This window comes from Vulpes vulpes, chromosome X (genome assembly GCF_048418805.1).
Source record: "Vulpes vulpes isolate BD-2025 chromosome X, VulVul3, whole genome shotgun sequence".
NCBI classification, from domain to species: Eukaryota; Metazoa; Chordata; class Mammalia; order Carnivora; family Canidae; genus Vulpes; species Vulpes vulpes.
The window spans coordinates 73497316-73569404 of record NC_132796.1 but is presented as its reverse complement, the minus strand read 5'-3'; the positions used below and the strand labels follow the sequence as shown (position 1 = coordinate 73569404).

The 72089-nt window shown below is 39.1% G+C and overlaps 3 protein-coding genes and 1 pseudogene across 3 annotated transcripts; all 4 read right to left on the bottom strand.

Moving 5' to 3' along the window:
• Positions 1 to 13604: 13604 nt before the first annotated feature.
• Positions 13605 to 14488, bottom strand: LOC112911528 (BCL2/adenovirus E1B 19 kDa protein-interacting protein 3-like pseudogene; annotated as a pseudogene).
• Positions 14489 to 23421: 8933 nt separating this feature from the next.
• Positions 23422 to 24451, bottom strand: BEX3 (brain expressed X-linked 3). Its single transcript, XM_025988127.2, has 2 exons — positions 24367 to 24451; positions 23422 to 24112 (listed from the first exon to the last, which is right to left on the bottom strand). Exon 2 carries the CDS (start codon positions 24001 to 24003, stop codon positions 23665 to 23667), a length of 339 nt encoding a protein of 112 aa, XP_025843912.1. The 5' UTR covers positions 24004 to 24112; positions 24367 to 24451; the 3' UTR covers positions 23422 to 23664.
• A 24584-nt stretch (positions 24452 to 49035) lies between these two features.
• On the bottom strand, positions 49036 to 49679 carry LOC112911545 (DNA replication factor Cdt1-like). The gene has a single exon (XM_072743512.1). It carries the CDS (start codon positions 49677 to 49679, stop codon positions 49140 to 49142), a length of 540 nt encoding a protein of 179 aa, XP_072599613.1. The 3' UTR covers positions 49036 to 49139.
• A 3233-nt stretch (positions 49680 to 52912) lies between these two features.
• TCEAL9 (transcription elongation factor A like 9) lies at positions 52913 to 53236 on the bottom strand. Its single transcript, XM_025988120.2, has one exon. The coding sequence runs from the start codon at positions 53234 to 53236 to the stop codon at positions 52913 to 52915; it is 324 nt and encodes a 107-aa protein (XP_025843905.2).
• Positions 53237 to 72089: the final 18853 nt, after the last annotated feature.

Below are 72089 nucleotides of genomic sequence, written 5' to 3'. Positions count from 1 at the left end.
AATTTAAGGTCTCCTCATAAAGTGAGAGGAGCTGTCTTTATTGAGGGCTGGGCAAAGGGCTTCTGAGAAATTATTCCTGCTCCCTGTGAACAGTTGAGGAAGTGGATTGGAAAGAGGGCCCTTGAATGAAATCTCTTCTCAAGGGTTCTGAGGCAAGAGGAACCTTCAGCACAATCTGCCCAAAGCAAGAGTAAGGATCTGTGCTAAATCCCAGAAGGAGATCACAACATGTGGTAAAGCAGAGGCTGGACACTTTTGATGAAAGCTACAGCACTTCTCTTGCCTCCTGATGTGCTGGCGGAAAAGAACCACAACTATTTTTTCAGTACAAAATGAAGAACACTAAATAAATCAGCCAGCAAACAAAGTTCTTAGGAAAATTAGCAGTAGCTCCTCCACCCAAGGCTGAACTGAAAGCCCAGAGTCTGAGGAGTAGGTCTGAATGCTAGGGTAATAATGGAGGTTTCAGAGTAAACACCATAGGCAGGTAATAATGAAGCCACCCTGTTGCCAGGCCAACAGACATTGAACTCTGGTCAGACTCCCTTTAAACCTCTGGCCGAAATCACCTGTCACTGTGAATTTACACTGAGTGAAGGAGGAGACAACAACCTTAAGGTCTTATGGCCGTGGGAAGGTTCCTCTTCCAATACAAAATGAATTCCTTAATGTTGGCAAAGTGAAGATAGGGCCCTCAATGAGTGAAAAATCCATCCATCACAATGGGTGGCTGGTCAGATATGATTCCCTATCACTGCTTCATGTTGCAGCTAATTCTCTCCCTTCTGCTCCTCATCACATTAGTGTCACGCATGGCCTTTCACGTTTGGAAACAACTTCGGACAACTTAACTCCAGGAGACACAGCCTCTTTAAGATGAAAGATTCTCAAACTTAGTTGTCATCTGCAGCTCTCAGAAGAAAAGAACAAAGAACACGCTAAAAGGGAGCAGAATATGTAGTTCATCAACATCGCCTTTTGGTATTAAATAGCTGGCTCTGGCTTTGCTCACGAAACCATGGGTCTCCACGCCATTTGACATAAGAGCAGAGAACATAAAGAAAGAGCAAATTTGTCTCTGTCTCTGCATATTTTTGTCGTTATATACCTAAGAGTTTCTCATTCTGTACTGCTGTTGTAAGTAACTTTTACTGTGTAAACACTCTACGGTGTGACAGGAATTGTGTTATCTGCTTTTCTGGCATCATCTAATCCTCACCACAAGCCTATGAGGTAGGTTCCACTTTTATGCCTGCTTTACCCAAGAGGAAATAGAGGCTGGAGGGGTTTGTCCACAGCACAGCTGGCAAGGATGGGACGCATACCCAGATCATATGACCCCCAGACACACACTACCAATCCATAGGGTATTTCCTGGCAGGTAGAGAGTGTGACAGTTTTCTGTAATGCCTGGGTGTACATCTTGGGGACATGGGATGATTTCTCTGGCTGCCTCAATTTTCCCTTAGCTTAACGTGAACTCCTTTGGGGCTGTAGCCTGGTACAGAGTCAACACAACCAAGCCTCTTAGCATTTCATTATTAACCTCGTGACACATACAGAACAAATGAATCCTTTACATGTCAGTAAATAATGTTTTATTTTATTTGTTTTATTTTATTTTTTAAGATCTTCTCTGGAACACATTCTTTTGCAAGTTCTTGTAGGAGTTATTTAAATGATAACACAATGTAAATTCATTCATATTTTCTTCATAGGCAATCATGTCACCTACAAATAGGGACAATTTTCTTTCTTCCTCTATTTCTTCTTTTCCAATTGCATGCCTTTCATTTCATTTTCTTGCCTTCCTGAAATGGCTAGAACTTCCAGCACTAAGTTGAATAAGAGTGAAGAGAGCAGACATTCTTGTCTTTCTGCCTATTTTAGGAAAATGACATTAGATATTTCACCATTAAGTACAGTCTTATCCATAAGAATTTGTCAGTATTCTGTATAAAGTGGAGGAAGTTTTCCTCTATTCCTGAGAATTTTTATCATGAACTGGTTTGAATTTTGTCACAAAATGCTTTTTTGTGTCAACTGAAAGAATAGTTTTTTTTTTACTTTGTGGATTACATTGGTTGATTTTTTAATGTTGAATCAGCTTTGCATCTAGGAATAAACCCCACCTGGTCCTAGTGTGTACACCTCTAGACACCACACATTTTTATATACTATATTCTCATGTTTACTACTCAGTTCAAAATATTTTATAATTTCTTTTGTGAGGTCTTCATTAACCTATGAATTATTTATAATTATGTTGTTTAAATTTCAAATATTAGAGGATTTCCGGATATTTTTCTGTTATTTATTAAATTAATTCAGTGGCCAACAGTGACTGCACTCTATGATTTTAATCCTCTTATATTTTTTGAAACTTGTTTACTTTAAAAATGGTTGAATGTTATTTAATGTTCCATGTTCAATTATAAATAATATTTTTTCTGCTGTTAGCTGAATGGTTCTACAAATTTCAATTAGTCAAGTTGATAGTGTTATCCAGGGTTTTTTTTAATTGATAGGGTTTTTTATTATTATTCATGAGAGACACAGAGAGAGAGGCAGAGACATAGGCAGAGGGAGAAGCAGGCTCCATGCAGGGAGCCCAGTGTGGGACTTGATCCCGGGACCCCAGGATCATGACCTGAGCCAAAGGCAGGTGCTCAACCACTGAGCCACCCAGGTACCCCTAACTGATAGGTTTTTTTGAGAGCAGTTTTAGATTTACAGAAACAGTAAATTGAAAGTATAGAGAGTACCCATATACACCCTACCCACCCCCAAGATTCCCCTATTATTAACATCTTGCATTAGCATGGTACATTTGTTATAATTGATGATCCGATACTAATACATTATTATTAACTAAAGTCCATAGTTTATATTAGGTTTCACTCTTTGTATTGTACATTCTATGAGTTTTGGCAAATGTATAATGTCATGGGTCCACCATTATGGATACAGAATAGTTTCACTGTCCTAAAAATCCCATGCTCTACCTTTCCAACCTTGTTTTCTTTCCCCTGAATCCCTAGCAACCACTGATGTCTTTACTGTCACCATAATTTTGCCTTTTCCAAAATGTCGTATCTTTGGAATCTTATACTATGGACCCTTTCCAAATTGGCTTCTATCACTTAACAATATGCTTTAAAGTATCTTCCATGTCTTTTGTGTCTTGATAGCTCATGTGTTTTTATTACTGAATAATATTCCATTTATGGATTAACCACATTTTGTTTATTCATTCACCTATTGAAGGATATCTTGGTTGTTTCCATGTTTTGGCAATTATAAGCTACTATAAACATTTGTGTACAAATTTTTGTGTGCTAATGTTCAGGTTTTTATATCCTTATCTTTTTTTTAATTTACTTGCTCTAGCAATTATTGAGAGAGGAGCATTGAAAGCCACAACCATAATAGCAGATTTGTCCATTCTATTTTCTGTATTACCAGGATTTGCTTTAAGCATTTTGAAACAATTTATTGAGTGCAACATATTTAGGATATCTATGAACTTTTGATAAATTAATTTTTCTGTCATAAAAATGACAGAATGATTGTTTTTCCGTAGTAATATTGCTTGTTCTGAAGTATACTTAGTCTAAATGAGTATAACCACTCTGCCTTTCTTATGATTATGGTTTTCTTTGGAATATACTTTTCTACCCTTTGAGTCTCTTCACATTTTTCCTCTTTTCCTGCCTTCATTTGAATTACTTAAACATTTTTTAAAAGATTTTATTTATTTATTCATGAGAGACACAAAGAGAAAGAGAGGCAGAGACACAGGCAGAGGGAGAAGCAGGCCCCGGGCAGGGAGCCTGATGTGGGACTCGATCCCTGGACTCCAGGACCATGCCCTGGGCCGAAGGCAGGCACTGAACTGCTGAGCCACCCAGGGATCCCCAACTTAAATATTTTTTAAACAATATCTTATCTCCTCTATTGGCTTGTTACTACAGTTTTATTTTTACTAGTTTTTCTGTTGTCTAAATACTGTATTTCTAACATATTACTATCTACTTCCAAATAATAATTTAGCATTTCATTTATAAATGTAAGAATCTTATAATAAACATATTGTTTTCTTCCCCTTTATTGTGTTATTTTTGTCATTTATTTTACTGTTAAATATATATATATATCAATTCCATACTCTATTTATACTATTTTAGTTTTTTAAATGATCTTTTAAAATATTGCAAATACAGAAAAAATATATTAACGTCCATATATATGCATTTGGTGTTATTTAGTCCTTTGCACATATTCAAGGTTCTATCTGGCATTATTTTCCTTCAGGCTTAAGTATATTAAAATATATATATTTCTTGGGGCACCTGGGTGGCTCAGTGTCTGCCTTTGGTTCAGGTCATGATCCCAGGGTCCTGGGATCAAGTCCCACATCAGGTTCCCTGTGGGGTTGAGGATTTCCTGTGGGGAGCCTGATTCTCCCTCTGCCTATCTCTCTGTGTCTCTCATGAATAAATAAATAAATTTTTTAAAATTTCTTGTATTGCTGGTTTATAGGCAACAAAGTGTTTTAAGGTTTTGTTGAATACTGAAGCATTTGATCATTATTTTGAAGGATGTTTACACAGAATATCTAATTCTAGTTTGACAGTGTGTATTTTTAGTACTTAATTATCTTTCCATTGTATACTCTGGCTGGCACTGTTTCTGATAAGTAATCTACACGTGGTGATTTTTATCTTTGTTTTCCTTTACATTTTGTGTCATATTTCTCCAGCTTCTTTCAAGATTTTCTCTTTATTACTACTTTTCATATATTTTGTCATTACATGCTTTGGTGTGGTCTTTTTTAAAGATTTTATTTATTTATTCATGAGGGACACACAGAGAGGCAGAGACATAGGCAGAGGGAGAAGCAGGCTCCAATGCAGGGAGCCTGATGTGGGATTCCATACCAGGACTCTGGGATCATGACCTGAGCCAAAGGCAGACTCTCAACTGCTGAGCCACCCAGGCGTCTCAGGTGTGGTCTTATTTTTATTTGTGTTTTCCTATGTAGTTTCAGAGGACTTCTTGAATCTTTGAATTCTTCATTTTCCTCAAATTTGGAAAAGTTTCCACCATTAGTCTTTTCAAATATATTTTCTGTTCCCTAATTACAGATATATTAGAAATCTTGATATTGTTCCATTGAAGCTCTTGATTTTTTTCTATTGTTATGCTGCTGACACAATGATTTTTTCTTCTGTGGTGTGTAATATGCTGTTAATCTGAATGAACAAAAATTTTATTCAGAAACTATATTTTTTAACCTCTAAAAGTTTCACTTGATATCTTTTATATCTGCCATTTCACTCCTCATTATACTAATATTTCCTTTAAATCCTTGGACATATTTATAATAGCTGTTTCTATTGACTATTTTTTCTCAATTATTGGTCATATTTTCCTACCACTTGTGTATTGCTACTAATTTTTTATTAGATACTGGACATTGTACATTTTATGTGGTTGACTAACAGAATTGTTTTGTTCATTTAAAAGGTGCTAAAAAATAAAATAAAATAAAATAAAATAAAGGGTGCTGGATTTCACTCTGGTAGGCAGATCATCTTAACTGTAGGTTTTACTCTATTATATTACTACTAATATAGATACAATTTGTATAATATACTTTCAACATTCCTTAAATTTACCTTTTCTCTGTTCTTACATTCAATATGAATCTTACATAACCATCTTATAGGTTTGCTTTTACTTAGAATAGCGAGGGACAGAGTGGAGATTTATGTACCAGTACCGACAAGTTCCAACACCTGGACTCTTGGAACCTGAGCTAAATTGTTTCCCTAATATTGCAAATCCTCTCTCATCTCAGTCTCTGTGTTCTTCTTGGGTGATCCCATGCACTTCCACAGTTGTCGCTGCAATCTTAGCGGTGAGGACAACCAATTCTACATCTTTAGCCCAGTATGCTCTTTGGACCTGTGGATGTTTACCTAGTTCCCTTGAATGTCCCAAGGTTACCTCAATGTAAACATGTCCAAACTGTTCCACCGTTAATCAAAATTAACACTGCTTCTCTGCCCCAGGCTTCCTGCTCAATGATGTTCAAACCCCAGTGCTGGCTCAGTCACAGGTGACCCATTACTCTCTACTTTTTACATTTCTTCAATAGATATTCAAGTTTGACTTAAGAGAAAAATCCAGTTATTGTTTTAAAAACAAGTTAGGAGATATTCTTTCCACATAATACCTATTCATTTTGAAATTGTGTATGGATCGAAAACATTGAAGGGATGTACCTGCCTTTTTTCTCTCTCATAAAATACACATCCATACAACAAATATCTTTCTTCTATCTTTTAGCTTTTCTCTGTATTTTTACTTCTTCATAGTTTCTGTTCCCTCCTAATTTCTTCTTTCTCATAAAAGATGGATTTACTAAGCTGATCTCTCAAGTCCTTAATATTGGAGACTACATTTTTTTCCTTTGCACCTTTCCTTGTTGGTTTCCAACATCAATTGCCTGAATATCTCCATTATGCCCAGTTTTATTCAATGTAAGAGAAAATAGTTACTTTTAGAGAAAACAATAGGATTAGGATTTGCCACCAAAATAGTTAGAAAATAACATAGTTTTTAAATTATATTTCAGAAGATAGGTTGACTGCCTCCAGTTGTTCCAATCATCATTTTAATGGATTTATTATTTGTTTTATTAAGAGGTTGAGAGCACTGATTCTGGAGCCAAACCATTTTGGCTATCTCCAGGTTTTACAAATAACTAGCTATAAAATCTCAGGTAATTTGCTTCACCTCCATGTGCCTTCATTCCCTCCTATATAAAGTGGGGACATTGATGGTATAGCCTTCACAGGTTTCTTTTGGGGAATAAACTTATTAGCACCAATAGCTTAGAACACTGTCTGGAATATGGTGCACACTAAAAGTATGAGTACTGTTATTATTATCATTATTTTCTGCATACTCCAAAATAACATGAGGACATATATATTCAAAATTCTCTTAAGGCAGTAAGATGGAAGTGTATAAAATATTAAAATAACAAACCTGACATCGAAGTAACATAAATATCATTTTATTTTTTGTTGTTGTTTAAAAATTTTCTTATTGCCCAAGATATTTTTTTCTTCTGTCTTATTTTGTTTGTTTTCTTTTCTTTTTTTAAAAAATTCTTTTTATTGGAGTTCAATTCGCCAACATATACCATAACACCCAGTGCTCATCCCATCAAGTGCCCACCTCAGTGCCCATCACCCAGTCACCCCAACCATCTGCCCACCTCCCTTAACACCACCCCTTGTTCCTATACCAGAGTTAGGAGTCTCTCATGTTCTGTCACCCTTTCTGATATTTCCCACTCAATTTCTCTCCATTTCCCTTTCCCCCCTTTCACTATTTTTTATATTCCCCAAATGAATGAGACCATATAATGTTTCTCCTTCTCCGATTGACTTATTTCACTCAGCATAATACCCTCCAGGTCAATTCCACGTCGAAGCAAATGGTGGGCATTTGTCGTTTCTAATGGCTGAGTAATATTCCATTGTATACATAGACCACATCTTCTTCACCCATTCATCTTTTGATGGACACCGAGGCTTCTTCCACAGGTTGGCTACTGTGGACGTTGCTGCTATAAACATTGGGGTGCATGTGGCTTGGGTTTTCACTGCATCTGTATCCTTGGGGTAAATCCCCAGCAGTGCAATTGCTGGGTCGAAGGGTAGCTCTATTTATAACTCTTTGAGGAACTTCCACACAGTTTTCCAGAGTGGCTATACCAGTTCACATTCTCACCAACAGTGCAAGAGGGTTCCCCTTGCTCCAGATCCTCCCCAACATTTATTGTTTCCTGCCTTGTTCATTTACACCATTCTCACTGGTGTGAGGGGGTATCTCATTGCGGTTTTGATTTGTATTCCCCTGATGGCCAGTAATGCGGAGCATTTTCTCATGTGCTTGTAGGCCATGTCTATGTCTTCCTCTGGAATTTCTGTTCATGTTTTTGCCCATTTCATGATTGGATTGTTTGTTTCTTTGCTGTTGAGTTTAATAAGTTCTTTATAGATCTTGGATACTAGCCCTTTATCTGATATGTCATTTGCAAATATCTTCTCCCATCCTGTGGGTTGTCTTTTAGTTTTGTGAATTGTTTATTTTGCTGTGAAGAAGCTTCTTATCTTAATGAAGTCTCAATAGTTTATTTTTGCTTTTGTTTCTCTTGCCTTCATGGATGAATCTTACAAGAAGTTACTGTGGCCAAGTTCAAAAAGGGTGTTGCCTGTGTTTTCCTCTAGGATTTTGATGGAATCTTGTCTCACATTTAGATCTTTCATCCATTTTGAGTTTATCTTTGTGTATGCTGTAAGAGAATGGTCTACTTTCATTCTTCTGCATGTGGCTATCCAATTTTCCCAGCACCATTTACTGAAGAGACTGTCTTTTTTTTCCAGGGGATAGTCTTTCCTCCTTTGTCGAATATTAGTTGACCATAAAGTTGAGGGTCCACTTCTGCATTCTCTATTCTGTTCCATTGATCTATGTGTCTGTTTTTGTGCCAGTACCACACTGTCTTGATGACCACAGCTTAGTAGTACAACCTGAAATCTGGCATTGTGATGCCCCCAGCTATGGTTTTCTTTTTTAATATTTCCCTGGCTATTCTGGGTCTTTGCTGATTCCACACGAATCTTAAGGTGATTTGTTCCAACTCTCTGAAGAAACTCCATGGTATTTTGATAGGGATTGCATTGAATGTGTAAATTGCCCTGGGTAGCTTTGACATTTTCACAATATTAATTCTTCCAATCCATGAGCATGGAATATTTTTCCATCTCTTTGAGTCTTCCTCAATTTCTTTCAGAAGCGTTCTGTAGTTTTTAGGGTATAGATTCTTTACCTCTTTGGTTAGGTTTATTCCTAGGTATCTTATGCTTTTGGGTTCAATTGTAAATGGGATTGGCTCCTTAATTTCTCTTTCTTCAGTCCCATTGTTAGTGTATAAACATGCCACTGAGTTCTGGGCATTGATTTTGTATCCTGCCACACTGCCAAATTGCTGTATGAGTTCTAGCAATCTTGGGGTGGAATCTTTTGGGTTGTCTATGTACAGTATCATGTCATCTGTGAAGGGGGAGAGTTTGACTTCTTCTTTGCCAATTTGAATGCCTTTTGTTTCTTTTTCTTGCCTGATTGCTGAGACTAGGCCTTCTAGTACCATGTTGAATAGCAGTGGTGAGAGTGGACATCCCTGTCTTGTTCCTGATCTTCGGGAAAAGGCTCCCAGTGTTTCCTCATTGAGAATGATATTTGCTGTGGGCTTCTCGTAGATGGCTTTTAAGATGTTGAGGAATGTTCCCTCTATCCCTACACTCTGAACAGTTTTTGTCAGGAATGGATGCTGTATTTTGTCTAATGCTTTCTCTGGATCTATTGACAGTATTCTATGGTTCTTGTTTTTTCCCCTGCTGAAATGATGAATCACATTGATTTCTTTACGAGTGTTGATCGAGCCTTGCATCCAGAGGATAAATCCCACTTGGTCATGATGAATAAACTTCTTAATGTATTGTTGGATCCTATTAGCTAGTATCTTGTTGAGAATTTTTGCATCCATGTTCATCAGGGATATTGGTCTATAATTCTCCTTTTTGGTGGGCTCTTTATCTGGTTTTGGAATTAAGGTGATACTGGCCTCATAGAATGAGTTTGGAAGTATTCCATCTCTTTCTATCTTTCTGAACAGCTTTAGTAGAATAGGTATGGTTTCTTCTTTAAACGTTTGATAGAATTCCCCTGGGAAGCCATCTATCCCTGGCGTTTTGTGTCTTGGGAGGTTTTTGATGACCACTTCAATTCCTCCCTGGTTATCGTCCTGTTCAGGTTTTCTCTTTCTTCCTGTTCCAGTTTTGGTAGTTTGTGATTTTCCAGAAATGTGTCCATTTCATCTAGATTGCCTAATTTATTGGCGTAATCTACTCATAGTAAGTATATAAGATCGTTTGTATTTCCTTGGTATTGGTGTTGATCTCTCCTTACTCATTCATGATTTTTATTGATTTGAGTCTTTTCTCTCTTCTTTTTGATAAGGCTGGCTACTGGTTTTTCTATCTTATTAATTCTTTCAAAGAACCAACTCCTGGTTTTGTTGATCTGTTCCACAGTTCTTCTGGTCTCGATTTCATTGAGCTCTGCTAGAATCTTTTTTAACTCTCTTCTTCTGCTGGGTGGAGGATCTATTTGATGTTTTTTCTCCAGCTTCTTTAGGTGCAAGGTTAGCTTTTGTATTTGAGTTCTTTCCAGTTTTTGGATGGATGTTTGCATTGCGATGTATTTCCCCCTCAGGACTGCTTTTGCTGCATCCCAAAAATTTTGAACGGTGTATCTTCATTCTCATTAGTTTCCATGAATCTTTTTACTTCTTCCCTAATTTCCTGATTGACCCTTTCATCTTTTAGCAGGATGGTCCTTAACCTCCACGTGTTTGAAATCCTTCCAAACTCCTTCTTGTGATTTAGTTCTAATTTCAAAGCATTATGGTCTGAAAATATGCAGGGGACGATACCAATCTTTTGGTATCATTTCAGACCTGATTTGTGACCCAGTATGTGGTCTATTCTGGAGAAAGTTCCATGTGCACTTGAGAAGAATGTGTATTCAGTTGCATTTGGGTGTAAAGTTCTGTAAATATCTGTGAAATCCATCTGGTCCAGTGTATCATTTAAAGCTCTTGTTTCATTGGAGATGTTGTGCTTAGAAGACCTGTGGATTGTATCAAGCAGTACATTCAAGTCACCAAGTATAAATGTATTATTATCTAAGTATGTCTTAACTTTGGTTATTAATTGATTGATATACTTGGCAGCTCCCACATTTGGGTCATAAATATTGATGATTGTTAAGTCCTCTTGTTAGATAGATCCTTTAAGTATGATACAGTGTCCCTCTTCATCTCTTACTACAGTCTTTGGGATAGACTTTAATTTATCTGATGAGGATTGCTACCCCTGCTTTCTTTTGAGGACCATTTGAATGTCAAATGGTTCTCTACCTTTTCATTTTCAGGTTGGAGGTGTCCTGAGATCTAAAATGAGTCTTTTAGACAGTAAATCGATGGGTCCTGCTTTTTTAATCCAGTCTGAAACCCTGCATCTTTTGATGGGATCATGAAGTCCATTCGTGTTCAGAGTTACTATTGAAATATATGAATTTAGTGTCATCATGATACCTATTCAGTCCCTGTTTTTGTGGATTATTTCTTTGGGCTTCCTCTTTCTTTTACAGAACCCCCCTTATTATTTCTTGCTGAGCTGGTTTGGTGGTCACATATTCTTTCACTTCCTGCCTATCTTGGAAACTCTTTATCTCTCCTTCTATTCTGAATGAGAGCCCCTAGCTGGATAAAGTATTCTTGGCTGCATGTTCTTCTCATTGAAGCCCCTGAATATATCCTGCCAGTCCTTTCTGGCCTCCCAGGTCTCTGTGGAGAGTTCTGGTGTTATCCTAATGCTTCTCCCTATAAAAGAGATTTCTTGTCTCTTGCTGCTTTAAGGATCTTCTCTTTAATTTTGGAATTTGCAAGTTTCACTATTAAATGTCGAGGTGTGGAGCGGTTTTCATTGATTTTAGGGGGGGATCTCTTTATCTCCTGGATCTGAATGCCTGTTTCCCTTCCCACGTTAGGGAAGTTCTCAGCTATGATTTGTTCAAATACATATTCTGGACCCCTGTCCCTTTCTGCACCCTTGGGAACCCCAATTAAACGTAGATTTTTCCTTCTGAGGCTATCATTTATTTCCCTTAATTTATCCTCATGATCTTTTAATTGTTTTTCTCTTTTTTTTCAGTTTCCCTCTTTGTCATCAACTTGTCTCCTATGTCATTCACTTGTTCTTTTACTTCATTAACCCTCATTGTTAGGACCTCCAGTTTGGATTGCATCTCATTTAATTGATTTTTAATTTGGCCTGATGAGATCTAAATTCTGCAGTCATGAAGTCTCTTGAATCCTTTATGTTTTTTCCAGAGCCACCAGTAGCTTTACAATTGTGCTTCTGAATTGACTTTCTGACATTGAATTGTAATCCAAATTTTCTAACTCTGTGGGAGAGAGGACTGTTTCTGATTCTTTCTTTTGAGGTGATTTTTTCCTTCTAGTCTTTTTACTCATTGCAGAGTGGCCAAAAACAAGTTGCACTGGAAAAAAGGAGAAAAAGAGAGAAAAAATGAAGAAGAAAAAGAAAAAAAGTGGGGGGAAACAGAAAACAAAAAACAAGGGCGAGTATCCTCTCATTTTATATACTGTATATCCCTCGACTTCCCCTGGAACTTTTTCAGTGTTGCTTGGTCAATAACTTGCTTTTCCCCTGTCCTTCTGGCTGGTCTTCTGGGGGAGGGGCCTACTGTGCTGATTCTCAGGTGTGTGCACCTGGGGGAGCTGCCCAGCCCCCTGCCAGCTCCACAGTTCAGTGGGAGTTGTTTATCCTGTGAGGCCCCTGCTCAGTCCCAGGTACAATGTGACACCAGGAGGAACAACAACAGTGTTGGTGGCCAGCTCTCCAGCTCTGGAGTCAGCTCCCACAGTAACTACCGCAGTTCTCGGTCCGCAGGGGCCTAGATGCACCAGAGGGCAGGGGGCGCCTATCTGCACAGCTTGGAGCCGCCTGGCAGCAGGAGTGTCCTCACTGTCCTGGGCTCTCCCAGCCTCCGCCTGTCCTGGGTGGAGCGCTGGATCTCAGGTTGCATCACCCAGCGCCCTGGGCTCCCGGGCCTGTGCCACTGGAATTGCGCTCCTGGGGCTGCGCAGCCCCCTCCGTGCGGAGCCCCGAGCTGCTCCTGGGGCCCCGAGGGGCGCACACGCTGCAGCCCTTTAGGGAGCTCAGCCGAGGTGTTTGGTGCGCTCTCCCCTGGGGTGCAGGTCCTCTGTTAATGCCCCTGGGAACCTGAGGGCATCCCTGCCCCTCCTGGGATCCTGCTCCAACTCCCTGTGAGCGCCTTTCCATCTGGGAAGCCTGGTAAAGCTCCTGCTTCTCCAGGACTGGGCATTCTTGTCCTGGGGGCACTTGCAGCGGGACCTTAGCCCGGGTCCTCGTGGGGGCCCCTCCCACTTGGATGCTTTTTTATTTATTTTTTTTCCCATCTTCCTACCTTGATAGAAGCGCAAACTCTTCTCACTGTAGCATTCCAGCTGTTCTCTCTTTAAATCTCAGACCGAATTCGTAGGTTTTCAGGATGACTTGAAAGTTATCTAGGTAAGTTGGTGGGGACAGGTGACTTGGGGACCCTACTCTTCTGCCATCTTGCCCCGCCCCTCTGTTTTCTTTTTAAACAACTATAAATTCAAGCTTAGGGAAGCTTGCTTTGTCTTGGAAAAAAAACAGTAACAAGAAAGCTGTTCTATCATTTGTTAACCTGATCTCATTTTAAGAGAGAAATGGTAGTCATCTTGCAAGAGTAAAATTTATACCATGAATGATGCATGTCTAAGTCTGGTGGCAATAAAAGGAGACAATAGCATTGTTGACAAAATTATAATCTGCTGGTGGCATTTGAGGAAAAGAAGCCCTTGCAAATTTCTAAGTAACAGTAAACTCTGTTAGGAAATTCTAACGTGTCTTGCAGGCCAAAAAGGGAATGAGGTTAGTAAAATGCCTCAACAGAGTTTGAATAAAATACTGGATTGGAGAGTTACTGGAACTTGGATATGTAAAAATAGGGTGGTAGGTTGGGTCATGCTTACAATGTTCTTAAGTTCAAATAAACTACTGTGACAATACCCCACTTCACAGGTCACATGCTTTTCCAGGGCTGTTCTTTCCTTTCCTTCAGTAGGTGCTGGCAGAAGGTGTGCTCAGTCGCTTTCCAATATAGATGCCTAGTCCCAAAGCCAAAACATGAGAGAGGAAGAGAGACGGAATGAACACCTTAAGGAATTCTGTGGAAAAAATACCCCCTTTCTTCATGGCCCCACTTTTCCTCATGCTTAAAGAGACGGAGCGTTTGGGGTGTCTGAAGTGGAACTCCTTAGGTGGAATGTTTTCATGTCTACTGGACCAGTCGGACACCCAGTCTACACTTTTCTTCAAAGCATCAACTTCTTTCTCTCCTTCTGCAGCTTCTTCTTCTGAGAGCTATGGTCCCTGCTGGTGTGCATCTCCACATCAAACATAATCTGCCCATCTTCTTGTGGGGAAGGGCTGTCACAGTGAGAACTGGCTCTTGAACTACTCTGTCCTGATTCATACTGTGCATCCAAAAGAATCTTCTCCATGTCTCCATTGTGGATAGAGGATGAGGAAGGTACATGTTCTAGCCCCCCATTTTTCCCATTGCCATTATCATTGCCATTGCTGCTTTTCATGGGTAGCTCCACCCAGGAACTGTTGAGCCCGGCTGGCGGGGGCAAAGGCTGTTCACCTTCCTCGCAGTTATTGTTGTTGTGCGGGGGCGGCGGCTGCTCTACTAAATGAGACAACATTGTCGGGCTACTGAAGGAGCTACAGCCGCAGCAGGACCGTCTCTGGTTCTCGGGCAGCAACACCTAAAAATCATTTTCAATCACACAACCATTCCCAAATGCCATCAGTGATAAATTCCTTTGTATTTTCTATTTGTATATGCACATTCCCATATATATTTATACACTTTACTTTCTTGATTATTATTGCTTGATCAACATTTAACATACCCTATTGATTCAAATGCTTTTTTGAGATAAGAATAAAATCCATTACATAAAATCTACACATCTATTTCATGATGTATCCCACTGTGAGTAATGTTGAAAGGTTTTTAAAAATAGAGCCTAATATAGAATAAGACAATTTAGGTCACATTACATACACACTGCTAGGATCTCTGACGTTTTGGTGTATTCCTTTGTAGTCTTTTCCTAGCCATGTTTGTATCAATATAATTTTATTTCTATTCTACTACTGGTGGTTCTTCAGTATTATTGTGCTTTAGAATCCATCAGCGGAGCACGATAATAAGGTATGTTTGGGGGCCCAGTTGAAAGTGTGTTTGACTGTGGAAGGAGGCTTGGTGTCCATGAAAAGATGAATGGATAAAGAAGATGTGGTCTATATATACAATGGAATATTACTCAGCCATTAGAAACGACAAATACCCACCATTTGCTTCAACATGGATGGAACTAGATGGTATTATGCTGAGTTAAATAAGTCAATCGGAGAAGGACAAACATTATATGGTATCATTCATTTGGGGAATATAAAAAATAGTGAAAGGGAATAAAGGAGAAAGGAGAAAAAATGAGTGGGAAATATCAGAAAGGGAGACAGAACATGAAAGACTCCTAACTCTGGGAAACGAACAAGGGATGTTGGAAAGGGAGGTGGGTGGGGGTTGGGGTGACTGGGTGATGGTCACTGAGGGGGGACTTGAAAGGATGAGCACTGGGTGTTATGCTATATATTGGAAAATTGAACTCCAATAAAAAAATTTTTAAGAAAAAGAGTGTTTGATTTATGGAATCTGGGGAAGGGGTGCCTATGTCTGTCTGCATTGTTAGCAAAAGAGACAGGAGATCCTGAAACAATATGTCTGTGTGGCATGCTTCAGAAATCACGAGTACATTCTGACAAGGAATCCCCCTAGACCAAAACTTCAGTCAGACTCCTCTGAACCTTCTTTCTACTAGGCCTTCTCCTTGGTCCTGGTCTTAGCCTGCAAAGCTGTTTTAACAAGGAATTCTGGTTAGCCAAGTGATCTAGAATCCCCTCAACATTAATATCAAATTAAGCTTGATATCTAATCAAGTTCCTCTTTCCCCCCGATACCTAATCAAACTCTTCTTCATAATTTTCCATTCTCTTTCTCATCCTTCCCATTGGCCATAAATTCCCAGCTGTCCTTGTATTTGGTACTGAGTTGAATCTCTCCTCTCTATGCAATAGTCTTGATCCCTATTGCAATAATCTTAAGTCCTCCTTGCTGTTTTTTAACAATTGTCTGATGCAAATTTTCTTTTACAATATGATGCAAAATTTTTGTTCATGTTTTAAATTGCTGTGTCATCCTGCCCTTACTACGCTCCTTGAGAAATGCAAGTCTTTGCCTCTAGAGAAATGAAGTGAATGAAGAGAATGAAGTTCTTTAGTCAAGGGTAGAACTGAGTTAGGGGGATGAGGATCTCCAGAGTCATAATGGCCACATTAAACATCTATTCAAGACATACCAGGATTTCTACTCCTGACTAGGATAGAGTAACAGAGACTAGAACTACCTTCCAATCTGAAACAAGTAAAAAACTGGATAAAATCTATGAAACAACTATTCTCAAAACAGTGGACATTGGGCAACAAGATCTGTGATCCCTGAGATACTGAGAACAAATGAGGTTATTCTTATGATTGCCCAAGCCTACTTTCTGAAGAAAGTTTTCAGGCCACAGTGCAAGGAGTGAAAGTCCAGGGAGACCCCAGTGGTATTCCATAGATTAAGATATGAAGTTAGGAACTAGGGAGGCCAAGGCTATTAGAATTTGCAGGGCAGAGCTATCAACAACAAAAGATCTCACAAAGAAAGAATTTTCATGATCTCCTTAGTGTCCTCTTTGAACAATTATCTAAGTAGTCTATGGCCATACAACCCTATACACATCCAATTTCGTCTGAATAATTATCTGAGTACTAGTCATTAAATGCCTGTAAGAAAACTATCACACACCAAGAAGAGAACCACTCTAAAAGGATTAAAAGGAACAATTTAAGTACACATATGTTTAGTAATAATGTATGTTCCTAATAGCCAGACTTGAAGACCTCGTAATTCATGGGACATCAGAGTACTCAGAAGGATTTTTTCTCATTAGTGGAGTACAATTAACCCTAAACTACACACTATTCTGATCCAGCCTTATAAAGATTAAAATCAGGAACCTAAAATATCAAACTGTTTACATGTAATTTAACTGTGTCTCAGAATAAAAACCAATATATTTACAGGGACCCAAAAATATCTAGCACTCAAAAGTTAAAATTAACAATGTCTGGCATCCAAAAAATTCCCAGGCCTGCAAAGAAGCAGGAAAATCTAAACCGCCATGAGAAGAAAAACCAATCAAAACTGACCAAGAACATCCATATGCAGAAGAATGAAACTAGACCATTCTCTTACACCATACACAAAGATAAACTCAAAATGGATGAAAGATCTAAATGTGAGACAAGAGTCCATCAAAATCCTAGAGGAGAACACAGGCAATACCCTTTTTTAACTTGGCCACAGCAACTTCTTGCAAGATACATCCATGAAGGCAAGAGAAACAAAAGCAAAAATAAAGTATTGGGACTTCATCAAGATAAAAAGTTTCTGCACAGCAGAAGAAACAGTCAACAAAACTAAAAGACAACCTACAGAATGGGAGAAGATGTTTGCAAAAGACGTATCAGATAAAGGGCTAGTATCCAAGATCTATAAAGAACTTATTCAACTCAACAGCAAAGAAACAAACAATCCATTCATGAAATGGGCAAAAGACATGAACAGAAATGCCACAGAGGAAGACATAGACATGGCCAACAAGCACATGAGAAAATGCTCTGCATCACTGGCCATCAGGGAAATACAAATCAAAACCACAATGAGATACCACCTCACTCCAGTGAGAATGGGGAAAAGTAACAAGACAGGAATCAACAAATGTTGGAGAGGATGTGGAGAAAGGGGCACCTTCTTGCACTGTTGGTGGGAATGTGAACTGGTGCAGCCCCTCTGGAAAACTGTGTGGAGGTTCCTCAAAGAGTTCAAAATAGAACTGCCCTATGATCAAGCAATTGCACTGCTGGGATTTACCCCAAAGATACAGATGTAGTGAAACGCCAGGACACCTGCAGCCTGACGTTTCTAGCAGCAATGTCCACAATAGCCAACCTGTGGAAGGAGCCTCGGTGTCCATCAAAAGATGAGTGGATAAAGAGGATGTGGTCTATATATACAATGGGATTATTCAGCCATTAGAAACGACAAATACCCACCATTTGCTTCAATGTGGATGGACCTGGAAGGTATTATGCTGAGTGAAATAAGTCAATCGGAAAAGGACAAACATTACATGGTCTCATTCATTTGGAGAATATAAAAACTGGTGAAAGGTAATAAAGGGGAAAGGAGAAAAAATGAGTGAAAATATCAGTGAGGGTGACAAAACATGAGAGACACCTAACTGGGAAATGAACATGGGGTAGTGAAAGGGGAGGTGGGCAGGGGGTTGGGGTGACTGAGTGATGGGCACTGAGGGGGGCACATGGTGGGATGAGCACTGGGTGTTATGCTATATGTTGGCAAATTGAGCTCCAATAAAAAAAAATTAAAAAACAAAAACAAAAAAAAACTGGCCAAGATATGAAAAATATGGTAAAATTAGACAAGGATATTTAAAAAGATATTATAACTGAACTGTATATGTTCAAGAAGCTGCAGGGTGCCTAGGTGGCTCAGCTGATTAAGTGTCTTTTGCTCAGGTCATGATCTCAAGGTCCTGGGATCAAGCCCCAACTCAGGTTCCCTGCTCAGTGGGTAATCTGCTTTTCCCTCTCCCTCTGCCTCTCCACTCATGCTCTCTCTCTCTCTCAAATAAAAAAATAAATAAAATATTTTTTAAAAGCTTGAGGAAAGACTGAACATGTTTAGTAGACATATGGAATATAAAAATATATGAGAGACCCACAATGAACAGAGATTAAAAACTATAATGTCCGAAATGAAAAACATATTAGACAGTGTTAATGGCATATGAGACATTGCAGAAGAAAAGATTAGTGAACATCAAGTCATGGCAAGAGAAGTAATTCAAAATGAAATATTGAAAGAATAAAAGACTGAAAAAATGAACAGAGCATTACCAGGTTATTGGAGAGCAACATTAATGATTACTTAAATGGAAATGGTCTAACCCCTCTAATCACATGCAAGAGATCACAACGGATAAAAAGCAAGATTCAGGCCCTAATATCTGAATATTATGGATAAGAGAGGGCTGCTTACACACACACAAAACCACAAACACACACTGGAATAAAAAAGGCCTTTTTGTTAAAAATATAGAACATACCGGGGATCCCTGGGTGGCTCAGCGGTTTAGCGCCTGCCTTTGGCCCAGGGCGCGATCCTGGAGTCCCGGGATTGAATCCCGCGTCGGGCCCCCGGCATGGAGCCTGCTTCTCCCTCCTCCTGTGTCTCTGCCTCTCTCTCTCTCCCTCTCTCTCATAAATAAATTAATAAATAAATAAATAAATAAATAAATAAATAAATAAATCTTTAAAAAATATATGTATAGAACATACCATGGTCTAAGCATCACTAAGATAGTACTCACGTAAACTAGTACTCTAAATCAAGAAGAAAGTCTTCATGGACACCTCTGTAGGAGACAAGCTGGGATACTGGCACACTGAGGTGTCCAGAAAAATCTGCAGTGATATGGCAGGGTGAGGGGGCATTGAGGGGATGTGGTGAGCCCCAGCAGAGGAATGGAGTTGGTTTCTAGCATACAGTTTGGATGCTACTTCCAGCAACCAATAGGATTCTGAAAGACTTGTATCCTACATACGCTGGTAAATATAAACAGCAGTTAAACACAGCTCACATGCTCTTTACCTCTCCCGGTTCTCACAGCAGCCCTGGAAATTATTATCTCCATTTTACCAATGAACAAAATAAAATGAGCTGAGGCACTGTCATGGTAATAACTACTAAGTTTGTATTACTAGCTAAATAATTGAGAATTTGAAATTTATTATTGTTTGTTGCTTTTTCAATAAATTTTCATTAAGTGCTTTACTGTCTTTGACACAGTTTTAAAAATCAAATCTTAATATAATTAGAAATTAAATAATACTTATTAAATTAGAAGAAATAGCTAAAAACTTAAAATTATAAAAATAAGTTTATAATTTATACCCATGTGATCTCATTAAAGGAAACAGGGTATTGAAAATAAGATTTAAATTTTTCCTTAATACATTTTCTCTTCTGTTCCAAAGCAACAACAACAAAATCCACTTTAGAATGTATATTTTACAATCCAAAACACAATAAAGCTCTTTTCATTTTGTGGGAATATGATTATTTTTTAATTGGCATACATCTGAGGATTTTTCTTCATGTGAAATTCACTAAACCGAAAATATTTTCTGCAAGCTTTGCAAGGGAAAGAATAAATCACTGAACAGGCAAATTGTAACTTTTCAAACAATGTTTGGGAGAAAATTTAAAATACAAATAAATATTAAGATTTTTTTAATTGATAGGGATGTCATACTTATTTGGTTATGTATATCACTTAGAATGCATCACAACTTGTTACACATGACATAGTAACTATGTTACATGCAATCTGCTTGGAAATTTTTAAATAGAGTCTTTCTAATCAAAATCAGCACGTTTATTATAAGATATATGTCAAGAAAGGAGACAAAATAGACATGAGATTTAGTCCATTTCATTCATGTATGCTAGTCCTTTTACTACTTATGGGACTTTTGAGTTTCATAGATAAATAGTTCTGTTTTATTAAACGTTTTCACTTAATGATCCCAGATTTGCCAACTGAGAGTGGACTGTTAAACTGTGATGACTTATTTTCAGTTTGGAAAGCGGGATCTAATTTAAAGTTGGTCAAATGTGATCCAATCAGTTTTGATGAGTGAAGAACGATAAAAAAAAAAAAAAGAAACATAAAAAGCTAAATGTGTCTCATTGGAGGGCTTTGAAAGAGGAAGTATTCCTCCTAGGAGGCTTTATCATGACTAAATATAATAGTAAAAAAAATTTACAACTATTTTCTTTGGATAATTGACTTATGGTTTTGCTTATATTCTTCCTTATATTTTCTGTATAATATAATGTATGTATAATGTGTATCATGACCTTGTATTACCTAAATTATAGTAGTACATTTTTAAATGTTCCTCATAGAAACCTTTAAAATGTGAGAGTTCAAGAAATAAACCACCCACAAAGATCCAGTAATTGTTCTTACATTATTTTAGATAAATTACCATTAAGAAATTTAATGTTAATAATTAAATTAACAAAATAATAATTAAATGATTGTTATTAAATATTTGCTCTAATATGCACCACACTAGACATTGAGCTCCGGGGTAATTAAGACAAAATCATTAGTGTAAAAGGGCATAGCCTTGCATAGAACTAATAATGACCTAACTTGACCTAACTCATTTAATAACTCATAATTATTATAAATTTATTAATAATAGATTCATGGTAATGCATTAATTTAATAAGATATTTGGAAAGGTAAAAAGCAGTACTAGTTTATAGATATTGATTGTTTAATGCAATTTGATCTTGGCAAGGTGTATTAATTGTATTATCAAATAAGCAAGGTAATTTAGATCACACTGTTTGTAAAATGCTGTAAACACTGTATTTCTCCATGCCTATGTTGTCATAACTCAGATGCATCAGAGTCACCTGAGGAACTGTCAAACTAGAAGTTCCTGATCAGGTGATTTAAAAGATGATAATGAGGGTTGAAAGTGGGAAAGGCACCCAAGTATCAGCATTGTTAACATTTTCCCTAGGTAATTACAATGCAAGTAAGGGGTCTGTGTCTATATAAGGTTTTTTAAAAGAAATTACAGATTTTGGAGGTGCCCGGGTGGCTCAGTCGGTTAAGTGACAAACTCTTAGTTTCACCTCGGGTCATGATCTCATGGTCTTGAGATCAAGCCCCGCGTTGGGCTCCACACTATGTGCAGAGTCAGCCTGAGATTCTCTCCCTCCCTCTCCACCTCTCCTCCTGGCTCACTCTCTCTCTCTCAAATAAATAAATAAAATCTTTTTTTAAAAAAGAAGAAATTACAGATTTGGGGTTAGAGACTTTACTTACCATATTCCTTTGGAAATTAATACTTTCCAAGTTAGTAGCTACTTGCCCTAGTACACTTAAGGACAGCCAGTTAGCAACAATATTAAGATGGGTTCATAACTCCATTATAGTTAACCAATCAAAATGAGTTATCTACTATGTGAGGCACTGCACTAGAAACTGAGCTCCAAGATGATTAAGACAAAATTGTCATAAGGGCATATACTGGGAGTGCCTGGGTGGCTCAGTTGGTTAAACTTCTACCTTCTGCTCAGGTCATGATCCAGGCTCCTGGGATTAAGCCCTATGTCATTCCCTCCCCAGCAGGAGAGTCTGCTTTTCCCTCTCTGCCTCTTCCCTCCACTTGTGCACTCTCTCTCAAATAAGTAAATAAAATCTTAAAAAGACATATACTCACATAAAAATTACGTCAAATATTTAATACAGTTTTTAAGAACTTACAAAGCAATTTCATGTTTCAGGTATGGAAGGGATAAAAATGGGAGTGTTTCAGCTTTAAAATTTGTCCCCCTAATATAATTTAGACATCTTCTGGGTAAGTCTGTTAAACTGGTTGGGTAGGCCTGCCCAGACTCTCTTTTGAGAAAATAGCCCCAAAGGGTAAAGACACAGGCAAAACAAGGCTTTCAGCCTATTTGCGTTTTGGAGGTTTGAAGTAGTGCAATTCTAGACACACCAGGGTGAGACATCTAGATATGTCTCCTAAGCTAGACCCCAGTGCATTTGTGTGAGTTCTTTGGAGAGGAGGGGCACAAAAATATTACCAAAAAGGGCTATTTTGTTAGGAACCAACAAAAGACAAAGAACCATGGGAATGGTACTCACTTGGATAAATATAACTTTAAAGTGGGGAGAAAGATCTGCTCCAGACTTCTATAGGAGTCAAACCGGGCAGGGTTTAGCTCACTAGGGACTCAAGAGAAATCAATGCACTTTTCTTACCTTGAGGACTCACATCAGCAACATAAACAGAATCAGAACCCAGAAGGGAAAGTACGCCTGACACGGCAATAATCAGGGGAGAAGTACTGCAAATATCAGAGGAATGACAAGGTGGAAGCCATCTATTTTTGCCCTTTGGGTTTGTGAGCATGGTGAAAACTCCCTTTAGTTCTTCCCAAGTACCTGACAGAACTGGATAGGAGGCAGCCCAACAGTTTCACACCTCATCTATTCCACTCAACTGCCCTGTAAGGCAAGCATTATTCCTCCTCACAGGAAAGAAGATTGACTCTTAAAAGGAATGTACCTGTAACAAAGGGAGGGTTTATTCATCCAGTTAAAACTGGAAAATTCTTAAAGTTCACTCTTAAAGTTTGATGAACCAGTATTATATATCTGTACTATATTCACACTCCTTGAAAAACTGTTTTTGCTACTAAAACTTCAGATAAGAAAAAAGTTACATAGTATTCAACTACAGAGAAACGTGACCCAATTAACACCCTGGAGCATCTGATTTCTGATTTTTTGAGGGGGGGGTCATATTATACATATGCTTTTAAATGAGACAATAATAAATGTATAGATTGCTTTTTAATTGCTTTATTAACTTTACACTTTTCCATGCAATTGGGTGACTCTACTGTTGACAGAAACTTAGACTGAGCGCCAAGGCAATCCCCATTTGGAATCTGGTAATACAGAATCCACCTGACACATGGAAATTACATACGGTTCACAGCAAATGGATCAGTAAAGGTTATCAGGAAAAGGCAAGGAAAAAAAAACAATGTGAATCACAGTATTAATCTCATGGAAAATGGCAGAAGTCAAGGCATAAGGCAAAATTCATCATGATGATCATGGTGATTAGAGAGCTCCCCCATCAGGATACGCAGGCAATTCCTCAACTGCAGCTCCCTAAGTTTTCTCCTGATTTCCCTCATCTCCTCCATGAACATTTCCATATCATCCCCATCTCCACCCATCCCATCATTGACCTGCCTATTGGGTATGGCCCATCGGAAATTAGGAGCAAGTCGACGAGCCTGTCCCCGTCTATTATTTCCTGCAGGTTGGTGGCCTTCTCCCCCTCCCAAAGGGCGGTCTTCCTCTCCATTCTGCATGGGTTGCTCCATTTCTTCGTTTTCCTGGTGGATATTTGCCATGAGATTTTTTTTTTTCCTGGTTGGTTTTCTTTGAACACAAATAAGACAAAGGCAAGGAGAGAGACTGAAAGCTTGGTGTACTGAGCAGCAGGATCCAGAGATCTGGTACCTAACGTTTAAAAAAAAAAAAATTCCCACCTTAGGAGCTTCAGGCGTCCTCTAGGGGGCCTCCGAATCGAGCCCCTCCCTCCAGCTTTCTCCTTTACCCTCCCTCCCCCAAAGCCCACCATTTTTCCTTTCCCAGGATTCTTTCCCCAAGCTCCGCAGGCACCAAAATGGAGGTGGGGGACAGGGGATGACGTACATGGGAGGAGTCACAAACTCGGCTCTGCACCCGACCCCCACTCTGTCCCCCGCACCGACCTGGGCCTATCCTTGCTGTCTCCTCCTTCTCCCGATTCTCGCCGTGTGGGCGCCGCCTCGTCACTTGACACCTAGGCCCGCAGTCCTGCAAAGGGCCAGCGTGGAGGGAGTGGGGAGTGTTGCGAAGCGTTTGGCGCCGACCTGCCACCACCTGGTCCCTTCCGGGTCCCGGGCCCCCCTGGCCGCCCCCCTAATCCCCATCTCCGGCTCTCAACCCTAGCGTCCCCCCACCCCGCCCGGGAGGTTCACTATTTTCCTGCAGGTAGTCGGGGGTGATTTCCAGTCGCTCTTAGTTGCTCTGCTGCCCTCTGGCCGCCCCAGCACCCCCACCCCAGGGGGCCACTACGGATGTCCCCAAGAATGCCGAGGGTGAAGAAAGCTGCTGCGCTGATCCAATGAGCCGGCTTCGAAAGTAGGCGGACCGCCGCCTCCCTGGCCTCGCGCACCGGCCCCGGAGCCCTTACCTGCTCCGCTTTCCTCGGGCCTGACGCCAGCCCGCCGGGCGCAGGACACCGGAGAGCAGGTACCCAGATGGGAGTGACGACTGCACCGAAGGCTGCGTCGCTCTGCAGCTCCACGTCACGTGAGCGCCTTCACGTCACCATGGAGCTCGCCCCCCAAATCTAGCGGCTGGTGCGGCGCGCCTACCCGCCCCCACGCCTCGCCTCACGCACAGGCGTAGGCAACCCCCTTAGCCGGTTTCTGCACTGAGCCCCAGCGCGCACCGCCGTGTCACTCAGCTTGGTCCTCTACAATTTGAGGCCCGAAAAACGCCTCCCCTCCCAGCGGAGGGAGTATAAACTTCTCAGGAAGGTAACTTCTCAGGTTACCCGGGAGGGTCTGCAATACCCTTCATCCCTCCCACTCCCGCCCCAGGCCTTGAGTTTGAGTTGTTTCGCTTTCTCTTCCTTTCTCGCTGGCCGCACCCCCTCTTTCCCTCATCCACCCTCAGGTGCACCACCACCGTTGCCCATTGCATCCCCTGAATTCAGATCCTTCCAGGAAATTTAGAATGAAGGCTGGGGTGGGAAGGGAGCAGGAGCCCTATTAGAGAGGCAAGGAGACAGAGTGAATTCTTCCAAAGAATTTCTCTTTCATTTCCTTTTTTTAAAAAACCAGCATGCCTCAAAAAATTAGAAATTGCGAGATTTCTCTTTTGAAAGAAATGCTTCATCTTGCGGGATGAAAAAGCCTCATTTAAAAAAATTATACTCACTCGTATCACACAAAATATCTTCTCTGAGTTCCACATGACATTAATATCGCTTTTGAAACACATATCTTGTTTCAGATTTCTATTTTGAAAAAAAAGAGGCATCTTTATGAACATAGTTGGTATTTTCAAAATGATCTGTAAAGTAAATCTTTAGGGAGAAGTCCAGTTGTCAGATATTGGCCTTTTAATGTAAATTTGCGATGTTTTTGATACCATAGTCTTTGAAGAAAAGGAGCCTGTTTACACCCTGCTTTCCTTTACAAAGTTTCAAAAACCTCCCCTAACAAATATCTTCGTAGAATGATCACAAGTATACCATATGCAGACGTTAGTTCCAAAGCCATCTGCCTTTTGATGTAAATGTTTCAAAAAATAATAGAAATAAACAGGGTGTATATGAAGCAACTAAACTTGAGACTGAAATTCACCTGGAGTGTAAATGTTCCTGTCTCCACTTTAAAGTAACTAAACAGATTTTATCATAGTTAGAAAACAGATGTCTTTAGGAAAGCGGCATTCATAATAAAAAAAAAAAAATTTAGTAAGTGTTGGCTGTGATAAAGGAACCAGAAGAGTTATATGCACTGGGGCAAGACAGGCCAGACAAATGCTTACTGCCTCTGGTTTGGGTTCCAAACTCCTGTGTAATCTCCTACCCTGCTAAATTAGCTGGGACATTGAATAAATGAAGAATATATGCCTAGTGCATACATAGTTTGAGCTTTTTATGCTTTGAAGATATTTTGAGGTATAGCTTGTTAAAAAACAAAATTCAGCCAAGTAAATTTGAAGATTTAATTGAATTTATTAAATGATCCATGAATCAAGAAGCATCCCATCTAGCAAGTGGAGGAGAACTCCAAAGACTACAGGAAAGGAAAGGTTTTTAAGGGCAGGACAAGGAAGTCATAAACAGAAAAAAAAGGATTATTTCACCTGTAGTCACCTTCATTTGGAGACAAATGAGGGTTCGTACATGGATTACCTGATTTTGCTTTGGTGGAATGCAGAGGGTTCATGTGACAGAATTACCTTACTGGTGCTGACTAGTTAAAGGTTACATTCCTAGGTGGTCAAAACTGCAGTTAGGTTAGATATTAACTTGGTTTGCTACTAACTTGAGGCCTTAACCAAAGTGATGCCATTTGGGGCCTGTGGTTTTCTTTTTGACAAGTTCCAAAAGCTCAATCACACCCAAAATTGTATTTTAAAGGAGTAGTGATTCTTGAATTCTGTTTCACAGTTTGCAACTCTTCATGCAGATAGTTCTATTAATGACACTGGCTGCAAGGATGCTTATTGAAAGCATGAGCTGTGGTATCAGGCATATCTGGGTTTAAATCATATCTGCTACATACTTGAAGTGTGGCTTTGGGTCAATTACTTTTCAAGGTCTTTGTGCTTCCTCTGTGAAACAGGGATTGTAGAAGTAAATTACATATATTAAGTACTTACCACAGAACCTAATAAATTTTCAATAAAAGCTGGCTCTTTTTTTTTTTACCATTATTAGATGGTTTCTAACAAGATTTGAAGAATAGGCAGAGCATAATTCTTTCCTTAGCTGAATCCACTTTTCTTTAAAATCCATGAGGGCCCAAAACATATCTGCTTTATTCTACTTTGCAGACCCAATGACTTATAAAGTTCCTTGTACAAAGTGGGTGATTAGTGAATATTTGTTGACTGAATGCATCCACTAGTAAGGCTAACTAGTTGCTTTTCATTCAGTGGGCTGTATTGCTCTAAGCTTTTATATCAATACAAAAAGCTTTTATGAAAATTAAGAATTAGTAGAAAGAATCCCTTGAAAGTAGGAAACCACTATGATTTAACTATTGGATATAAAGTTTAGCAAGAAGATTTTTATTTTTCACAGTGGCTGAATGCTTTGCTGTTGTCTTTTTGACCCATCTTGAATAAGTCTTTTGTTTGAAACTACCAAATTTTCTTGGATAAAAACATCCATTTGTATATTTCTCCTGATCAGATACATAGGCAGTTGGTTGTAATGAAGTGGTGCTTTAAAGATAGGGGGAAAATGTCCTGGATATGATGTTATCTTTAGTAAGATGTTGTGACTTGTTGGTTGAGATCTTTTCTTGTCCTTGGAGTTGTCTGAGGAGTTTGAGATAGGTAGCAACCTGTTGAGAACAAAATTTAAAATTTCCCAAGGCTGAATTAGAAAGACATAAGAGTCCTAGTTTGAGACTCATGTGCCCCCAAGGACAGAGAGAGGATGAACTAGTTAAGTGACTCTTACCCCAAATGATAGAAGAATAGTGTGACTAGGAAAGAGGAGACTAGGTTCACATTTTGGGAAGTGCAGTGTTTGTAGAAAGAACCTATCCCTTCTCATTATCTCCTGTAATTATGGTAGATGGTGGCACTTGATTGATTCCCTTCCCCAAAGCCAAGAGAGTGGGATCCCAAAAGAATTGTGCATCGAGTTTAGGGATATCTACAAGACGGTAAGTCTTCCTTCTCATTTCTCTGCTGGATATCTGCTTTACCACTGGGATTTTGAGCTGCCTGCAAGCTATAGGACCCCGGAAAAAACATTTTTAAAATATTTTAATTGTTAATTTGAGAGACAGAGAGAGAGCACAGGAGCAGGAGGGAGAGGCAGAGGGAGAGGGAAATGCAGACTCCCAGCTGAGCAGGAAGCCCATGCAGGGCTCAAGGCTGGATCCCAGGATCCTGGTATCATGATCTAAGCCAAAGGCAGAAGCATAACTATCTGAGCCACCCAGGGGCCCCCCTGGAAAGAATATTTTATTTTATTTTATTTTTTTAATAATAAATTTATTTTTTATTGGTGTTCAACTTGCCAACATACAGAATAACACCTAGTGCTCATCCCGTCAAGTGCCCCCCTCAGTGCCCATCACCCATTCACCCCCACCCCCTGCCCTCCTCCCCTTCCACCACCCCTAGTTCGTTTCCCAGAGTTAGGAGTCTTTATGTTTTATCTCCCTTTCTGATATTTCCTACCCATTTCTGGAAAGAATATTTTAGAGACATGATGGGTATGGCCAGGTAGAAAAGGGCTAGGATTGAACCCCTACCTAAATTCTTAATTCTGGAGAGGCATGAGAAATAAATTCTACCATGCCTAGAGGCTCTGGAGCTGGAACTGGGGAGGGGAGTTATTAAGATACATCCTTACCAGAAACTGTTATGGAGTAGGGCAAAGAGACTTAGGAATCAAAGGAACGCCTTGTGAAGGTTACCAGCTAGGAGTCACATGCAAGATATGGCCTAATTTTCCAAGGTGCCAGTCCTTATCAGCAAGCTCTATGGGAATTAAATTTGAGCTCAGTGAAGATTAATCATACAATGACAGCAGTCTTACTCTAGGTAGTCCGATAAAGAATTATTTTTGTATCCCCATCCTCCAAGCTCTGAAACCATCTGAGTAAACACAAGGAAGGAAGGTGTGATGGTTAATTTTATGTGTCAGCTAAGCCACATGATGCCAATATATCTGGTTAAACATTATTTATGGGTCTGTGTGTGTGTGAGGGTGATTCTTGAAGAGGTTAGTATTTGAATTGATGAACTGAGTAAAACAGATGGCCCTCCCTAATGTGGGTCAGCATCAGCTAATCCAGTGAGGGTCTGAATAGAACAAAAAGGCAGAGGAAAGATTAAATTTGCTCTCTGTCTGAATGCTTGAACTGTGGCATTGATCTTCTGCCCTTGGTATTCCTGATTCTTAGAACTTCTAAGTCAGACTGGTGTCTACACATCAGCTCTCCAGATCTCAGACCTTTGAACTACACCATTGGCTTTTCTGACTGTCCAGCTTGCAAACAGCATACTGTAGGACTTCACAGCCTCTGTAATTATAGGAGTCAAGACCTTATAATCAATCAACCAATCTCTCTATTTATAGATATATATGTAGATAGATATATAGAGAATATAGATATAGATCTCCTAGAGGTGTGAGGAGGATTCTAAATTACAAGTGAGATTCGCATTTTAAAATACTTAGAACCAAATTTTTAACAGCCCAATAGAGACTATTTTATTAAGCAAAATTGACTTAAAAAGTTGAGGAACAGGATTGAGGTGTAGTTAAAGAAGCCCATTGCCCAGTAGGAAGGGCAGAGGGAAAGGCTTGACAGAAAGAGCACTGTTGAGACAGCTACTGGGGAAAAAAAACCTGTTGTGTGATTATGCCTTAACTAGTTATCCATTATCAAATCATGGAGATCTCAGATTAGTATCCCATCGTAGGAAATTCTTTGCTGATATCTTTGCATGTTGCCATGATATAGCTCACATGTATTTGGCTGAAAATGCCACCAAGTTGGATTGTAGTTCTTATCCTGTTTTTCTCTCATTGTCCCCTCCTATGTGAATTCCAGGCTTGAGAGATGGAGGTCTGAGACCTGGTGGGCTCTGTGGGAGTGGGTATCTCTGTTCCAGCTTAGAATAGTTCTCTGTGTTTTCCTGATGCTTCATTACTGCAATCTTATTGTAGTTCTCTCTTTTTCTCTAAATTTAAGCACTTATTAACAAACTAAGTATTAAGAATATAGGAAATTATGCCTATTCTAACTTCCCTATAAGTTATGGCCATTATAACTTTGATGCCAATAACTGTGAAGAATGGAGAATGGACCTGATGAAATTTTAAGGGTGTTACTCTAAGAATTTGGAACATTTAAGAGATAATATATTTCATTCAAGAGATCTAGTCTGAAATAATAACATAGCTATATGGCTAAGATGTTGGAATGTGAAAGCAACAAATAGTCACTGCCTCATTATCTATTAAAGAGCTTTTCTTTATTTCAGGGACTGCAGATGATACCAAGAGACACCAGATACCCATGGCCTCTAGCTCCTGTTGTTGAAGACTCTGGTGAAAAAGAAGTTCTGTCCTGTATAGTTTCCTAAAGTGATAACTAAGCTGGACTATGTATGGGCCAAAAGAATTCCCTTGAGCCTTCTAGCTTCAGAGTTTAGCTAGTACCATTCCTACTTTCTCCTAGACTGGGATGAAATTGGAGGAGTATCAGGAAACTTATGCATCAGTGTTCATAAGAAGACTTTACCTTGCCTTGCTGTTGCTAGTCCTATGTAAATTTCACTGATAATATAATTTTAGCACCTAGCAAGGCCCTAGTACCCTGGAGACTTTCAGTTCAAGGATTGCAACTCACAAGGTCAAAGGTAACATATATGTGAGTGAAGCCAGCTAAGCAGGAATCTGATTAAGCTGGAAAACAAAAGCTCTATCAATATGGGACAGCCTCTGCTTAGCTCTTGCTAATTATTGTTAGGAGGCAGTTCAGGCCCAAAGTTGCCAAATATTTCTTTTCTTTTTCAAGAGATATCAGAAATACAAAAAATTTTGTGATTTTTCCCCAAAAAAATGAGCTGCCAAGTTAAAACTCTGCATTTGTTTTCTCACCTTTTCTCACACTTGTGCAATTCCATTTGGCTGACTTGATAACACATTGGCTTCATGACTACTGTGTGCCTGTGGCTATCACCTACAGCCTTACATGTAGCCTTTCCAAGTTTCTATTGATAGATAACAACTCTCCCAAAATTCACTGGTGTAAACTGCAACTGATATTTATACTCACAGATTCTGTGAGTCAGAAATTCAGAAAGTACATATCAGGGACTACTCTTCTCTGCTGCAGGACATCTGCAGCCTCAGCTAGGGTGGCTTGGCTGAGGGTACCTTGAAAGGCTGTAGATGACTCAAACAGCTGGATCCTGGAACATCTGAGACTGAGATGGCTTAAGGACAGGTTCATGTGGGACTATCAACCAAAGTTCCCATATATAGCCTATCCAACATGGCCATTTAAGGGCTTTTAAAGCAAATCTTCCCCCATAAATAAGGTAGAAGCTACATGGCCTTTTATGACCTAAACCTGGAAGTCACATAGGCTCAATTCTATATTCCACTGGTCAAAACAGTCATAACTTCTTCTAAGATTAAAGGGGAGAGACTATAGATTCCAACTTTTGTTGGAAGGAATGCCAAATAATTGGTAGGCATGTTTTAAAACCATCACACATCTTACTGGTATGTGCCTCTAACCATCCCTTTCTTACCCTCCAGCTAGACAAGGTAGTCAATACGTCAAGTGACACTTATTTGATTACAAATATTAAGTACAAAATAATTTTTGAGTAGGACCTAGAATGGAATTTCCACAGCCTTGTTCCACCTATATTTTTTTGACTTTAAGATTTCTAAGAAATTAATTTTTACTAGAAAAAAGTTTAGGATATTTGTCTACAATTATCCACCTGTGTACTGATTGATTGGATACTAATGCGCAAAGTCACCAGAAAGGATTGGAAATAGAATAAACTGTGAGGCCAAAAGAACAGATTAGAAGGCTTATAGAACATTAGATTTTATAGTCATGTATTCTATGATTTTGCCTAATTTTGGATTTACAGAGAATGATTTATTAGTATCACCAGTAGTCCTAAGCTTTCACAGATCAAGTATTGTCAAAACTCGAACACCGTGGGGTACCTGGGTGGCTCCATCGGTTAAGTGTCTGCCTTCGGCTCAGGTCATGATCTCAGGGTCCTGGGATGGAGCCCTGAGCCCTGCATCGGGCTCTCTGCTCAGCAGGGAGTCTGCTTCTCCCTCTCCCTCTGCATCTCCCTCATTCTCTCTCTCTCTCTCTCTCTTTCTGCTCTCCCTTTCTCTCAAATAAGTAAGTAAAACCTTTAAAAAAACTGAGAACAGCCTTAGAATTATTTTCATTCAAGAGGCTATTTTAGAAACTGGGAAACAGAAAAATTAAGAGGCTTGCCTAGTATACCAAAAAGATAATGGCAGAACTAGAAATAGAGCCACCTATGCTTTCTTGGCTAATACTATTTATTTGTTTGTGTGTATATATATAAACCTTGTATGTTTATATACATTATATATAAAATAAAGGAAATACACTAATATTTTATTTATAATTGCTTTTGGCTTTTGTGGTGTTGGATGATAAGCCAAAATCATAAATCTAATTTATTATTATCCACATTTTCCAAGTATTCTACAATAAATTAAGAGAATAAGCAAGAATCTTTTTTTAAGATTTTGTTTATTGTTTTGAGAGAGAGAGAGAAACAGAGCATGAGCAGTGGGGAGGAGGCAACTACTTTCCCCCCCGCCTGCCAGAAACAGAAGGGGATTTTCTAGAGTATTCATTGTGAGAAGGCTCATACGGCTCCTGGAGGTGAAACTCATAAAAGTGCGGAAGGAACCCCTAAGACTGGACCTATCTGGAGTTTTAACTCTCAGACTTGTCCCCATTGAACTGGCAACTTGTCATTTGTAGTTTAGGTTTTCCTACCTCAATACTAGTTTCCTGGATTAGTTCCAGCAAATTGTGATTTTCTGTATCTGCCAGTCTGTCCCTCCTTTTTGGGGGCAATGATTTGCTTAGTGACCTCAATTCTCTAATGGATCTAAAAAGAGTTTTTGATTTTCAGTTTGTTCAATGTTTTACTTTGTTGTTAGGATAGAGCAATGGCTTCCAAGTTCTTTACATGCCAGACCAAAAAAAAAAAAAAAAACAGAAGCAAGAGGGACATTTTATGTGATAAGAGTCAGTCCATAAGGAATGTTTAACAATTATAAGCACCAAAATCCATGAAGCAAAAACTGGCAAAAATGAAGGGAGAAATAGATAATTCAATAATAATAGTTTGGAGACTTTAATATCCCCTTTCAGTAATAAATAAACCAAATGGGAAGATCAACCAGGAAATAAAAGACTTGAGGACACTATGTACTAACTAGACCTAATAAATATGTAGAATATCCCACCAAACAACAGCAGAATGCACATTCTTTTAAGTACACATGGCACATTATCATGGTAGACCATGTGATAGACCATAAAACAATCCTCAAATAAATTTAAGTGTTAGACTCTGGAAAACTGTGTGGAGGTTCCTCAAAGAGTTAAAAATAGACCTGCCCTACGACCCAGCAATTGCACTGTTGGGGATTTACCCCAAAGATTCAGATGCAATGAAACGTCGGGACACCTGCACCCCGATGTTTCTATCAGCAATGGCCACAATAGCCAAACTGTGGAAGGAGCCTCGGTGTCCATCAAAAGATGAATGGATAAAGAAGATGTGGTTTATGTATACAATGGAATATTACTCAGCAATTAGAAACGACAAATACCCACCATTTGCTTCAACGTGGATGGAACTGGAGGGTATTATGCTGAGTGAAATAAGTCAGTCGGAGAAGGACAAACAGTGTATGTTCTCATTCATTTGGGGAATATGAATAATAGTGAAAGGGAATATAAAGGAAGGGAGAAGAAATGTTGGGAAATATCAGGAAGGGAGACAGAACATAAAGACTCCTAACTCGGGGAAACGAACTAGGGGTGGTGGAGGGGGAGGAGGGCGGGTGTTGGAGGGGAATGGGTGACGGGCACTGAGGTGGACACTTGACGGGATGAGCACTGGGTGTTTTTCTGTATGTTGGTAAATTGAACACCAATAAAAATTAATTAAAAAAAAATTTAAGTGTTAGAAATAATACAAGATATGTTCTTTGACCAAAGTGGAATAATATATTAACAACAAAAAATTAGGAAATTCATGAATATCTGGAAATTAAGCAAAACACTTTAAATGGCCAGTGCATCAAAGAACAAATAAAAAAGGAAATCATATTTGGCAAGCAGAAAAATACTTTGAAATGAATGAAAATGAAACACAACATATGGCATACCGAAACTTATGGAATGAAACTTTGATATCCTAAGATAGAATATACCAAAACTTATGAGATAGAGCTAACCTATGTTTAGAGGGGAATATATAGCTTCAAATGTCTATATTAAAAAAAATAAAGATCTCAAATCAATATCTTAACCTTGTACCTTGAGACACTGGGCAAAAAGTTAGTTAAACATAAAGCAAGCAGAAGTTAGGATAATAATAAGTAGAGCATAAATTAATGAGATGGAAAATGGAAAGACAGAGAACACTAGTGAAACCAAAGCTGGTTCTTTGAAAAGATCAAGGATATTGACAAATCTTTAGCTATATTGATGAGGGAAGAGAGAGAGAAAGAAGAACTCAATTTATTAGAATCAGAAATGAAAGAAGGGGTCATTGAGGCACCTTGGTGGTTCAGTCAGTTAAGTGTCTGGTTTTGGCTCAGGTTATGATCCCAGGGTCCTGGGATCAAGCCCTGCATATCCCTGTGTTGGGCTCCCTCCTCAGTGGGGGATCTGTTTCTCCCTCTCCCTTTGCCCTCTGCCCACTTGTGCACTCTCTTTCTCTCTCAAATAAATAAATAAGTAAAATCTTATTTAAAAAAGAGGGGCCATTATACTACTGACCTTATAGATACGAAAAAGGATTATAAAGGAATAATATGAAATACTGTATGACAGGGGTGCCCTGGGTGGCTCAGTTGGTTAAGCCTCTGCCTTCAGCTTAGGTCGTGGTCCCCGCATTGGGCTCCCTACTCAGCAGGGAGCCTGCCTCTTCCTCTCATCCCCACTTGTGTTCTATGTCACTATCTCTTCTTTCTCTCTCAAACAAATAAAATATTTTAAAAAATGAAATACTGTATGACATTACATTAGATAACATAGGTGAAATGGACCTATTACCAGAAAAGCACAAACAGCGAAAACTATCTCATGAAAAAATAGACAATCTGAAGGGACCTAAAACGAGTGAAGAGATACTACTACTACTACTACTAATACTACTACTACTAATAATAAAGCTGCCCACAAAGAAAAGTATAGGCCCATATGGTTTCCCTGATGAATTCCACCAAACATTTAAAGAAGAATCTTTCACAGACTCTTCCAAAAAATAGAAAATGAAAGAATATCCCTCTCATTTTATGAGACCACTTTTACCCTAATACCAAAACCAGACAAAGATATTGCAAGAAAAAAAACTGTAGACCAGAATCTCTTATAAACATGGATGCAAAAATCCCTAACAAAACACTAGTAAAACAAACCTGACAACATATAAGAACCATTATACATCATGGCTATGTGAGATTTCTCCCAGAATGTAAATCAGGAACTTCCTCAACATGACAAAAACACCCAGTTGACACCACTCTTAATGCTGAAATATGGAATGCCACACATGCGCAGCCCGGGTGACTCAGGGTTTAGCGCTGCCTTCAGCTCAGGGCCTGATCCTGGAGACCCGGGATCGAGTCCCATGTCAGGCTCCCTGCATGGAGCCTGCTTCTCTCTCTCTCTCTCTCTGTCTCTCTCTCTGTCTCTGATGAATAAATAAATAAAATCTTAAAAAAAAAAAAAGGAATGCCACACATAATCCCTGAAATATGTGTGTTCTCGACACTTCTTTTCAACATGGAACTGAAGTTCTAGCCAGAGCAATTAGGCAAGAAGAAATAGGCATTCAGATTGAAATATAAAAAAGTAGAACTATATGTACAGATGACATGATATTTTTTTGTTGTTACTGTTGTATAAATGTTTTTATTGGGGTTCGATTTGTCAACATATAGCATAACACCCTGTGCTCATCTGGTCAAGTGCCCCCCTCAGTGCCTGTCACCAGACACCCCAACCCCCCGCCCACCTCCCTTTCCACCAACCCTTGTTCATTTCCCAGAGTTAGGAGACTCTCATGTTCTGTCACCCTCACTGATATTTCCCACTCATTTTCTCTCCTTTTCCCTTTATTCCATTTCACTATTTTTTATATTCCCCAAATGAATAACACCATATAATGTTTGTGCTTCTGCAATTGACTTAATTCACTCAGCATAATGCCCTCCAGTTCCATCTACGTCGAAGCAAATGGTGGGTATTTGTTGTTTCTAATGGCTGAGTAATATTCCACTGTATGCATAGACCGCATCTTCTTTATCCATTCATCTTTCAATGGACACCGAGTCTCCTTCCACAAGTTGGCTATTGTGGACATTGTTGCTATAAACATTGGGGTGAAGGTGTCCTGCCATTTCACTACATCTGCATCTTTGGGGTAAATCCCCAGCAGTGCAATTGCTGGGTCTATTTTTAACTCTTTGAGGAACCTCCACACAGTTTTCCAGAGTGGTTGTACCAGGTCACATTCACACCAACAATGCAACAGGGTGCCCCTTTCTCCACATCCTTTCCAACATTTGTTGTTTCTTGTCTTGTTAATTTTCCCCATTTTCACTGGTGTGAGGTGGTATCTGATTGAGGTTTTGATTTGTATTTCCCTGATGGCAAGTGGTGTGGAGCATTTTCTCATGTGCTTGTTGGCCATGTCTATGTCTTCCTCTGTGAAAATTCTGTTCATGTCTTTTGCCCATTTCATGATTGGATTGTTTGTTTCCTGGGTGTTGAGTTGAATAAGTTCTTTATAGATCTTGGATACTAGCCCTTTATCTGATATGTTATTTACAAATATCTTCTCCCATTCTGTAGGTTGTCTTTTACTTTTGTTGACTGCTTCTTTTGCTGGGCAGGAGGTTTTGATCTTGATGAAGTCCCAATAATTCATTTTTGCTATTATTTCCCTTGCCTTCATACATGTATCTTCCAAGAAGTTGTTGTGGCCAAGTTCGAAAAGGGTGTTGCCTGGGTTCTCCTCTAGGATTATGATGGAATCTTGTCTCACATTTAGATCTTTCAACCATTTTGACTTTATCTTTGTGTATGGTGCAAGAGAGTGGTCTAGTTTCATTCTTCTGCACGTGGCTGTCCAATTTTCCCAGCACCATTTATGGAAAAAACTGCCCTTTTTCCAGTGGATTCTTTCCTGCTTTGTCGAATACTAGTTGATCATCGAGTTGAGGACCCATTTCTGGATTCTCTATTCTGTTCCACTCATCTATGTGTCTGCTTTTGTGCCAGTACCACACTGTCTTGATGATCACAGCTTTGTGGTACAAACTGAAATCTGACATTGTGATGACCCCGGCTCTGGTTTTCTTTTTCAGTATTCCCCTGGATATTTGGGGTCTTTTCTGATTCCACACAAATCTTAAGATGATTTGTTCTAATTTTATGAAGAAAGTCCATGGTGTATTGATAGGGATTGCATTAAATATGTAAATTGCCCTGGGCAGCGTTGACATTTCACAATACTAATTCTTCCAGTCCATGAGCATGGAATATTTTTCCATCTCTTTGTGCCTTCCTCAATTTCATTCAGAAGTGTTCTATAGTTTTTAGGGTATAGGTCCTCTTTGGTTAGGTTTATTCCTACGTTTCTTACGCTTTTGGGTGCAATTGGAAATGGGATTGACTCCTTCATTTCTCTTACTTCCGTCTCATTGTTAGTGTATAGAAATGCCACTGATTTCTGGGCATTGATTTTGTATCCTGCCACACTGCAGAATTGCTATATGAGTTCTAGCAATCTTGGGGTGGGGTCTTTTGGGTTTTCTATGTACAGTATCATGTCATCTGCAAAGAGAGATTTTGACGACTTCTTTGCCAATTTGAATGCCTTTTATTTCTTTTCGTTGCCTGATTGCTGAGGCTGGGACTTCTAGTACTATTTTGAATAGCAGTGGTGAGAGTAGACATCCCTGTCGTGTTCCTGATCTTAGGGGAAAGGCTCCCAGTGTTTCTCCATTGAGAATGTTATTTGCTGTGGGCTTTCTGTAGATAACTTTTAAGATGATGAGTGAGGTTCCCTCTATCCCTACACTCTGAAGAGTTTTGATCAGGAATGGATGCTGTATTTTGTTAAATGCTTTCTCTGCATCTGTTGAGAGGATCATATGGTTCTTGTTTTTTCTCTTGTTCATATAATCTCACATTGATTATTTTACAAGTATTGAACCAGCCTTCCATCCCGAGGATAAATCCCACTTGGTCATGGTGAATAATCTTCTTAATGTATTGTTGGATCCTATTGGCTAGTATCTTGTTGAGAATTTTTGCATCCATTTTCATCAGGGATATTGGTCTATAATTCTCCTTTTTGGTGGGGTCTTTGTCTGGTTTTGGAATTAAGGTGATGCTGGCCTGATAGACGAGTTTGGAAGTATTCCATCTCTTTCTATCCTTCTGAACAGCTTTAGTAGAATAGGTATGGTTTCTTCTTAAATGTTTGATAGAATTCTCCTGGGAAGCCATTTGGCCCTGGACTCTTGTGTCTTGGGAGGTTTTTGATGACTGCTTCAATTTCCTCCCTGGTTATTGGCCTGTTCAGGTTTTCTATTTCTTCCTGTTCCAGTTTTGGTAGTTTGTGGTTTTCCAGAAATGTGTCCATTTCTTCTAGATTGACTAATTTATTGGCATATGGCTGCTCATAATGTGTTTTAAAATAGTTTGTATTTCCTTGATACTGGCTGTGATCTCTCCTTTTTCATTCATGATTGTATTAATTAGTATTTTCTCTTTTGTTTTAATAGGTTGGCTAATGGTTTATCTATCTTATTAATTCTTTCAAAGAACTAACTCCTGGTTTTTGATCTGTTCCACAGTTTTTCTGGTCTCTATTTCATTGAGGTCTGCTTGAATCTTTATGAACTCTCTTCTTCGGCTGAGTGTAGGTTTTATTTGCTGTTCTTCCTCCAGTTCCTTTAGAAGTGAGGTTAGCTTGTATATTTGTATATTTCCAGTTTTTTTTAATAATACATTTATTTTTTATTGGTGTTCAATTTGCCAACATACACAATAACACCCAGTGCTCATCCCATCAAGTGCCCCCTCAGTGCCCGTCACCCATTCACCCATCCCTAAGATTTTGAATGGTTGTACCTTCATTTTCATTAGTTTCCATGAATCTTTTTAATTCTTCTCTAATTTCCTGGTTGACCTTTACACCTTTTAGCATGATGCTCTTTAACCTTCACGTGTTTGCATGTCTTCCAAATTTATTCTTGTGATTGAGTTCAAGTTTCAAAGCATTGTGGTCTGAAAATATGCAGGGGACAATCCCAATCTTTTGGTATCGGTTAAGAACTGAGTTGTGAACCAGTATGTGGTCTATCCTGGAGAAAGTTCCACGCGCACTTGAGAAGAATGTGTATTCAGTTGCGTTTGGATGTAAAGTTCTGTAAATACCTGTGAAATCCATCTGGTCCAGTGTATCATTTAAAGGCCTGTTTCTTTGGAGATGTTGTGCTTAGAATATCTGTCATTTGCAGAGAGTGCTGTATTTAAGTCTCCCAGTATTAGTGTATTATTATCTAAGTATGTTTTTACTCTGGTTATTAAGTGATTGATATACTTGGCAGCTCCCACATTAGGGGCATAAATATTCATGATTGTTAGGTCCTCTAGTTGAATAGAACCTTTAAGTATGATATAGTGTCCCCCTTCATCTATAATAATAGATGTCTTTGGGATAAACTTTAATTTATCTGATATGAGGATGGGTACATCTGCTTTCTTTTGAGGACCATTTGAATGGTAGATGGTTCTCCAACCTTTTATTTTCAGGCCGTAGGTGTCCTTACGTCTAAAATGAGTCTCTTGTCGACAGCAGATAGATGGGTCTTGCTTGTTTATCCAGTCTGTAACCCTGCGCCTTTTGATGTGATCACTAAGCCCATTAATTTTTCAGAGTTACTATTGAAAGATATGAATTTAGTGTCATCATAATACCTATTCAGTCCCTGTTTTTGTGGCTTATTTCTTTGGGATTCCTCTTTCTTTTACAGAGTTCCCCCTTAATATTTCTCACAGAGCTGGTTTGGTGGTCACATATTTCTTCAGTTTCTGCCTCTCTTGGAAGCGCTTTATCTCTCCTTCTATTTTGAACGAGAGCCTTGCTGTATACATTACCGCATGTTCTTCTCATTTTGGACCTTGAATATATCCTGCCAGCCCTTTCTGGCCTTCCCGGTCTCTGTGGAGAGGTCTGCAGTTAATCTAATAGTTCGCCCCATATAAATTAGGGATCTCTCGTCTCTTGCTGCTTTAAGGATTTTCTCTTTAACTTTGATATTTGCAAGTTTCATATTAAATGTCGAGCTATTTAACGGTTTTTATTGATTGGGGGGGGGGTGGACCTCTCTATCTCCTGGATTTGAATGCCAGTTTCCCTCCCCAAGTTAGGGAATTTCTCAGCTATGATATGTTCAAATATGCTTTCCGGTCCTCTGTCCCTCTCGGCGCCCTCTGGAACCCCAATTAAACATAGACTTTTCATTCTGAGGCTGTCATTTATTTCCCTTAACCTTTCCTCATGGTCTTGTAATTGTTTTCCCTTTTTTCCTCAGCTTCTTTCCTTGCCATAAACTTGTCTTCTAGGTCACTCACTCTTCTACCTCATTAACCCTCGTCCTTAAGACCTCCAGTTTGAATTGTATCTCATTTAATTGATTTTTAATTTTGGCCTGATTAGATCTAAATTCTGCAGTCATGAAGTCTCTTGAATCCTTTATGCTTTTTTCCAGAGCCACCAATAGCTTTATAATTGTGCTCCTTAATTGACTTTCTGATATCAAATTTCAATCCAAATTCTGTAACTCTGTGGCAGAGAGTACTGTTTCTTTTTTTTTTTTAAGATTTTGTTCATTTATTCATGAGAGACAGAGAGAGAGAGAGGCAAAGACACAGGCAGAGGGAGAAGCAGGCTCCACACAGGGATCCCGAAGTGGGACTGGATCCCGGGCCTCCAGGATCACACCCTGGACTAAAGGCAGCGCCAAACCGCTGAGCCACCTGGGCTGCCCGAGTGTACTGTTTCTGATTCTTGCTTTTGTGGTGAGTTCTTTCTTGTCATTTTGCTCAGTGCAGAGTGGCTAAAAGCAAGTTGTACTGAAAAAAGGAAGAAAAGGAAAGGGGGGCGGTAAAAAAAAAACAAGGGGGGGCGGTACCCCTGGTTCTATATACTATAAATCCCTCGACTTCCCCTGTAGCTTTCCAGTGCTGCTTGGCCGAGAACTTGCTCTTCCCCTGTGCTTTCAGCTGGTCTTCTGGGGGAGGGGCGTGCTGTGCTGATTCTCAGGTGTGTGCACGGCTCAGTGGGAGCTGTTTATCCTGTGAGGCCCCTGTTCCATGGCAGCCCCGCTCCGTCCCAGGCACAGGGTGACACCAGGAAGAACAACAACACTGGTGGGGGCCAGCTCTCTAGCTCTGGAGTCAGCTCCCGCAGTAACCACTGGAATCTCCCAGTCCACACTGGCCTGGATGCTCCCGGCGGGCGGCGGCACTGTTCTGCACAGCTTGGGGGCGCCCAGAGCCAGGAAAGTCCTCCCTGTCCTGTGCCCTCCATGCCTCCCACCTGTCCCGGGGGGAGCGCAGTATCCCCAGCTGTGTCCCCCGGTGTCCTGGGATCCGGGTCTTGTGCTGCTGGAATCGCACTCCCGGGGCCACGACTCCGAAAGGCAGCAAGGCGCAGCCCCCTCCGCCCGGGGCCACTACCTGAGCTTCTCCCATGCCCCAATGGGGACCGCGCTCCAGCCCTTTACTGAGCTTGGCCCACAGTCTGTGGTGCACTCTCCCCCGGGGCTGCACTTCCTCTGTTAGTGACCCCAGGAGACTGGAGGCTCCACTGCCCCTCCTGTGGTTCTGCCCGGTTTCCCTGCTAAGTGCCTTTCCTTCTGGGAAGAATCTGGTGCGGATTTTTAAGGATCCCGCTTCCCCAGGACTGGGCTCTTCTGTCCTGGAGGCTTTTGTTGCCCCGCCTTAGCCCGGCTCCTTGCGGGTGCCCCTCCTCCACTTGATTCTTCTCCCCCCCCCCCCCCCCATCTACCTACCTTGTTAGAAGCGAAAACTCTTCTCTCTGTAACGGTCCAGCTGTTCTCTCTTTAAATTTCAGGTCGAATTCGTAGGTTTTCGGATGATTTGAAAGTTATCCAGGTAAGTTGGTGGGGACAGGTGGGTTGAGGACCCTACTCCTCCGCCATCTTGCGCTAGCTCCCCTAAATTCTTTTTGAGTCAATTTCTGTTTCTTTGCTACCGATGAAGGGCAGTGGGATATATGGACCTGCCCCGATGGACCAAGAGGTGAGGAAGCGACATGATCTTGTATGTAGAACGTTTTATGGGATCCACTGATATACACTAATAGAATAAACAACTTCAGCATAGTTACACGATTCAAGATCAATATACAAAACTCAATTGCATTTCTATACACTTATAATTAACAATATGAAAAGGAAATTAAGAAAACAGTTATATTTAGAATAGCATCAAAAGAATAAAATATTTATAAATAAATTTAATAAGGGGAGTACAAAATTAATACTCTGAATACTGCAAAATATTATTGAAAGAAATTAAATAAAATGGGGACCTGGCTGGCTCAGCAGGAAGAGCATGCAGCTCTTGATCTCAGAGTTGGAAGTTCAAACCCCATTTGGGTGTAGAGATTACTAAAAAAATAAAATAAAATAAACTTTGTGATGCCTGGATGGCTCAGTCAGAGCATGCAACTCTTGATCCCAGGGTTGTGGGTTCAAGCCCCACATTGGTTGTAGAGCTTACTTTAAAAAGGAAAAAAAATAAAAAAAAATAAAAAAAATAAAAAGGAAAAAAAGAAGCAATTATTTTTTAAGATTTTATTTATTTACTAGAGAGAGAGAGTGCATGTGCACAGTGGAAGAGGGAGAGGGTGAAGTAGACTCCCTGTTGAGCAGGGAGCCCAACACGGGGCTCAATCCCAGGACCCCAGGATCATGACCTGAGCTGAAGCCAAATTCTTAACCAACTGAGCCACTTGGGTGCCCCCAAGAAGAGGCAACTAAATGGGAAAAAAGAATCCCATGTTCTTGAGCAGAAAAATTTAATATTGTTAAAATGGCAATACTCCCCAAATTTATATACAGATTCAATGCAGTCCTTTTCAGAATTCCATTTGATTTCTTTGTAGAAATTGATGGAATGTTTCCAAATTTGTATAGCATTGCAAAGGCCTCTAAATAGCCAACGTAACCTGGAAAAGAATAAAGTACATCACTGCATATCTCCTGTTTTTGAGACTTAACTACAAAGCAATGATAATCAAGATAGTCTGATACTGGTACAAGATAGACATATAGGTCAGTGGGATTGAATCAAGAGTCCAGAAATAAAACCATGTGTCTGACAAAGGTACCAAGACCATTAAATGGAAAAAAACCATCCTTTCACAAATAATGCTAGAATAACTAGATAGTGACTAGCAAGCTAATGATATTAGATCTCTACCTCATGCTATATTCAAAAAAATTAACTAAAAATAAATCAGAGATCTAAATGTAAAAACTAAAATAATACAACTATTTGGGGGAAAAACATAGGGGCAAATTTTCATGACCTTTGATATGGCAAAGAGTTCTTAGATGTGATACCAAAACATGACCAAAAAAAGAAAAACTACATTGAACTTCATCAAAACTAAAATTTTTTAAGCATCAAAGTGCAAGGTCAGGAATGTGAAAAGACAACTCACGGAATGAGGGAAAATATGTAAAAGTCATATATCTGATAGGGAACTTGTATCCAGAATAATTAAAAACTTATAGCTCAATGATAAAAAGGCAGATATCCTAATTTAAAAATGGGCAAAGGATTTGAATAGACATTTCTCCAAGTAAGATACACAAATGGCCAATAAACACAGGAAGAGATGCTCAACATCAGTTAACAGGAAAATGCAAACCAAAACCACATTGAGATACCATTTCACCCCTGTTAAAACGGCGAGGATCAAAAAGTCAGATAATAAAAAGTAAGGATATGAGGAAACTGGAACCCTTACACACTGCTGATGAGAATGTCAAATGGTCAGCCAGTTTGGAAAACTAGTATGGCTGTTCCTGAAACAATTAAGCATAGAGTTATTGTATGACTCAGCAATTCAATTCCTAGATATCTACTCAAGAGAAATAATAATATGTGTCCTCACAAAGCCTGTTCATACTAGTACTATTCATAATAAGCAAAAGATGGAAACAGCTCAAATATCCATCAGTGGATTAATGAGTAAATACATGTGGCATATCCATACAATAGAATATTATTCAGCCATAAAAAGAAAGAAGACATACTTGCTACACAATTGATGAGCCTTGAAAACATATGCTAAGTGAATGAAGCCAATCACAAAAGACCACATTTTATATTAGCACAACTTTATGAAATATACAACATAGCAAAGTCTGTAGAGACAGAAAGATTAGTGTTTGCTTAGACCTGGAGGGATAGAGGCATGGAGGAGGGGTCATAGCTAAGGGTATGGTGTTTGTTTCTGACTTGAAAATGTTCTAAAACTGACAATGGTGATAGTTGCATATAACTGAACATAGTAAAAACCATTGAACTATACATTTTAAGTGGGTAAAAGTATATGGTATGCGAATTGTATCTCAATAAAGCTGTTTTTTTATTTTAAAAAAAGAAGTAACATCTATTCTGAGATGGATGAGTAGGGGTTATCCATGCTAAGTGTTTGGAGAGTGATTCAAAGAATGTTTCAGTCAAGAAGAATTGTGGGAACCAAGATCAGGACTCAAAAGGACATGGAGCTTTGAAGAAATAATGGGAATTCTTTAAGCACGTTGTTGTTGTTGTTGTTATTTATTAAATACCAACTGTTGCAGAGTAGAAAATAGAAGCAGGGGCTTTGACCTTAGTCAGACATTTCATTTAATAGCTGCGGGACCTTGGCCAAGACACTTAATTTCTCTTAGCTTCATTTCTCTTTTTTAAAAATATTTTATTTATTCATGAGAGACACAGAGAGGCAGAGACACAGGCAGAGGGAGAATAAGGCTCCCCACAATGAGCCCAATGTGGGACTCGATCCTGGACCCCAGGATCATGCCCTGAGCCAAAGGCAGATGCCCAACTGCTGAGCCACCCACCCAGGCATCCCTTCACCTTCCTTTTTTATTAAGTAGTAGGCTAATGACTGGTGCAGTCACTCTGGAAAACAGTGTTAAAGTTCCTCAAAAAGTTAGAAGTAGAACTACCTTATACTCAACTGGTAAATCATTGCACACTACATCTAAAACTAAGTATGTACTTTATGTTGGCCAATTGAACTTAAATTAAAAAAAATAGAACTACCCTACAACCCAGTAATTGTACTACTAGGTATTTATCCAAAGGATACAAAAATACTAATTCAAAGGAGCCCAATGTTTATAGCAACACTATCAAAGATAACCAAATTATGGAAAGAGCCCAAATGTCCATCAACTTATGAATGAATAAAGAAGATGGTGATATATGTATACAATGGAATATTACTCAGCCATCAAAGAGAATGAAATCTTGCCATTTGCAATGATGTGGATGAAACTAGAGTGTATTATGCTAAATGAAATAAGCCAGAGAAAGACAAGTACCATATGGTTTCATTCATACATGGAATTTAAGAAACAAAACAGATGAACATAGGGGAAGAGAAGGAAAAATAAAATAAGATAAAAACAGAGGGGGAGGCAAACCATAAGAGACTCTTAGCTATAGAGAACAAACTGAGGGTTGCTGGAGGGGTGTGGGCAGGGGATGAGCTAAGTGGGTAATAGGCATTAAGGAGGGCCCTTGTGATGAGCACTAGGTAGTATATGTAAGTGATGAATCACTAAATTCTACTCCTGAAAACAATACTATACTCTATGTTAACTAACTTGAATTCAAATAAAATCTTAGAAGGAAGAAAACTAGACTAGTAGGCTAATGATAATGACATCTGGAGAAGGGTTCAGAGTTCATGGAAGAGAAAAAGGACTCTGTAAGTCCAGAAAATATTTTGGCAATTACAAAGCAAGTATCCTTTGGGGCATCTGGGTGGCTCAGTTGGTTAAGCCTCTGACTTCAGCTCAGGCCATGATCTCACGGTCTTGGGATCAGGCCCCGCATTGGACTCCTCACTCAGTGGAATCTGCTTGTCCCTCTGCTCCTCCCCTGTTCATGTTCTTTTTCAAACAAACAAACAAACAAACAAATAAACAAACAAAATAAATATTTAAAATAAAAACAAAGCAAGGATAATAGAATTACCCATTAGGAAAAATTTGTAAAAAATATTTATTTCTTAAATAACCAGAGAGCAGAAGGTATGGTGAGATATCAGAATACCACTTAAAAAGACATGATTGTTCCCTTTAGTGAGCTAAAGGGCTTCATCTTGATATTTATAGGTACGAGTATGTATGTGTGTTTGTGTGTGTGTATTTTTATACTATGTTTCCTGTCCTTCATTTTTCTCTTAATCATGGCATGGTGAATGTGTAGTACATATGGATTTACTTTATTCCTTTAAAGATTCTTTACCCACACTATACTGAAAATATTGTGAGGGGGTGCAGGCAACATATTTGAATAGACATTTCTCAAAGCAAAGTGTAAAAATGGACAATAAGTATGCAAAAAGACACTCCTTGCCCAAATAAACCCAGTGGTTCAGCCGTTTTTGCTAAGGCTCTTGCAAAACCCTAGTGCCAGAGTATCAAATAACTGCATTTAGACACTGTTTTGAAAGGTCCCACCCTCCCTCAAACTTTACTCTACCTTGAACTTTCCTTGTGGAGGGAACAAATCGTCTCTTCTCTTGGCTTTTGCTTTTTCCTTTTACAGAGTCATGGTGATTATGTATGTATGGAATCCAAGGCTGGTTTTCAAAAACACATGCTCCTGTCAGTTTCTCAGTGAAAATTTTTGCATAAGATTACTTCTCTCATTAGTATCCTGATACATCCAATGGTCTTGCTCCTCTCCTTTTATTTTGTGCATCATAGTAGCTATGTCTTATGTTAACTTTAAAGTTCTTCATGGACTATTGACTTTTAGTTTCTTAGTTGTTCTTTTCAGTTAATTAGAATTCATTCAAAATCCTATGTATTAAGTAAGAATTACAAAGTTACAAATGCCCTGTTTACACTCTACAGTACAGTGCATTATCTGCTTTATTTAACATGGAATTATAAATCCAAATTTGCTCTATTGAGAAAGGCTTACCATTCACATTAAGATTTATTGCACAGAGAAAACTGTTATTGGGAGTCAATCCACCTTGGATCCTGATCATCCCTGCACATTTTTATTGGGTATACAAAGAAGGTAAGACCATGACCACTCTACCTTGTGGAGATTCAGTGTCCAGAACAAGTGGTTGGTGGCATCTATGGTGTCCTGAATAGGAAGCGAGGTCACGTCTTTGAGGAGTCCCAGGTGGCCGGCACTCCCATGTTTGTTGTGAAGGCCTACCTGCCTGTGAATGAGTCCTTTGGCTTCACTGCTGACCTGAGGTCGTACACCGGTGGCAAGGCCTTCCCCCAGTGCGTATCTGACCACTGGCAGATCCTGCCCGGGGATCCCTTCGACAACACCAGCCGCCCAGCCAGGTGGTGGTTGAAACACGCAAGCGTAAAGGCTTGAAGGAAAGCATCCCTGCCCTGGACAACTTCCTGGACAAATTGTAGGCAGCCCTCCCCTGCAGCCCACCACCCCAGGTGGGACTCAGCACAGCCCCTGCACCTGGCTGACGATCGACCACAGCAACAAGCCCTCGCATTCTCCATGACACCTCGAGACTGTCCAGTGACGCTCCACCTGACAGGTTCTGGGGCCCACTTAGTGCCATCACTCAACGTGAACACTTGATGCCGTTTCTTTCAATATTTATTTCAAAATTTCAGAGGCAACAAACGCCCTAGCAGCAGGGACTTATTTAGCCGGTGGGGGTGGGGGAGGCGGGATGGGACACTCAACATTTTTTTTTTCCATTTCAGAAACTCAAATGTCAAAAAAAAAAAAAAGGCGCATTAAGAGGTTTATTTGGGTAAATGGCCCGTAGTGGATTTCCCCCCAGAAAGGGGGAAGGAACAAGCGGGTAGACCTTTCTTTTTGGACAGAAGCTAGAAGGCAGGAAACTTTGTGCGGTGTCACCGTGAGCACCTCCAGCTGTATTAGTGCCATTGGAATAATAAATTTGATATGGTGGTGAAAAAAAAGTCTTCAAGTCAGCAGTCATCATCTTCCTCCTCTTCCTCTTCCTTGTCGTCATGTTCTTCTTCATCAACTGTCGTACAAGAAATCTCTCAACAAACAACAGTAGTACCAGAGTCTGATTCAAACAGTCAGGTTGATTGGACTTATGACCCAAATGAACCACGATACTGCATTTGCAATCAGGTATCCTATGGAGAGATGGTGGGATGTGATAACCAAGATTGCCCAATAGAATGGTTCCATTATGGATGTGTTGGTTTGACAGAAGCACCAAAAGGAAAATGGTACAGTCCACAGTGCACTGCTGCAATGAAGAGAAGAGGCAGTCGGCACAAATAAAGGTGGCCATCTCCTTTGAGGAAGAGAATCTTCAACTAAACATTATATATAGGACTTTAAAAAAAAAAAAGAGAAGGAAAGAAGACACAATGCATTTCCAGGCAACCACTTCAAGGATTTACAAAGACAATCCTGTAAGATCTTGAACTTGAATTTTATGGGTTGTATTTTTTTTTCCCCAACAGAAACCAGTTTAATGACGATACGCTGCTCTGGGGTAGGCCTACCATCCACACCGGCCAGAAAGCCTGGTGGGGAATGCAGAAGGGAGGAAAGTGCATCGTGTTCCTAATGGGAGTAAAATGGACACAGCGGGCGGGCCAGGAGCCTGAGGCCAGTGTCCGCAAGGCTCACAGTGCTGCCTCTGCAAGGGCAAGGCGGGCCAGCCTCATGATGATACCTGCCAGGTCAGCAGCCTTGTCCAGCTTGATGTAGGTGTCTGTGTGGATGTGGTGGAGGCTGAGCCAGTCGGGTAGCAGCTCAGAGAGGAGCCGTATGTGCTTTTCCATCTCTCCGGGGTTCATGGCTGCAGGGTAGCTGCCCACCATCCTGCTGCAGGCCACCTCCATGGTGAGCGCAGGCTTACGCTCGGACACAAAGATGCTGTGCAGCACGCGGGCCAGCTCGGGCAGCCGCTGCAGCCGTTGCAGCCGTTGCTCCTGCTCTGGGTGTCGGGTCATCTGCGCCAGCAGCTTCTGTGCCTCCTTGCAGCGGATCCTCTCTAGCAGGTCCTGGGACACCCCCTTCAGGGTGGCAGGTGGGGTGGCCGGCAGGGCAGGGCTGGGGGCCCCAGGGCTGCGAGGCTTGGTTGTACGCAGAGCCAGGTCACTCAGGGCCTTTTCCATCCTGGGTGACATGAGGCTGCGGGCACGAGCCAACAGGTAGTCCATGTCTCAGAGTTGTGTTTGCAACAAGCAACTTTGAAGAATGAGGTAACATCTTTCCCTGGATAGAGAGCAGGCTTGCTTCTGTTTACCATGAAACCAATGAATTCTCCAAACACAGGTTTTTTTTTCTGTTACACAATGCACTGCATGTGCAGACATCCATAAAAGGGCCTGTGTCACCTCATATGATTTGAGGATCATGGAGAACTAAAAACCAGTATGAATCTTTAGCTATGGCTTTTGCCATGAGCAATAATATCTTTTGTTTTTGACAAGAGTAGCAGGTTAACTCATTAAATTGTATGTAGGGTATAATCTCAGATCACATAATTCTTTTTATTATTTTTTAAGATTTTATTATTCATTTGACAAAGAGAGCACAAGCAGGGAGAACAGCAGGCAGAGGGAGAGGGAGAAGCAGGCTCCCTGCTGAGCAAGAAGCCCAATGTGAGGCTCAATCCCAAGACCCCGGGATCATGACCTGAGCTGAAGGAAGACACTTAACTGACTGAGCCACCCACGCACCCCATCAGATCGTATAATTCTTGACAGGTGTTTCCAGATACTATCCCTAAATCAGTTATACAAGCACAATATTTCCCACTAGGACAATTTTTGCAATGTCTGTGTACTGCCTGTGCTTCATGTCTGTCTTCAAACTGACTCACCTACTTAATTTGAGTACTTTTTTGAAAAGGAAGCTTTATAACACCACCTTAAATCTATACTATCATCTTTTGCCTGAAATAGAGTATTCATTAATATACATTTAAATAAACACATGGCGGAACGTTCGCCTGGGTGGCTCAGCGGTTGGGTGGCTGCCTTCAGCTCAGGTTGTGACCCCGAGATCTGGGATAGAGTCCCGAGTCGGGCTCCTGCGGAGAGCCTGCTTCTCCCTCTGCCTGTGTCTCTGCCTCTCTCTCTCTCTCTGTGTCTCTCGTGAATAAATAAATGAATCTTTAAAAAAAAAATAAATAAACACATGGCTATTACAATTTAATATGTTTGTGTACTATCTAAAATCATCCCCACCCCCCCACCAGGCCCTCTACTTTAACCCCAAGGTGATTTCATCCACAGGAGTCATGCCTATGACAGACTATCATAACTAATGCTTTTAGTTAGTCAATTTTGAGGTCTTCTTCCGTATAAAAAGTTCTCATCAAGCCCTCTTGTGAAGGAAAAAAGGAAGAAAGTAAGTCTAGTGCTCTGACCTGCTACAGAGACAATCATTATCCTACAGGTAAGTATATCCAGGACAGCCTGGTCATCAGTTGAGGAAATTCTAGTGCCTACTTCAATCTGAAGTAGAGAATCAAAGTCAGGAGAGGAGTGTGGCTTGAACGAGCCCTTCTATATCCTACCTGAGCAACACCCCTTGGAGCACCAGGGGATTGAATTCATCCTGTCTTATAAAACTGGAAGTGAGTCCCTGGAAGCTTATCTCACTCCAGTCAGAATCCAGCTCAACCAGTATCCATCAGGCTGTTGCAACCTTGAAGAATAGTCTGGAGTCATGAATTACCCCAAAAGGAGTATTACAGAGGAAAAATAGAATAACACCCAACTGGAAGAACTATGAGCCATAGACACATATATAGATGTATAAATTGGGATGTAGATACACACACACAGTCTTACATAGGACTTCCACATTTCTGGGTAAGGATGGCAGTATCCCCAAATCTGACTTGAACCTCCCTTTAAAATTTACACAGGTCTAAAGGCATCTGTTGAACTGGTGAGGGGGGCTGCTACCAGTCTTCTGGGAGAGATCACTCATCCTAAGAAAATATTCAGAAGATAAAACCATAATCTTTAGACCCAAAGAAAAGCAATTCTGACTAAAGCATAACATCTGTTACACAGACTTGTCTTCTGGTCCAATCCCCAAATTGACCCATTGTGTCAGAGTCTTATGGGGGAAGTTCAGGCCTGTGGTTAAAAATCCCCAGACTATATCATGGCCCAAGCTGCCCTGCATAACTATCTAAACTGATGAGTCAGCCAACTGGGGTTTCTAAAGAAATATGTTGGACTTCACTATTGGAGGATTTCAGAACATCATCAGCAAATAGGTAGGGGCCTGGATGAAAGGGCAGAACTACCCAATATACATGATAATATTAAGGAGAGAATAAAGGGAGGTGGGGCAGGCACAGTAGGAAAGAAACAAAAAGACGGCACTCACCTAACAGTTGCCTGGCTTTATTCTTTAAAAAAAGAAGATTTTATTTATTTATTCATAAGAGACACAGAGAGAGGCAGAGACATAGGCAGAGGGAGAAGCAGGCCCCCAGCAGGGAGCCTGATGTGGGACTTGATCCTCAGACCTGGGACCCCAGGAGCATGACCTGAGCCAAAGGCAGCCGCTCAACCACTAAGCCACCCAGGCGCCCCTCCTGGCTTTATTCTTAAGCACAGGTGAGAACTACTTTGTCCATCATCCCAAATAGCTGATACAGATCCCTTGGGAGTTGGGAATCCTACACGGACAGATAGGGAAAGAAACCTGTAGTACTCATAGTCATTACTTTATTTGATCCTCACATGATCCCTTAGAGCTCATTATTATCTCCATTTTACAGATGAGAAAAGATATAAAATCTATTCTTCTAGCTAAGTGGTCTGGTGGTAATTTGGAGTTCATATTCACTTCTAAAATTCTATCAACAAATATTAAGTTGATAGAACTTTGGAAATAAATTGCCTTTAGAAATAAATTGATTAAATTTATGCTGTAGATTACTTCTTTTTTGTTAAAAAACTTTTATTACTTTAACAATAATGTGTGTACATTCTAGAAATAAGGAAAAATACAAAAAAGCAGAATAAAAAAATTACTCATAATCCTACTTTTTGTCTTTCATCCTTCACGTGTTTTTTTTTCCTGTGGATATATGTAATATACAAATGTATTCTTCCTTTCAAAAATATGATATTCACATATTACTTAGTAACCTTTTTTAAATTTTATATCCTGTCAGGAATCTTTTTTTGTACAAATGAGTAAAGCTCTCCTATTAAAAGGCAGAGACTTGTATATTGGTTCAAAATATGATGAACAATGAGATGCAGATTAACAAGAGATGCATCTAAAATCACTAATACCAACAAGTTAAACGTAGACAGATGGACAAAGGTATATCAGGAAAATGCAAATCAAAAGACAGTTATATTACAGTGTTAATATCAGAAAAAAATAAAATTAAGGCAAACTACATTAAATAGAGCTAAGGATGGTTTTGATTAACCTTCCAATGCATGACTATAAGCTTGTTTCTTACTCTCCTTATCTCATCTATTTCATTTACTTCTCTAAGCATATCTTTTTTTTTTTTTCTAAGCATATCTTCTTTGTTGAAATGCCTGTTGTGTATATCTTCTTTAAATTCCTGGAGAGACTGAATCAGCTTTTCTCTAAAAGTTCCTTCTGTTTTCTCCTCCTCCTCTGGCTCTTCTTCCTCCTCTGGCATTTCCTCAGCCTTTGGTTCTTCCTCAAGCTTTGGTTCACTCTCATTTTCTGGTTTTCCTTCAATTATTTGACAGGGTTTCATCTTGTTAGTCTCCCTTTTCCTTCTCTTCCTTTCTTTTTTTCCTGCTTTATTCCTCTTTGAATAAAATTACTTCTAGGAAGCAAGGTGACCATAAGTCAAAAGCGTGGTAAATGGACAACTGCTCTGGACAGAGGTCTCAGCATTTGCTTTCTTTGATTCAGAGCTATCACCAAATATCTTCCACTTGGGAGACTCAATCAGCAATCAGGGGTTCCCTGAACCTGCAGCTCTTACCTCCACTTTCCACCTCCTTACCTCTCTTTTGTCCCTCCCTTCAGCCTTTTTCAAGGCCCTCCCCAACCATTTCTACACACAGCAAACCAGAAGTCCCTCCTGGAACAGAGTAGGTTGGGAGAACCGGGGGTGGGTAGGAACAGTGGGACCCACAACCTCTGTCCGGCCCTCGCCCCATTCCACCCCAGGGGCTTTTAAAATATTCCCCTAACCTACCTGTACTGATTGATTAGTTTCTTCCTCCCCTTTTCTAGCTTTGTGCAGTGCTAGGAACGACAGACCTGCAGACCTTCAGACAAATGGGAAATGGCAGGGAAAGAGGGAAGGTTGGAGAAGGGGGGAGGGTGGGGAAGGGGCGAGTGCTCGGTGAGCCGATGGCACCTTGTACCTTTTCCTCAATAAGGTATTTGGTGATGAAAATTTTCCCACCTTTTGTTTCTCCCACTTCTCCCCCCACCCCACAGTGCAAGTTAGCTTGAATTTCCCATCTGACAGGGAGTAGGAAAAGCAGATTACTTCCAAACTCTATTTAAGACACCAGTGGGGGTTGAGGGGAGAGTAAGTGTTGGGAAAGCAGTCTGAAGTAGCAGAGGATGATTATTTTTAAACAACCACAGGTCTCCTTTTCCTTCTCCTAGGACCCCTAGTGCCTTTCCCAAGGGTCATCATTTCCTGCAGACTTGGAGGTGGGAAGTGGAGAGATGGTTTTGACCATGGCTCCCTCAAGTCTCTGCTCTAGGCCATTCCCACCGTAGAAATCCCCAAGCAGCACCCATTTTGACACCAACCTTCAAAATTCCGACAAATTGACTCCTCTTTTCCCTGGCGTCAGGCTCCACCGTCTGCAGGGCTAAAAGAAACCTGGTACCCAGACAGGAACAAGGACCAGACTAGCAGGACTTCTGCACACCTCGACTCTTGGTCACGTGAGATCTACGTCACCATAAAGCTCGGGTCCCCAATTTCCATTCCTACCAAAAGCGCGGCAGAAGTGGGTCCGTCTATGCCCCCTTTCTCTTTATACATCTGGCTTGTCATTCTTAGTTATTGTCGCCTATCCCAGATGGCAAAATGTTACTCGCCTTTCTCTGATTACTAGGGAGGGGCTGCATCTTTTCTGGAGCTACTAAACTTTTAAGAATTGTTGCTTCGTGCCTTCAGCTCCCAGGATTAAGAGCTCCTACATCCATCGCCCCTCCCGTAGACTCCATTTCATCTGCAGTCCTGTCCCTGGCTGTTGTGGAACAGGGTTGGTTTGGTAGCAGGTTGTAAAAAAAAAAAAAAAAAAAAAAAGGACTCTGGGACAAGAGCGATATGAATTTAGCTTTCACTTTATTCTTAATACTTTTATATTCTTTTTTTAAACAAAAGTAAACATGTTTTTCATAGGCAGAAATGACAAAGACAAAATTACTTTAGTTAAATGAATTAATACATGTAGAATCCTGAGAATAGTTCCTGGCCTATTGTTAAGTGCTCTAAAAGTGCAAGCTATTATTATAATTATATTAGGATTTCATTTGGGGAAAATGGTACAAAACTTTAAAAAAAAAGAGAGAAAGTAATGTTTGACTCCAGAGCTCTGATGGTGGTATTTGCCAGGAAGCTGTGCTGCCTGCAGAATCATCAATTGGCAGGTTCACATTATGATCCCAAGTTTCCTCATCCGAAAGGGAATACTAAGGTACATCTTCTAGAACTGAGTTTTGGAATTCTAAATGATACTTAGCTCAAGGAACTCGGCTCATATTATCTTCAACAGATATTGATCTCCTTTCAGACCCACTTCAGTCTTCAGTATAAATTGCAAATTTGCAATAAAAATTACATAGTTCTCAGAGACAACATTTAAAAAAATAACAGGAAGAGACATATGTGTATTTTTGTTTTGTGGGAGTTTTGGTGCCCCTTTGTGAAGCAGAATAAATCAATAGATTATGTAGAAGAAAAATAACCTTTACCCCATGTTCTTTTATTTCACTTGCTCTCCTGTCACATTATTCTATCTTCTGGGAAGCATGTGTTATGAGTACCAGAAAACCCAAGATATAATGGTTTGGGTCTGCCAAACAGAACGCTGGTGTGACAGGATATGTTAGTCCCGGCGCCAGACCTAGACTGTGTACTAAGTTAGCCAAAATAGCCAGTTAGCCCAAAATAGAGAAAGCTTCAAGCAAGAAAAAAAAAAAAAAAAACCTTGACCTGTGCCTCAAAGGGTACACAGGACCTAGATAAAGGGTGGGAAGAAAGAAGAGTAGTCTCACTGAACCTAGGCCCTGTGGCCTTATTATCACCCTGGCCTGTCTTATGCTGCCTTGTTGGGTAGAAGTCCACTTGCTCCTCCTTAGGGGAATTTAAGTCTATTGATGGTGGCTACTATCTGAAAGCAGGTTCAGTGTAACAACTTCTTGACATGTTCTGCACTCTCTCCCAAGGACTTTTTCTCTTATTTCCAGGTCATAGGACCTGAATTGGCCAACCTTTCTGGATAGTACATACTGAAGCAATTGCTAAGTATTTAAAATATGCATTGCCTTGAGCGGGCAAATTCATTCTTAGGTACGCATCCCAGGAAAATATTTAATGGTAGTCGCAATGATTTACCACATCAAAGTTCATAGACCTGACTTCCTAGCATCACTCCTTTGACTTGGACTTGAATATACAAAGAGAAGCCCCAAGCCAAAAGCAGCAATGAAGGAACAGAAAGAGAATTGTTCTAGTCAATAGCAGATATGCACCCAAGCATGTGCACATGCACATTCACACATGCGTGTGCATCTTCTCATCAAGAATTCTCCCAGGTAATTTTAATAGACAGTAAAGAAAGCAACCTTCATGATTCTTTTAAAACAATTCAAATTAGGGCAGCCCCCGTGGCACAGCAGTTTAGCGCCGCCTGCAGCCTGGGGTGTGATCCTGGAGACCTGGGATCGAGTCCCACGTCAGGCTCCCTGCATGGAGCCTGCTTCTCCCTCTGCCTATGTCTCTGCCTCTCTCTCTCTCTTTCTCTCTCTTTGTGTCTCTATGAATAAATAAATAAAATATTTAAAAAAATAAAACAATTCAAATTACACCAATGGTGTGTACCATTTATAAATGGAAAGTAACCATTATTATATACGTATGTACATATAATAATTGATTATATGTTATATATATGTTACATATGTTATATATATGTTATATATAATATAACAATTATATATGTTATATATAATCAATTATTATCAATATTATATAATTATGTATATATAATATTGAAAGTTAATATACACAGTACTACATTTCTGTCACAACATACAGATATTTATTTGGGGGCATTTAAAATATAAACATATAATTAAATTGTACCATAACATTTATAAAGTCCACAAAATTGATTCCTATAAAATTTCAAGTTGTATTATTGAGAGATGAATGAATGATAGATGTGAGACTGTCTGGTTTAGCTGGATGCACAACCCAAATCCATCAGGGACTCAGCTGAGTTCTGTGGCCATCTTGTAACAGTTGTTTACTCAGCACTGGTGCTTTTTTAAAAAATATTTTTATTTAAATATTTTATTTTTATTTATTTATCTGAGAGAGAGCACATGAGAGAGAGAGTGTGAGAGAGATAGGATGAACAGGGAGAGGGGCAGCGGGAGAGGGAGAAGCAGACTCCTCACTGAGGAGGGAGCCCGATGCAGGGCCCAATCCCTGGACCCTGGGATCACAACCTGAGCTGAAGGCAGAGGCTCAATACACTGAGCCACCCAGGTGCCCTAGCACTGGTGCTTAAATGTCATCCTTCCATTTCCACCTCTCCCCATACCTCATTGTCCACCATATTATATTCAAAGTCATGTTATTGTGGGGTCTTAATGTATTTCTATATCATAGTAGAACTGTGAATGAATATATACTGAGCTATTCCCATAGGGTGTATTTGAGAATGAGTATTTAGTATAAAGGTGACTTTTCCTTTTTTTAAGATTTTATTCATTTATTCATGAAAGACACAGAGAGAAAGGCAGAGACAGGCAGAGGGAGGAGCAAGCTCCTTGTGGGGGAGCCCGTTGCAGGACTCCATTCCAGGAGCCTGGGATCATGACCTGAGCCAAAGGCAGACACTCAACCACTGAACCACCCAGGTGCCTTGGCAACTTTTACTTTCTAAGTGTTGCATTTATATATTTAAATTTTGTCTTTAATAGTCGTGTATTAATAATATTCAGAAAAATGAGACAAACCCTTGAAAACATGCAGAAGAAATAAAATATCTTACAAACATAAGTCAACCATATATTTATTGAAATGGAAGTATTTTAATAATAGATTGGTATGTGAAAAAGGCAGATTTTTACAAAATGTAACTTGCAGAGGATCTAATTTTAAAAAGTAAAATGTGCATAGATATTTATATGTATGTATTTATAGAAAATATTATGGAACAATATACACCAAAATATTAGGAGTGAGTATGGTTGGTGGGCTTATGGGTGACTTAGACTTTTTTTATATACTTCTTTGTAGATTATTTTACATTTTCTCAGTGGGTGTGTGTAACTTCTATAATAAAAAATAGTCTGCAAACAGTACAATATTATTTTGTAGCACATATTTCACATATGTATTTCTTCTATAGGAGTAGGATCTGATTTAATAGCTCCACTACCTATTTAAGGTGTAGGGTCTTTGCAATGGTTGAATGCCTCACATTTGGTTCCTTTGCCATGTTTGTGACTAGTATGCATTAAAATGAAGCTCTTCTTATTGCTCTATGTCTTCTCCAATCTAAGTTTGAGATAGTCAATCTGTAGTACTAGTCATACATAAGAAAGGAGGAACCTATTCCCTAAATTTTACCTGCCAAGAAACCTTTCTTTCTAGGATAATGTTTTACCAGGAAAAGTAATATGGTTAGCAATAATAAAATATTTTAAGCAGATTATAAAATAATTTTAGTTACTAATTCACCAATTCTTTTTTTTAAAAGTAGGATTCATGCCCAGTGTGGAGTCCAGCATGAGGCTTGAACTCACAACCCTGAGATCAGGACCTGGGCTGAGATCAAGAATCAGATGCTAAACCGACTGATCCACCCAGGCACCCCCTCCAATCAATTATTTTAAAAATACACATGAGGGCAGCCCGGGTGGCTCAGCGGTTTAGCGCTGCCTTCAGCTCAGGGCGTGATCCTGGAGACACGGGATCGAGTCCCACATCAGGTTTCCTGAAGGGAGCCTGCTTCTCTCTCTGCCTCTCTCTCTCTCTCTCTCTCTTTCTCTCATGAATAAATAAATCTTTTTAAAAATAAAAAAATAAAAATACATATGAAATGAAAAAGAAAGGATTGTATTTCTGGCTCTGCTTGACAAACATTATCTATAGTTCCTTGACTGCTTTTTTCCAGTGAAAATGCTTTTGCAAATAAACACAATAAATATTATTATTTAAAAGCAGATTTTTCCCTGAATAGCCAGCGGAATTTTAAAAAGGAAAACCATAGCTGGGGGCATCACAATGCCAGATTTCAGGTTGTACTACAAAGCTGTGGTCATCAAGACAGTGTGGTACTGGCACAAAAACAGACACATAGATCAATGGAACAGAATAGAGAATCCAAAAGTGGACCCTCGACTTTATGGTCAATTAACATTTGATAAAGGAGGAAAGACTATCCACTGGAAGAAAGACAGTCTCTTCAATAAATGGTGCTGGGAAAATTGGACATCCACATGCAGAAGAATGAAACTAGACCACTCTCTTTCACCAGACACAAAGATAAACTCAAAATGGATGAAAGATGTAAATGTGAGACAAGATTCCATCAAAATCCTAGAGGAGAACACAGGCAACACCTTTTTTGAACTCGGCCACAGTAACTTCTTGCAAGATACATCCACGAAGGCAAAAGAAACAAAAGCAAAAATGAACTATTGGGACTTCATCAAGATAACAAGCTTTTGCACAGCAAAGGATACAGTCCACAAAACTAAGAGACAGCCTACAGAATGGGAGAAGATATTTGCAAATGACGTATCAGATAAAGGGCTAGTATCCAAGATCTATAAAGAACTTATGAAACTCAGCAGCAAAGAAACAAACAATCCAATCATGAAATGGGCAAAAGACATGAACAGAAATCTCACAGAGGAAGACATAGACATGGCCAACATGCACATGAGAAAATGCTCTACATCACTTGCCATCAGGAAACTACAAATCAAAACCACAATGAGATACCACCTCACACCAGTGAGAATGGGGAAAATTAACAAGGCAGGAAACCACAAATGTTGGAGAGGATGTGGAGAAAAGGGAACCCTCTTACACTGTTGGTGGGAATTTGAACTGGTGCAGCCATTCTGGGAAACTGTGTGGAGGTTCCTCAAAGAGTTAAAAATAGACCTGTCCTACAACCCAGCAGTTGCACTACTGGGGATTTACCCCAAAGATACAGATGCAATGAAAAGCCAAGCCACAGGCACCCCGATGTTTATAGCAGCAATGTCCACAATAGACAAACTGTGGAAGGAGCCTCAGTGTCCATCGAAAGATGAATGGATAAAGAAGATGTGGTCTATGTATACAATGAAATATTACTCAGCCATTAGAAACGACAAACACCCACCATTTGCTTCAACGTGGATGGAACTGGAGGGTATTATGCTGAGTGAAGCAAGTCAATCAGAGAAGGACAAACATTATATGGTCTTATTCATTTGGGGAATATAAAAAATAGTGAAAGGGAATAAAGGGGAAAGGAGAGAAAATGAGTGGGAAATATCAGTGAGGGTGACAAAACATGAGAGACTCCTAACTCTGGGAAATGAACAAGGGGTTGTGGAAAGGGAGGTGGATGGGGGTTGGGGTCACTGGGTGATGGGCACTGAGGGGGGCACTTGAGGGGATGAGCACTGGGTGTTATGCTATATGTTGGCAAATCAAAGTCCAATAAAAAATACACAAAAACTGAAGAACAAAATAAAGTAAAATAAAAAGAAAAAAGAAATACAAAAATAAAAATTTGTTGTAAGAAAAAGAAAGTGCATTTCACATTATTTAGCGTTCTCTCATATTTATTACCATGAATTTAAAGGGTCATCCTTGTCACCTGTGAAAAGGGAATACTCTTTGTCTCCCAGAGCTGCAGAGTAGATCAGATGAGGTATTAAATGTGTGAACTGTGTTGGCTTGGATCCTACCCGACTCCTCTAACTTTTCAGAACCCGTAACCACAGAGATACTCAGAGAGGGCCGAGAGATATCTAACTTGTGCCCAGGAACAAGTTCAGGCAGCTGAAAAGTGGGTGCCACCCTTCCCTGGATTCTGCCATGTCTTCTAAATACTACTGTCACTTCTTCATCTTTTTCTTTCTGCTGACAGTGGTTGATGTGGTGGAGTCTTCAAGGTGACAAAACCCCACTGATTTTTGTGAGATCACTGTCACACTTGTGAAGGTGGATACCACACAAATGTGCCTCAGTAATTTAAGTATCTTAGCCAAGGTCTTAGTAAAAATAGACCTTTACAGTTTTACTTATTGGTCCTCTGCTCTCTAGAGACTCAGACATTCCATTTGGATGGAGAGTGCTGGGTCAACACATGAATATGAGACTTCATTAATAAAGTAAATGATGAATAAAATAAGATGATAGCCGGAACAGTTGAAGCCAGTCCTTTGTGATCTTAATTATAATAAAGACTATGTTGGTTTTCTATATATTTTAGTAATGGAAATTTCAAGAATAATCTTCAGAGGGTGACAACATTGGCTTTTTATGTCTCCTATGTCTTGCCAAAAGTGACTTCTAGGCAGATCCACCTCCTAGAGCAACTGGCATACATGAAGTGTTAAATTACAGAGATTTTCACCTTCTTAGATTGAAACAGAGTAACACCCCCAAAACCTAATCTATGTGAAGGAGTTTCAAATATGTTGTAAGATTTAAAAAATCCATTAAAATGTTATCAATTACTCCTCTGCAAAATTGTGTCATTCTTATAGCAAGTACATTTCTTTATCAACCTTATACTCTTGTGCCTATTGCGATGTTTGACACATTGTGAATGTTGAATAAATATTCACTATGCACATTATGACTCTGTGGGGAAACTTAAGTCCTTGATCCAGTTTTAACTCTTAACTAAAGAACAGCTAGTAAGTAATTTATTTCTCTAGAGGCAGACTTGCTACTACACTAAGGAGCGTAGTAGGGTCTGGATGGCATGCCAAATTAAAACATGAATAAAACTTAATTTGATTTTCACAGTGTGTTACATAGACTGCCTGCTTTAGAGTTTTCTATCTCTCTTGCTATCAATATAGACTTTGACACTCCTTCCTATATTCCATGAATTAAACACTCTTCTAACTGGCCCCAAAACACACATTATTATCATGCTCCCCTGAGAGATTCTAATGTGGACTAACACTGGAGAACCACTGGTAGTACAGTAGAAATACAATTATATTGAGTATTGACTTAGTGCATTTGGGCTGCAATAACAAGAATACCATAGGTTGGGTGACTTAAATAACAGAAATTCATTTCTCATAGTACTGGACTCTGGGAAGTCCAAGATAAGGTCCTGGAAGATTTGGCATTTGGAGAGGGTCCACTTCATGTTTCAAGTCTTCTTGCTTTCCATATTGTGTAAAGAGCAAGGGAGCATTCTGGGGCCTCTATTATAGGGGCATCAATCCCATTCTCAAGGGCTCCACCCTCAGGATTTAATCACTTCCCAAAGCCCCAACCTCTAGTTACCATCAGGGTGGGGATTAACTTTCAACATATTAATTTTACAGGGGGTCACATTTAGTCTATAAGTACAAATTATATGCTTAGAGAAAGACTGCAAGGAAATATATCAAAATGTCAGAGATCCTAGCAATGACCTATCACATGACCTAAACTGTCTTATTCTATGTTAGTATCTATTTTTTTAAATCATTCAACATTTCTCATATTGGAAGACATCATAAAAATACACATGTAGATTTTATGTGATTTTATTTTTTCTTAAAGGAGGTGTTTCTGAATCAATCAAGGTGTATGTTGCTGATGCTGCAATCTAATAGTCTAGAAAGTTAGGTGCATAAATATATATGGTAATGTGCATATACAAATACAAAGAGACAAAGAAATTCACACTGGTGACATTTGAAATGGATTAATTAAAGGCAAATTTTTTGTTGTTATGTATTTCGATGTCAGGTTTTATATTTTATTTTATTGTACAGTTCCAATCTTATTGAGATTAAAACAACTCTGAATGTATATCATCACATTAATTTGGAATATGCAGAAAATAATGGAAATAATAACAATATTCAAAATGAAGACAACGCATTTGACAAAGTACAACAACCATTCATGAAATAACCCTCAACAAAGTAGGTTTACAGGGAACATACCTCAACATAATAAAGGCCATATATGAAAAACCCACATCTAATATCATCTTCAATGGGCAAAAATGGAGATATTTTCCTCTACAGTCAGGAACAAGACAGGGATGTCCATTCTCATCACTGTTATTTTTAACATAGTACTAGAAGTCCTGGCCACAGTAATCAGACAACAACAAAAATAAATAAAAGGCATACAAATTAGCATGGAAGAAGTAAAACTTCCACTATTTGAAGATAATATGACGCTCTATGTAGAAAACCCAAAAGACTCCACTAAAACACTGCTAGAACTGGTCAACAGATTCAGTAAAGTTGCAAGATATAAAATCAATGTAAAGAAATCTGTTGCATTTCTACACTCTAATAATGAAGCAGCATAAAGAGAAATTAAGGGGATCAATCCCATTTACAATTGCACCAAAGCCAACAAGATACCTAGGAATAAACCTAACCAAAGCGGTGAAAAACTGTACTCTGAAAACTATAAAACACTGATAAAAGAAGTTGAAAATGACCCAAAGAAATGGAAAGACATTCCAAATTTGTGGATTGGAAGGACAAATATTGTTAAAAATATCTATACTGCCCAAAGCAATCTACATATTTATCACTATCTCTATCAAAATACAAATAGTATTTTTCACAGAGCTAGAACAAACATCCTAAAATTTGTATGGAACCAAAAAATAACCTGAATACTCTAAACAACTTTGAAAGAGAAAAGTGAAGCTGGAGGCATCACAATTCCAGACTTCAAGTTATATTATAAAGCTGTAGTGATCAAAACAGTATGGTACTGGCACAAAAATAGACATAAAGATCAATAGAACAGAACAAAAAATCCAGAAATGAACCCACAATTATATGATCAATTAATCTTTGACAAAGCAGGAAAGAATATACAACAGAAAACAAAAAACATTTAGGAAAACTGGACGGCTATATGCAAAAGAATGAAACCGAACCATGATATTTGCACATGACATAACTGATAAAGGTTTAGTATTCAAAACATATAAAGAACTTCTACAACTCAATACATCCAAAATGAATAATCAAATTTAAATACGGGCAGAAAACATGAATAGAAATTTCCCCAAAGAAGACATCCAGGTGGCCTACAGACACATGAAAAGATGATCAACATCATTTATCATCAGAGAAATTCACATCAAAGCCACAATGAGATATTACCTCACACCTGTTAGAATGGCTAAAATCAACAACATAAGGAAGAACAGCTGTCGGCGGCAAGGATGTGAAGAAAGGAGAACCTTCTTGCATTGTTGGTGGGAATGCAAACTGGTGCAGCCACTGTGGAAAACAGTATAGAATTTCCTCAGAAAGTTAAAAATAGAACCACCCTATAAACCAGCAATTGCACTGCTAGGTATATACCCAAAGAATACAAAAATGCCAATTCAAAGGGATACATGCAGCCCAATGTTTTTAGCAGGATTATCTACAATAGTTGAATTATGGAAACAGTCCAAGTGCCTATCAACTGATGAATGGATAAAGAAGATGTGGTATATGTATACAATGGAATATTACTCAGCAATAAAAATAATGATATCTTGCCATTTGCAAGGACATGGATGGACCTAGAGAGTAGAATGCTAAGCAAAATAAGTCAGAGAAAGATAAATACCATATGATTTCACTCATAGGTGGAATTTAAGAAAGAAAACAAATGAGAAAAGAAAAAAGAGAAACAAATCAATCATATGATATTTGTCAAGAAAGAGACTCTTAGCTATAGAGAACAAACTGATAGTTACCAGAAAGTGGGCAGAAGGATGGGTGAAATAGGTGATGGGGATTAAAGAGTACACTTACCATGATAAGCAGTGAGTAATGTATAAAATTGTTGATTCACTATGTTGTACACCTGAAACTAATAAAACACTATACATTAACGATATTGGAATTAAAACTTAATTTAAAAATGTGTATTATGCAAATTGTGCTTATTAAAGGAGCTGCTGTTGCTTTTTAAATACTAATCAAGGTAGAATTCAAGGCAACGGGCATTTATAAAGAGGGATATTTAATAAAGAAAAAAGATCGATCCACCAGGATTGTATTGTAATACCTAATTTATATGCATCTAAAGACATAAAGCAAAAAATAAAAACCAGAATAAAAGGATGAGTATAAAAAAAAAGGATGAGTATATCTATAATCCACAATCATGGTGAGAAAGGAAAACAGAAATTTCTTGGTAACTAATAGTACAATCAGAAAAATATCAGTAAGGATATCAAAAATTTACCCATGCCTCAGAATACTTGGTAAGAGTCCATGCATTAGAACCAAATCCACACTCTGCTCTTACTAGTCGTGTGACTCTCACTTTTTTTATATCATAAACTCTCTTCCTAAACTAATGAGAGCTATAAACTCTCTCTTTATCACATACAGTCACCTTGAATAAATGGATTCAACCATCCCTACACATATATGTGCATTTAATTTTGAACATGAGTTTCAGGGGATCCACAAGTTTCCTTTATTAAGCCTTTGTTGTCTAATTTAATCAGTAGGAACCTAGAACAGGAGGGTCAGATAGAAAACAAATAGTAAGATGAGAGACAGAAGCACAAAAAGATCAATAATTAGAGTGAATATAAATAGACTGAGCACTTCAAATCACACTTGATAAAAGTAATAAATCATATGCTGCTTAAAGAGACAGAATGTAAATTTAAGGACACAGAAAGATTGAGTCAAAATGTAGAAAAATATATACATGCATACTATAACCAAAGGAGGGGATCCCTGGGTGGCGCAGCGGTTTGACGCCTGCCTTTGGCCCAGGGCGCGATCCTGGAGACCCGGGATCGAGTCCCACGTCGGGCTCCCGGTGCATGGAGCCTGCTTCTCCCTCTGCCTGTGTCTCTGCCTCTCTCTCTATCTCTGTGTGACTATCATGGATAAATAAAAAAAAAAATTAAAAAAAAATATAACCAAAGGAAAGCTGGTGTAGCTATGAAAACATCCAACAAAGTAAGCCATAAGCCAAGAAATATTATTAGAGATAGAGAGATATATTTTATGATGATAAAATTATCAATCTAATAGGAAGGTACTAAAATGGTAAATCAGTATGCTTCCAATAACATTGCTTCAAAATATATAATACAAAAAATATCAGACATAAAAGTAAAAATAGAGAAATCTAAAGTTATTGTGGTAAATGTAAATATACCTCCTTAAATAATTGATATCCTAACTCTGGTAAACGCACAAAGTGTAGTCAAAGGGAGGGGTGGTGGGTGGGGGGATGGGGTAACTGGGTGATAGGCACTGAGGAGGGCACTTGATGGGATGAGCACTGGGTGTTATACTATATGTTGGCAAATCGAACCTCAATTTAAAAAAAAAAGTAGGTGTGGAAGTTAAAAAAATCAATTGATAGAATAATTAGAAAAATCAGCAGAAGTAATAAAGATTTAAGTAACAAGACTAACAAATCTGACCTAATTTACATATATAGAGCAATATAAACTACAATTGCAGAATATGCATTTTTTTTCTAGTGCAAACAGGACATTTGCTTAAATTCACAAAGTAGCAACAAATTTTAAAATATTAAGATAATTCAGAATATGTTCTATGATGACGATGAATAAAGATAATAATTAACAAATGAATAATAACAAAAACATTCAAAGTGTTTGGAAATTAAGCAATACATTTCTCAATAATTCATAAATAAAAGCAGAAATTACCATCAAATTTAGTATTATCTTTGAGTGATGATGAAAACACAACACATGCAAACCTGTGGGAGGCAGCTATTTATGCTTAATAAGAAATTCTATGCCTTTAAATGGATATATTAGAATATAAGAAAGACAGAAAAATATCAATAATCTTAAGTTTGCTTGTCAAGTTTTTTGGGGGGAACAATATAAATCCACACAATTCTTAAAAAATAACTAAGAATAGAAATTAATTAAAGAGAAATGAAACATACAAAATAAACAGACAAATGTTAATTGCATGTAAATACTAATAAAATCAAAACCCTCTAATGAAATTGTTCAAGCAAAATAGAGAAGACACAATATAAATGCCAAGGATAAAAGAAAGAAGAACAGTATATATTCTACAGATTTTATTTTTTTATTTATTTTTTTTTAATTTTTATTTATTTATGATAGTCACACAGAGAGAGAGAGAGGCAGAGACACACGCGGAGGAAGAAGCAGGCTCCATGCACCGGGAGCCCGACGTGGGACTCGATCTGGGGTCTCCAGGATCACGCCCTGGGCCAAAGGCAGGCGCCAAACCGCTGCGCCACCCAGGGATCCCTATTCTACAGATTTTAAAAGTGTAATAATAATATGAACAATTTCATTACAATAAATTTTAAAAATTTAGATTAAATCTATGAATTTATGTAAAAACATAGCTTACTAAAATGAAAAAAAGAAGAAATAGAAAATCTGACCAATACTATATCTATTAAATGAATTGAATTGCAATTTAAAAATTTGACATAATGGCCACTTTTGTGGTGACAACAGGAAGAGCTATGAAGACCCACTCAACAGTTAAACAAGCAGATCAGATGAAAACTAAAAACCCAACTATTTAATAAAGTCTTTAGGAATTGTCCTAGGGGAAAATAGCATATGAATAAACATTTATTCAAGAAAAATCTACCAAAACTTGATCAAAACAATAAGAGTTCCTGGCATTTGAACCAGGACCTGCTCCCTCCTTCTTCTTCATCCCCAGCTCATCTTAACAGAAACTCTACTCAGGAGGCACAGCCAAAATTACAGGGATTCTTTCCCCCTCAGTTCCCAATCAAAGTTTACATCTCACTGGAAGGCAGATCACCAGGACTTCTTATCCCCTCCAAATTACAGTTGAAGAAGTTAAATTCTTAGCGACTGTGACCAAGAAGTCATGGATTCCCTTCTAGTAATCACTCACTACAAAGGCTTTACCCAACAGAGTAGACCAAGAATAAATGGGTCTTGATTACCCTCATCATGGATTCCTCTTAGAGCAGAGGTTTCATACCAGGAGAAGCAATGAAAATAAATGAATAAATGAATAAATGAATAAATAAATAAAGCCAGAGGCTACAGCCCTGCCCAGAGTAGCTCACAGTTTTTGCTCAGGTAGAGAAGTAGCCCATAAAAAAGAGAGCTTCTATGCTCTCTCCAAAAGAGAGGATTCATTTTGAAACAATCTGGGGAAGATCAAGCTTAAACTTACACTAGAAAACAGTAGCTTCCCTTAAATAAAAGCAACAAGTTAAACTTTAGGCCAGTTAGTACACCAGAGAAAATTAAGGGGAGAATGGGTAATTAAGAGTCTATTGGGGGATCAGAATAAACTTCAAAGACTGACCTCAAAAAATATACCTGACTTAATTTAATTGGATCAGACTTCTGATTTTATGCCCCAGGGCTTTGTTGAGAACAGAGCAGTCAGAGGGTGCAAAGGGGCACATGTACACACATCCTGAGGAATGATACCAAAATGTTCACACAGTGGGGAAAATAGCTTCACTAACATAACCTCATCAAGTCACAAAGCAAGCAAGCAAACAACCAAAATAAATAGTGCAGAAGATGGGAAGGCAAATTAGTATTCAAAGATGTTAAAATTTACTACCTAAACTGTGCAGATTTCACCAAAGTAACAAAATATTCTGTCAAAGAAAAATTGCATTGTACAGAGTTGCATATGACAGGAAGATTTTTTTTTTTTATGAAATTGAGTTTAACTCCAACTACAACAGGGGCATCAGAGGATTTTTATAATGAATAGACAGGGAGAAAAAGTCATTGGATTACAATTACTAACAGGAACTTGATTAGATATCAAGGGTGGATAAAGAGGAACTTCATTAAATTTAAAGGGTAGAAGAATTCTTGCTAAACTAGCTTAGCAGGATTCTTGCTAAAACTGGAATGAACAGGATTCTTTGCTAAAACTAATCTTGACAGTCCAAGGACAAGGCCTAATCAAGAAGAGGGCTTGCAGCACCTGGATGGCTCAGTTGGTTAAGCTTCTGACTTTTGATTTCGGCTCAGTTCATGATCTCAGGGTTATGAGATTGAGCCCTACATAGGGCTCTGTGGACATCAGGGAGTCTGCTTGAGATTCTCTTTCTCCATCTCCCGCTGCTGGTCCCTCCTTATTTTTCTATAGAATAAATAAATAAATCTTTAAAAAAAAAAAAAGAAGAAGAAGAAGAAGAGAGCTCAAAAAAGCCTGATTAAACTTTGGTCAAAAAAAAAAAAAAACAAATTCTTGTCAGGCGCCTGGGTGGCTCAGCTGGTTAAGCATCTGCCTTCAACTCAGTTTGAGATCCCAGGGTCCTGGGATTAAGCCCCAGGTCATGCTCCCTGCTCAGTGGGGAGCCTGTTTCTCTCTCTCCCTCTGCCCTTCTCCCCTCCTCCCTTGCTCATGCTCTCTCTCAAATGAATAAATAAAATCTTGAAAAAAGAAAAAGTCTTTGTCAATGAGAAGAAAGAGGAATATGAGAGCCATACACAGGAAAGAGAAGGCAACATAAATAGCGTGTTGTGAGAATGATCAGATGTCAGATTGAATATAAAAAGATTTCAAAGTGGCCATTTAAAAAAATATTTTATTTGTTTATTCATAAGAGACACACAGAGAGAGGCAGAGATATAGGCAGATGTCTCTCTCCCTATGGGGAGCCTGATGCAGGACTCAATCCCAGGACCCTGGGATCATAACCTGAGCCAAAGGCAGATGCTCAACCACTAAGCCACCCAGACATCCCCCCTTTTAAAAAAAAGATTTTAATCCTTTATTTGAGAGAGTGAGAGAGAACATGAAAAGGGAAAGGATCAAAGGTGAAGCAGACTCCTCGCTGAGCTAGGAGCTTGGCACTGGGCTCAATGCCAGGATTCCAGATCATGATCAGAGGCGAATGCAGACACCGAACTGACTGAGTCATCCAGGAGCCCCCCCACCCCAGCTTCATTTTTCAACAGCATTTCTTCACTTTGTGTCACATTTTGGTAGATTTTTGTAATATTTCAAGCTTTTTCATTATTATTATTATATTTGTTACAGTGATCCATGATTAGTAATCTTTGCTGTTATTATTATAATTGTTTTGGGTTGCCACAAACTGTACCCATATAAGACCACAAATTTAATTCATAAATGTAAGTGTGTTTTGACTACTCCAACAACCAGCTGTTCCCCATCTCTCTTCCTCTCCTCAGGACTTTCTATTCCCTGAAACATAACAATATTGAAATTAAGCCAGTTAATAACCCTACAATGGCCTCTACATGTTCAGGTGAAAGGAAGAGTTGTTCGTCTCTATTTTAAATCAAAAGCAAGTTATTATTAAGCTTAGTAAGGAAGGCATGTCAGGCCTCTTGCACCAAACAATTAACCAAGTTGTAAATGCAAAGGAAAAGCTTTTGGAGGAAATTAACGATGCTATTCCAGTGAACATGTGAGTGATAAGAAAGCAAAACAGCCTATTGTTAATATGAATAAAGTTTTAGAGGGTCTGGATAGAATATCAAATCAGAACAATATTCCCTAAAGACAAAGTCTAATCCAGAGCAAAGCTCTAAGTCTTTTTAATTCTATGAAGTCTGGGAGAGGTAAGGAAGCTGCAGAAGAAAAATTTGAAGCTTAGCAGAGGTTGGTTTATGAGGTTTAAGGAAAGAAGTTGTTTCCATAACATGAAAGTACAAGATAAAGGAGCAAGTACTGTTATAGAAGCTGCAGCAAGCTATCCAGAATATCTAGATAATATAACTAATGAATATGGCTACACTAAATAATAGATTTTCAATGTAGACAAAATAGCCTTCTATTGGAAGAAGATGCCATCTAAGATTTTCATAGCTAGAGAGGAGAAGTCAATGCCTGGTTTCAAAGCTTCAAAAGACATGCTGGCTCTCTTGGTAGGGGCTAATGTAGCTGGTAACTAAGCTGAAGCCAAAACTCACGTACCATTCTGAAAATATTAAGGCACTTAAGAATCATACTAAATCTACTCTGCCTGTGCTCTATCAATGGAACAACAAATCCTGAATGACACCACATCTGTTTACAATATGGTTTACTAAGTATTTGAAGCTCACAATTGAGACCTACTCCTAAGAAAAAAGATTCCTTTCAAAATATTACTGCCCATTGACAATGAACATGGTTACCCAAAAGCTGATGGAGATGTAAAATAGGATTCATGTTTTCATGCTTGCTAATGCAACATCCATTTTGCAGTCCGTGGATCAAGGGGTAATTTCCACCTACAAGCCTTATGATTTAAGAAATACATTTTATGAGGCTATAGCTGCCAGAGTGATTCTTCTGATGGATCTGGACAAAGTAAGTTGAATCCTGGCAAGAATTTACCATTCTAGATGCCATGAAGAACATTAGTGATTCATAGGAAGAAGTCAAAATATCAACAATAACAGGAGTTTGGAAGTTAATTCAAACCTCATGGACGACTTTGAAGGGTTCAAGATTTCAGTGGAGGAAGTAATTGCAGATGTGGTAGAAATAGTAAGAGAACTATAATTAGAGGTGGAGCCTGAATGGGACTGAATTGCTGCAATCTTATGATAAAACTTTAATGAATGAAGAGTTGCTTCTTCTAGATGGGCAAAGAAAGTGGTTTCTTGAGATGGAATCTACTCCTGGTGAAGATGCTGTGAAGATTGTTGAAATGAAAACAAAAGATTTAGAATATTACATAATTTTACTTGATAAAGCAGCAGCAGAGTTTGAGAGGATGAACTCCAATTTTGAAAGAAGTTCTACTGTGGGCAAAATGCTATTACATGTGACAGATAAATTGTTCATAAAAGAAAAAGTCAATCAATGTGGCAAACTTCTCATTGCTGTCTATTTTAAGAAATTACCACAGCCACTCCAAATTTCAGCAACCATCACTCTGAGCAGTCAACAGCCAACACTAAAGCAAGATCCTTCACTAGCAATTAAATTATGAATCACTGAAAGCAAAGATGATGGTTAGCACCTTTTGGTAAGGAAGTATTTTTAATTAGGTATGTACATACTTCTGGACATCATGCTATTGCACATTTGATGGACTACAGTAGAACATAAACATAAACTTTTATCTTCACTGGGAAAACAAAAAAATTCATTTGACTTGCTTTATTCAGTATTTGCTTTATTGCAGTGGTCTGGAACCAAACCTGCAATATCTCCAAGGT

Coding starts and splice junctions, on each gene's coding strand:
- TCEAL9 (XM_025988120.2), bottom strand. CDS start 53,236: ATGAAACCCTGTCAAATAATTGAAGGAAAACCAGAAAATGAGAGTGAA.
- BEX3 (XM_025988127.2), bottom strand. CDS start 24,003: ATGGCAAATATCCACCAGGAAAACGAAGAAATGGAGCAACCCATGCAG.
- LOC112911545 (XM_072743512.1), bottom strand. CDS start 49,679: ATGGACTACCTGTTGGCTCGTGCCCGCAGCCTCATGTCACCCAGGATG.